Source organism: Melanostigma gelatinosum (genome assembly GCF_949748355.1).
Source record: "Melanostigma gelatinosum genome assembly, chromosome: 16".
NCBI classification, from domain to species: Eukaryota; Metazoa; Chordata; class Actinopteri; order Perciformes; family Zoarcidae; genus Melanostigma; species Melanostigma gelatinosum.
This window is the reverse complement of record NC_136649.1, coordinates 15,475,150-15,547,238: the sequence shown is the minus strand read 5'-3', so window position 1 is coordinate 15,547,238 and position 72,089 is coordinate 15,475,150. Positions and strand designations below refer to the sequence as shown.

At 39.5% G+C, this 72,089-nt stretch overlaps 3 protein-coding genes across 4 annotated transcripts; 1 reads left to right on the top strand and 2 right to left on the bottom strand.

The window, feature by feature from the left end:
• Positions 1-27,155: 27,155 nt before the first annotated feature.
• Positions 27,156-50,547, bottom strand: rnf144aa (ring finger protein 144aa). Of its 2 annotated transcripts, XM_079287383.1 has the most exons (9): positions 50,486-50,547; positions 50,008-50,244; positions 34,461-34,611; positions 33,705-33,809; positions 32,717-32,777; positions 31,518-31,734; positions 29,704-29,851; positions 29,208-29,297; positions 27,156-27,378 (listed from the first exon to the last, which is right to left on the bottom strand). In XM_079287383.1, the coding sequence occupies exons 3-9, from the start codon at positions 34,593-34,595 to the stop codon at positions 27,247-27,249; spliced, it is 888 nt and encodes a 295-aa protein (XP_079143509.1). In that variant the 5' UTR covers positions 34,596-34,611; positions 50,008-50,244; positions 50,486-50,547; the 3' UTR covers positions 27,156-27,246. The 2 variants fall into 2 exon arrangements, with proteins under 2 accessions (XP_079143509.1, XP_079143508.1); XM_079287382.1 differs by lacking the exon at positions 50,486-50,547 and having other exon boundaries at positions 50,008-50,405.
• A 2,576-nt stretch (positions 50,548-53,123) lies between these two features.
• On the bottom strand, positions 53,124-55,373 carry rsad2 (radical S-adenosyl methionine domain containing 2; the record flags this gene model as incomplete). The annotated part of the gene is made up of 6 exons (XM_079286315.1): positions 53,124-53,603; positions 53,751-53,783; positions 54,215-54,364; positions 54,457-54,686; positions 54,829-54,990; positions 55,070-55,373. 6 exons carry the CDS (start codon positions 55,371-55,373, stop codon positions 53,439-53,441), a joined length of 1,044 nt encoding a protein of 347 aa, XP_079142441.1. The 3' UTR covers positions 53,124-53,438.
• A 666-nt stretch (positions 55,374-56,039) lies between these two features.
• cmpk2 (cytidine monophosphate (UMP-CMP) kinase 2, mitochondrial) lies at positions 56,040-60,324 on the top strand. Its single transcript, XM_079287335.1, has 5 exons — positions 56,040-56,815; positions 57,101-57,215; positions 57,614-57,815; positions 58,020-58,253; positions 59,729-60,324. The coding sequence occupies exons 1-5, from the start codon at positions 56,225-56,227 to the stop codon at positions 59,847-59,849; spliced, it is 1,263 nt and encodes a 420-aa protein (XP_079143461.1). The 5' UTR covers positions 56,040-56,224; the 3' UTR covers positions 59,850-60,324.
• Positions 60,325-72,089: the final 11,765 nt, after the last annotated feature.

Genomic DNA, 72,089 nt, shown 5'->3' with positions numbered 1-72,089 from the left:
TTTCCTTAAAACAGATCAAATATTGCTCAAATATTTTGATAAATTCCATTGATGTTCTCTGTGTCACCGCTATTTATTAGAACAGTAATTAATTGTTGGAAGAATTGTTGGAATCACAAGTACTGTGCATCTTTTGTTGTTGATTTGACAGGCCTGAGCCTCGTCTTGTTGAACCACAGGGAGCTAATGAGAGCTAATAGGTGTCCGTAGGCCTCAGGGACAATGAGCAGTACAACTACATGCTGGGATTAAATAGATCAGAGGCGGGTCCCTGTCATCTCATGTCAGTCACTGGCTCGTGTACAGCGGCCGCTGGTCACAATTAGAGTCCTGTGTGCTGTGTGTGCAAGTATGAGCAAATGCAAATGCCTATTATTAACCCTTAACTCCCCATCGGGAGCTGGCAGGGAGTTTTTAGATTTTAATGTCAACGTGTGTTTACTTGAATCTTTCCCGCAGGGGCAAATGCTGCCCGTCAGCGTGACATGTCAGGACTGAGAAAAGACCCTCTAGAATGGACAGTAATGCTCAGTGGAACAGAAGACAGTATATTGCTGTATACTGCACTGGAGACTGCCCTCAGTGACACATGAGCGAACACATAAGAGTGCTGAACCATACAGAATGAATCCCGATGTTTCACCCTAGCTGCTTTGAAATGTTGTGGTGCTGAGGACAGTTTACCTCTCAGTTTTTGATGTATCAAAAGTCAGCGTGTGTTTCATAATTGACAAACGGGCTGTGCTGTTTTAACAGCTCTCTAGTTCCCTCTTCTGGCAAGCAGATTTACCATTAGCATCACGTACATCATAATATTACTCACAACACAACTACGTAATGACTTCTGCTACACCATAGTGCTCATGAGAATTACCTTCAGAATTCCTGTGGGTACTAATATGTCTCTCACTGCTGAATTATGGTAATACAATGATCATTGAGGTAGCCGACAATACTAACAAGCTTATGTTATGTAAGATGAAGGCATTAATCCAATGGCATTCACAGGTTTTGCCTGATTATCTGCAACATGTAGTTTTAGTCGATCATAGCCTTGCTCAGGGATACAATATTACCACTAACTTAATGATACTTTTTCCAATTAATCTTATTCTTGTAGCATTACTGGTAGTGTAGACTCACACAGAGCGATTAATCAACACTTTTGATGAACACCAATTAACTCCATGGGTTCTTTCTTAAGAAATGGCATCCAGTACTTTAGGTAAGGTCTCTCTGTTTTCTCATCAATACCCCTATTAGTTTAAATTTGCATTTCGAGATCAGTTTTAACAGGTTTTATTCACTCAAAAATAGCCGTCATGAATTCTGACTGTAATAAGATTTCCCATGCTCTCTTGCATTGATGTTTTAGTATTCAGGCTAAAAGGTTCTAAATGTGTTGGTTGGTTTGTTTGTGCAGAGCAGCAGAGGATGCTGATGGGGAGCAGGGAGAGGATTTGGCAGCAAGGCGTTGGAAGGTAAAGCCAGAGCAGACCAGCCTGATCGGCCTGCAGCCAGCACACGTGTGACAGCAGAACCTTGTGTTCTATACAGAGCAGGTGCAAAGGCCTTGTCTCTTCTCTTTTCATCCATCCCTTTCTCAGCTTGGCCCTTTGTCTTCCAGGCGATACAGTCCTCCTGGTGTCTCTGTCCATCTCTCCATGTCTTTTCCCGCACCTCCTGGCTCTCCCCCCCCCGTCTCTCCAGCCCTGTATCATACTTAATTTGCTCCAGATAACACATCAACTTCAACGCCCATCCACAAACTCTGTCACCATGATGCCCACAGATGGCAACTTCCTGTGGTCCTGCCCAGTGATTGGTGCAGAGACTTCCAAACAGAGAACAGCTGGTGAGGGATGATATATCACCGAGCGTTTGCACTTTCATTTTCAGGGTTGTCTTGTTAATGCTCCCAATCCAGCATCTGGCAGGAAATAGACACAAAGGCAGAGCGAGGCAGAGAACAACCTGTTCTTTGGCAGACCTTAACAAAAGGCTGACACATGTCTGATGAACACACAGAGCTGCAACGGAACAGACAGAGCTGCTGGGAATATGAACGAAAGATGCGTGACGCAAATATAACAAAGAGTAGAGAAGATGATGTGAACATTTTCTTCAAAAGGTCATTGCCAAGAGAATCGCAAGGAAGAAAATGTTGTTTGTCTTCTTTGTACCATGAAGAATGCATTCAAAACTGTGTTTGGGTTTTAGTTATGAGTTAGAGACTATTATTTTTTACAAAAATATTTTACAAACTGATTTAGAAATTGTATGTCACATTTTACCATCACTTTATAGTATTACATTTTTTTTTACATTTGATGGCATTTTTTTCACATACTATGACCTTGTCATGGGATTTTTGATACTTTCTTATGACCTACTATGCTATGACTTTGTATGACATACTGTTACGACCCCTCCTTTCCACTCGGGGTCTGTATCCTGTTTGCTGGCTCTTTTCTGTCTTTCAGGATGTTAATCGTCAGCTGATGAGCCACACCTGAGCCTGGTGTGGTTCCAGCTAAAGTCTCTACATCTGAACATTGACAGTCGATACTGATTTCTGACTCCATGTTTGTTTTGTTTCGTTAATGTTATGCTTTAAGTAAATGTGGGTATTTATTACTTTTACTGGTCTTCCATTTATGTTGCAGCCTTTGAGCCGGGTTGTAACTAGTGATGGCGAGATGAAGCCTCATGAGGCATCGCAACACTTCAGCCAATTGGTTCGAGAAAGGGTTCATTACTCGAAGCTTCATGTGCACACGATACCACCTACTGGCCAAGTGTATAATCACAGGCAGCTGTATCTGAACCACATAATGTAATGCATTGAATTTTTGTGTCTGTTATGGCTGTTGGGAATGACGTAATTACAAAAATGTATGACCAAATCATTTCTGTACATAAATTATGACATATGTGCATAATAAAATATTTTTTTAATGTATTCTGTGTGTGTACATTTTCCCAAAATGGTAGTATCATATGATATGGCAGGTTGTGTAATGATGTTATTATGTCACTTTAGGAAAATGGCATGGGCTTAAGCAGGCAGAGGACAGTGAAAGTGCTTGTGGAACTAGGAAGAGGGGACTGAATATGCTTGTGTAACTTGGACAGTGATGTACAGGACACATTTTATTCATTTTTATTCAGAAATAACAGTTTCTCAACAGTTTTTGGTTTTAAACGATTCCTTTTTTTTTGACACAACCTCTCCGGCCTTTGAAAACACCCTTTCACAGGGTACAGAAGATGCTGGCGTGCACAAAAACGCAAACACAAATGCCCTGAATCCAACATCCACAATACTGAAGGGCTGTGTGTCCTTCACGATCATGGAGACGAGGGCTTCATCCAGCGCTTGTTTTCTGGTGGCTGGTTAAAAGAGAATAAATACAGTGTCTGTTACCTGTCTTTATTTGCATAATAAACAAAAGTGAACAGGGAACAATTGTGATGGTGCATTTGTAGTATTGTAAGCTCCAGTTTCCTCCTTATTCTCATGCAAGGCACGGTGATGCCTTAGCATGGATGAGGTGTTGTTATTGTACCCCAACTCCTTGGAGCACAATAAACACCTCACCTTTGAATAAAATAAGAAACTGTGAAAAATACAGTTCTTGATAAGCAAACCTAATGTGTCTGAAATAGAGTTAGATTTAGCTTACCTTATTAGGAGTTATCAAATCAAAGTGTTCCCACACAGGGGAAATCCTCCTCTTCCGAGCTGGCTCCATCTTATCACCTATCCTTCTCTCCTCACTCTCCTAACTCTCCAAACTATCTCTCTCTCTCTAAACTCTCCAAACTATATAAACGCTATCCAAACTATCTCTCTCTCTCTAAACTCTCCAAACTATCCAAACTCTCAACTGACCGCAACTCTCCACCAACAACCCACATTTTGAATGGAGCCTGAGGGGTTTATATTGCTGTCAAACCTCCCGGCAAAAATCTGAACCACTGCCCGAAGCAGTCACGTGGTACAGCCGGGCAGCGAGGCTTCGGACGTCATCATTTTTGGCTCCTCCCCTAAATGAAGCAAGCCTCGATACGCTCTTCGAGGAAACGCCCCCTCCATTACTCGACACACGCTTCGAAGCGTTGGCACATCTCGTAACATCACTAAAGTTGTAATAGTCCAGCGGCATAGTAAAAAATACGAAACCAATTGTTCAAATTGTTCTAAAAGCACCAAAATTGGCACACATGTAGATTAATACATTCTGAACAATTTTGGATATGGAGGCATTCAAGACTCTCCCCGTAGCACATTTGGCGGCCATTTTTCAAAATGGCCGCTATTTACCATTAGCGTCATTGAATATGTACCATAATTTGTCTTTTTGTGGATGCTAGAGGTGATAAGTGTGCTAGAGGTGAAAAGTATTGTACAATTACACATACTTGTGTGCTTACCAAATAGAATGGCTACCATTTTACAAGAAAAATGAGTTTTACTTTGCAGCGGCAGCGGTGGTGGCAGTGACGGCGGCTGCAGTAATAGTATAGTGTTGAGTGTTGATTTCTGAAGAATGATGTTGCGCTCTTCGCACGATTATATATCAGCTGCCAGACCCGTAAAGGGAATCTAGAAGAGTTCTTCAGGCATGAAAACCAGCAATGCCCTCCAGCTTTATCTGACGGAGGGAGACTGTACCTAGGGAGCAAGAGTGACTTGCTGGTGTGCCTTGAAGGCCATGCTGAGCCTCAGTCTGAAGCGCCTACTGTCACTGCTGTTGTCCTCGATGGAGCAGTAATCGTACAGATGTTGAAGCCGGGTACTGCCAACACGTTCGAGGAATATGCACAGCAAGTGTTCATCCCATACGTTGTACAACAGCTCCAACATGTATCACGTCTTGACCTTGTGTGGGACAGCTACAGAGCAGATTCCCTGAAGGCATCAACCAGAGAACACCGTGGAAAGGGAGTACGTCGGCGTGTTGTCGACTCGGCAGTTATACCAGGAAATTGGCAAAGTTTCCTGCGAGTTGATGGCAACAAAGTGGAGCTCTTCAGCTACCTCTCCACCATGCTTGCAGAGTCCTTTCAAGAAGAAGGCAAGGAACTGGTGGTCACTGATGGGGAGCAGGTGATCTGTGTTCCACACCAAGAGGACGTCAACTCACTCGCACCATGCAACCAAGAAGAGGCAGACACTCGCATGATGCTACATGTAGCACATGCTGCACAACATGGTCACCACCAGATACAGGTTCGAACAGTAGACACTGACGTCGTGGTCCTAGCAGTGATGGTAGTCCAGAAACTACCAGCTGGAGACGAACTCTGGGTAGCCTTTGGGACAGGCAAGAACTACCGCTACATTGCAGCCCATGAAATAGCTTCCTCCCTTGGTCCAGAGAAGACATGTGCTCTTCCAATGTTTCATGCCATCACAGGGTGTGATACTGTGTCAGCCTTCGTCGGACATGGGAAGAAATCTGCCTGGGCAACATGGAACACGCTGCCAGAACTCACTGATGCCCTGCTGAGTCTGGCAAATGCACCCACAAGCATCCAAGAGGATACAATGCATGTCATCGAGAGGTTTGTAATACTCCTGTATGACCGCACAAGCAAATGCAAGGACGTCAACAAGGCGAGAAAGAAGCTCTTTGCAAAGAAGAGCTCTGTTCAGAACATCCCGCCAACCTACGCTGCTCTGGAGCAGCATGTGAAGAGATCTGCCCTTCAGGGTGGTCATGTCTGGGGCCAGGCATTGGTACCAGAGCCCGTGCTCCCTCCACCAACAGACTGGGGCTGGCATCGGAGTGATGATGGGCCCTACACACCACTCTGGACCACACTCCCTGAGGCATCCAAGACCTGCTATGAGCTGGTGTCTTGCGGATGCAAGAAAGGCTGCAGAAAACGCTGCAAGTGCAAGAACGCTTCACTGCAATGCACTGGTCTGTGTTTCTGTGAAGGCGAATGCCAGTAGATTAGGACAGAAAACTTGTTAGCCAACATTATGATCTGTAGACATTCATAATCCTGGTGACCAGATTTGAAAAGTTCAGAATCATAGTGTGGCAAAATCTACGTTATTGTATTACATGTATGTACTGCAGGATTACACAATACTGAAAGTTATTGTATTGGCAACTGTTTATTGTGTCCACTTAGATTTGTTCATTTATATTAGATCTATCCATAAATGTATAACTGTAAGTACTGTGCCTAGAGACGGCTTCTGGTCGACTATATAACTACAATTTGACCATACTGTAAACTCCCCGTACTCTGTGTATTATTTTGACTACCATTCCATTGCAATTTTGCCAGCAATTTGAAAAAAAAATTGAATTTTGAAATAAAGTATTGAAATCTTCATCAAATGTCTACTTTTTCCACAAAATGGCGGCAAGTTTGGGAGCCATTTTTGAGAAGATTCATCTAAATATCTGTTAAACACTTATTGATGTTAATTCTGATGTAAAAAAAGGAATTATGTAAAAAAAAAAGGAATATGTAAAAAAAAAAAAGGTAAATGGCGGCCATTTTGAACAATGGCCGCCATATCTTCCACATGGCTAATCTTGAATGCCTCCATATCCAAAAATGTTTAGAATATATTAATCTACATGTGTGCCAATTTTGGTGCTTTTAGAACAATTTGAACAATTGGTCTGCTATGCCGCAGGACTATAACATATGTGGGCTCGTCCCAGCTTGATTGATCAGGGTTGGATTTGTGTAGAGAAGTTGGCTCTGCTGGTTGTGAATTGGCTTGTTGTGCAGAGACTGATTTCAGGCTCAGCAATAGCCTAGTAGACAGGTGCATCTCGTTTGGTGAGTGAGATGTGCAATGTGGTTGTTTGGGAGGCATGGACGGGTGTGGTGAGTCTGCTTTTTTCCTGTTTTTTATTACTGTGACCAGCTGTACTGATACGTTTTCCTGAGGAGTGTGTTTGTGTCACTGAGCTGTGTTTTGCGGACATTGTTTACACTGCACTATACTATACTTGCCATTTTTGTGGCATACCTTTTTATATGGCATACAATACCATGATATTATGACATACTATGTTTCTCATCACATTTTCATGGCATACTACACATATTTTCATAATATTATACTGACATTTACAACGTTTACATGAAAGTATTTTATGGCACACTGTTTTGAAATTCTTTAACAATTATTTATGACCAATTTGTACATTTTTTCATGACTTTATTATATTCTTTATGGTATACTTTAATCTGAAATTTTGATGACTATGAAGTTTTTTTCTGGCATTCTGTACTTTTTTTTGTGACATTGTATTGTGATTTTTGTTTTCATGGTATGCTATACGATGAATTACATGGTATATCATAGTTTTATGGAAAACTATCATAAATGTTTTTTGCAACCTATTGGGACTATTTAGATCTTTTTTATGGCATAATTTACTACCACGGTTTGTCAAATACGATATTTTGTTATGCCATACTTTATCATCACATTGTTTATGACATACTAAACTATGACTTCTTCATGACACAACATTTTGACATTTGTATGGCATACTATACGTAACATGACTTTTTTTTTGCCATTTTCCTGACTTTTTACTTTTTTCAACATACTATGATTGTTGTCGACATACTATACTTCACAGGAGAGACTTCATTAGAATTGAACAACAATTGATTATACAAGCATACAATTTGAATAATGCAAAGTCTTTGGCCTGAAGTAGGGATACTGAGGTCAGATAAGGCCGAATCCCCCTGGAGTCCAGACACTGGTGGTGGTGACGAAGGGAGTTGCTGCACTCCGCTGATGAAAGAGGAGCGTGACTGGAGGTGACTGCGGTGGAGGAGGGTCTCATCTTCTTTGAGCTGAAATGACAACTGACAGCAGCAGAGAAGAGAACATTTTTTTAAAGTTTGACAGCAACGATGTGATTGGCTTCTGGAAAACCTCTCCAGAACAGAATCTGGTTGGTTACCGTACTTTAATGTGTCCTTGAGCAAGACACTTGACCCCAAAAAATTGCTCACATAGCTGTGCTTACAGTGTATAAATGTGATAGTATCTGAATTGTAAGTCGCTTTGGATAAAAGTGTCTGCTAAATGACTGTAATGTAATGAACGCCCCCAGTCAGCTGATAGAGTAATCACGGACACTGAGAAATTATGAATGAAAAGGTGTGTAAAGATAGTCTTCCTGATTGAACTTGTGCTTAAGCTTCATTATGACTTTTCAACATACTATACTGTGACTTTTTTTGGACTTTTTTCTACATATTTTAGTTTTCAACATACTTTACCATTTCGACATGCTATACTATGACTTTCTTATGACTTTTTCGACACGCTATACTATGACTTTTTTCTGACTTTTTCGACATGCTATACAAGGACTCTGTTATGACTTTTTCAAACATGCTATACTATGACTTTTTTATGACTTTTTCGACGATGACTTTCTTATGACTTTTCGACATGCTATACAATGACTTTTTTATGACTTTTTCAAATATGCTATACAATGACTTTTTATGACTTTTTCGACATGCTATACTATGACTTTTTTATGACTTTTCGACATGCTATACAATGACTTTTTTATGACTTTTTCAAATATGCTATACTATGACTTTTTCGACATGCTATACAATGACTTTTTTATGACTTTTTCGACATGCTATACTTTGACTTTTCGACATGCTCTACTATGACTTTTTTTATGACTTTACGACATGCTATACTATGACTTTTTTATGACTTTTCGACATGCTATACTATGACTTTTTTATGACTTTTCGACATGCTATACAATGACTTTTTATGACTTTTTCAAATATGCTATACTATGACTTTTTCAAACATGCTATACTATGACTTTTTCGACATGCTATAATATGACTTTTTCGACTTTCTATAATATGACTTTTTATGACTTTTTCGACATGCTATAACATGACTTTTTATAACTTTTTCGACATGCTATAATATGACTTTTTATGACTTTTTCGACATGCTATAATATGACTTTTTATGACTTTTCGACATGCTATACAATGACTTTTTTATGACTTTTTCAAATATGCTATACAATGACTTTTTTATGACTTTTTCAAATATGCTATACAATGACTTTTTTATGACTTTTTCGACATGCTATACTATGACTTTTTGACATGCTCTACTATGACTTTTTTATGACTTTACGACATGCTATACTATGACTTTTTCAAACATGCTATACTATGACTTTTTCGACATGCTATAATATGACTTTTTATGACTTTTTCGACATGCTATAATATGACTTTTTATGACTTTTTCGACGTGCTATAACATGACTTTTTATGACTTTTTCGACATGCTATAATATGACTTTTTATGACTTTTTCGACATGCTATACTATGACTTTTTTATGACTTTTCGACATGCTATACAATGACTTTTTTATGACTTTTTCAAATATGCTATACTATGACTTTTTCGACATGCTATACAATGACTTTTTTATGACTTTTTCGACATGCTATACTTTGACTTTTCGACATGCTCTACTATGACTTTTTTTATGACTTTACGACATGCTATACTATGACTTTTTTATGACTTTTCGACATGCTATACTATGACTTTTTTATGACTTTTCGACATGCTATACAATGACTTTTTATGACTTTTTCAAATATGCTATACTATGACTTTTTCAAACATGCTATACTATGACTTTTTCGACATGCTATAATATGACTTTTTCGACTTTCTATAATATGACTTTTTATGACTTTTTCGACATGCTATAACATGACTTTTTATAACTTTTTCGACATGCTATAATATGACTTTTTATGACTTTTTCGACATGCTATAATATGACTTTTTATGACTTTTCGACATGCTATACAATGACTTTTTTATGACTTTTTCAAATATGCTATACAATGACTTTTTTATGACTTTTTCAAATATGCTATACAATGACTTTTTTATGACTTTTTCGACATGCTATACTATGACTTTTTGACATGCTCTACTATGACTTTTTTATGACTTTACGACATGCTATACTATGACTTTTTCAAACATGCTATACTATGACTTTTTCGACATGCTATAATATGACTTTTTATGACTTTTTCGACATGCTATAATATGACTTTTTATGACTTTTTCGACGTGCTATAACATGACTTTTTATGACTTTTTCGACATGCTATAATATGACTTTTTATGACTTTTTCGACATGCTATACTATGACTTTTTTATGACTTTTCGACATGCTATACAATGACTTTTTTATGACTTTTTCAAATATGCTATACTATGACTTTTTCGACATGCTATACAATGACTTTTTTATGACTTTTTCGACATGCTATACTTTGACTTTTCGACATGCTCTACTATGACTTTTTTTATGACTTTACGACATGCTATACTATGACTTTTTTATGACTTTTCGACATGCTATACTATGACTTTTTTATGACTTTTCGACATGCTATACAATGACTTTTTATGACTTTTTCAAATATGCTATACTATGACTTTTTCAAACATGCTATACTATGACTTTTTCGACATGCTATAATATGACTTTTTCGACTTTCTATAATATGACTTTTTATGACTTTTTCGACATGCTATAACATGACTTTTTATAACTTTTTCGACATGCTATAATATGACTTTTTATGACTTTTTCGACATGCTATAATATGACTTTTTATGACTTTTTCAAATATGCTATACAATGACTTTTTTATGACTTTTTCAAATATGCTATACAATGACTTTTTTATGACTTTTTCGACATGCTATACTTTGACTTTTCGACATGCTCTACTATGACTTTTTTATGACTTTACGACATGCTATACTATGACTTTTTCAAACATGCTATACTATGACTTTTTCGACATGCTATAATATGACTTTTTATGACTTTTTCGACATGCTATAATATGACTTTTTATGACTTTTTCGACGTGCTATAACATGACTTTTATGACTTTTTCGACATGCTATAATATGACTTTTTATGACTTTTTCGACATGCTATACAATGACTTTTTTATGACTTTTTCAAATATGCTATACAATGACGTTTTTATGACTTTTTCAAATATGCTATACAATGACTTTTTTATGACTTTTTCGACATGCTATACTTTGACTTTTCGACATGCTCTACTATGACTTTTTTATGACTTTACGACATGCTATACTATGACTTTTTCAAACATGCTATACTATGACTTTTTCGACATGCTATAATGACTTTTTATGACTTTTTCGACATGCTATAATATGACTTTTTATGACTTTTTCGACATGCTATAACATGACTTTTTATAACTTTTTCGACATGCTATAATATGACTTTTTATGACTTTTTCGACATGCTATAATATGACTTTTTATGACTTTTCGACATGCTATACAATGACTTTTTTATGACTTTTTCAAATATGCTATACAATGACTTTTTTATGACTTTTTCAAATATGCTATACAATGACTTTTTTATGACTTTTTCGACATGCTATACTATGACTTTTTGACATGCTCTACTATGACTTTTTTATGACTTTACGACATGCTATACTATGACTTTTTCAAACATGCTATACTATGACTTTTTCGACATGCTATAATATGACTTTTTATGACTTTTTCGACATGCTATAATATGACTTTTTATGACTTTTTCGACGTGCTATAACATGACTTTTTGACATGCTCTACTATGACTTTTTTATGACTTTACGACATGCTATACTATGACTTTTTCAAACATGCTATACTATGACTTTTTCGACATGCTATAATATGACTTTTTATGACTTTTTCGACATGCTATAATATGACTTTCTATGACTTTTTCGACGTGCTATAACATGACTTTTTATGACTTTTTCGACATGCTATAATATGACTTTTTATGACTTTTTCGACATGCTATACTATGACTTTTTTATGACTTTTCGACATGCTATACAATGACTTTTTTATGACTTTTTCAAATATGCTATACTATGACTTTTTCGACATGCTATACAATGACTTTTTTATGACTTTTTCGACATGCTATACTTTGACTTTTCGACATGCTCTACTATGACTTTTTTTATGACTTTACGACATGCTATACTATGACTTTTTTATGACTTTTCGACATGCTATACTATGACTTTTTTATGACTTTTCGACATGCTATACAATGACTTTTTATGACTTTTTCAAATATGCTATACTATGACTTTTTCAAACATGCTATACTATGACTTTTTCGACATGCTATAATATGACTTTTTCGACTTTCTATAATATGACTTTTTATGACTTTTTCGACATGCTATAACATGACTTTTTATAACTTTTTCGACATGCTATAATATGACTTTTTATGACTTTTTCGACATGCTATAATATGACTTTTTATGACTTTTTCAAATATGCTATACAATGACTTTTTTATGACTTTTTCAAATATGCTATACAATGACTTTTTTATGACTTTTTCGACATGCTATACTTTGACTTTTCGACATGCTCTACTATGACTTTTTTATGACTTTACGACATGCTATACTATGACTTTTTCAAACATGCTATACTATGACTTTTTCGACATGCTATAATATGACTTTTTATGACTTTTTCGACATGCTATAATATGACTTTTTATGACTTTTTCGACGTGCTATAACATGACTTTTATGACTTTTTCGACATGCTATAATATGACTTTTTATGACTTTTTCGACATGCTATACAATGACTTTTTTATGACTTTTTCAAATATGCTATACAATGACGTTTTTATGACTTTTTCAAATATGCTATACAATGACTTTTTTATGACTTTTTCGACATGCTATACTTTGACTTTTCGACATGCTCTACTATGACTTTTTTATGACTTTACGACATGCTATACTATGACTTTTTCAAACATGCTATACTATGACTTTTTCGACATGCTATAATGACTTTTTATGACTTTTTCGACATGCTATAATATGACTTTTTATGACTTTTTCGACATGCTATAACATGACTTTTTATAACTTTTTCGACATGCTATAATATGACTTTTTATGACTTTTTCGACATGCTATAATATGACTTTTTATGACTTTTCGACATGCTATACAATGACTTTTTTATGACTTTTTCAAATATGCTATACAATGACTTTTTTATGACTTTTTCAAATATGCTATACAATGACTTTTTTATGACTTTTTCGACATGCTATACTATGACTTTTTGACATGCTCTACTATGACTTTTTTATGACTTTACGACATGCTATACTATGACTTTTTCAAACATGCTATACTATGACTTTTTCGACATGCTATAATATGACTTTTTATGACTTTTTCGACATGCTATAATATGACTTTTTATGACTTTTTCGACGTGCTATAACATGACTTTTTATGACTTTTTCGACATGCTATAATGACTTTTTATGACTTTTTCAAATATGCTATACTATGACTTTTTCAAACATGCTATACTATGACTTTTTCGACATGCTATAATATGACTTTTTCGACTTTCTATAATATGACTTTTTATGACTTTTTCGACATGCTATAACATGACTTTTTATAACTTTTTCGACATGCTATAATATGACTTTTTATGACTTTTTCGACATGCTATAATATGACTTTTTATGACTTTTTCAAATATGCTATACAATGACTTTTTTATGACTTTTTCAAATATGCTATACAATGACTTTTTTATGACTTTTTCGACATGCTATACTTTGACTTTTCGACATGCTCTACTATGACTTTTTTATGACTTTACGACATGCTATACTATGACTTTTTCAAACATGCTATACTATGACTTTTTCGACATGCTATAATATGACTTTTTATGACTTTTTCGACATGCTATAATATGACTTTTTATGACTTTTTCGACGTGCTATAACATGACTTTTTATGACTTTTTCGACATGCTATAATATGACTTTTTATGACTTTTTCGACATGCTATACAATGACTTTTTTATGACTTTTTCAAATATGCTATACAATGACGTTTTTATGACTTTTTCAAATATGCTATACAATGACTTTTTTATGACTTTTTCGACATGCTATACTTTGACTTTTCGACATGCTCTACTATGACTTTTTTATGACTTTACGACATGCTATACTATGACTTTTTCAAACATGCTATACTATGACTTTTTCGACATGCTATAATGACTTTTTATGACTTTTTCGACATGCTATAATATGACTTTTTATGACTTTTTCGACATGCTATAACATGACTTTTTATGACTTTTTCGACATGCTATACAATGACTTTTTTATGACTTTTACAAATATGCTATAATATGACTTTTTCGACATGCTATAATATGACTTTTTATGACTTTTTCGACATGCTATAACATGACTTTTTATGACTTTTCGACATGCTATACAATGACTTTTTTATGACTTTTTCAAATATGCTATACTATGACTTTTTCGACATGCTATACTTTGACTTTTTTATGCCTTTTTCGACATGCTATACAAGGTCTCTGTTATGACTTTTTCAAACATGCTATACTATGACTTTTTATGACTTTTTCGACATGCTATACAATGACTTTTTTATGACTTTTCGACATGCTATACTATGACTTTTTTATGACTTTACGACATGCTATACAATGACTTTTTTATGACTTTTTTCAAATATGCTATACTATGACTTTTTCGACATGCTATACTATGACTTTTTTATGACTTTTTTCAAATATGCTATACTATGACTTTTTCGACATGCTATAATATGACTTTTTATGACTTTTTCGACATGCTATACTATGACTTTTTTATGACTTTTCGACATGCTATACAATGACTTTTTTATGACTTTTTCAAATATGCTATACTATGACTTTTTCGACATGCTATACAATGACTTTTTTATGACTTTTTCGACATGCTATACTTTGACTTTTCGACATGCTCTACTATGACTTTTTTTATGACTTTACGACATGCTATACTATGACTTTTTTATGACTTTTCGACATGCTATACTATGACTTTTTTATGACTTTTCGACATGCTATACAATGACTTTTTATGACTTTTTCAAATATGCTATACTATGACTTTTTCAAACATGCTATACTATGACTTTTTCGACATGCTATAATATGACTTTTTCGACTTTCTATAATATGACTTTTTATGACTTTTTCGACATGCTATAACATGACTTTTTATAACTTTTTCGACATGCTATAATATGACTTTTTATGACTTTTTCGACATGCTATAATATGACTTTTTATGACTTTTTCAAATATGCTATACAATGACTTTTTTATGACTTTTTCAAATATGCTATACAATGACTTTTTTATGACTTTTTCGACATGCTATACTTTGACTTTTCGACATGCTCTACTATGACTTTTTTATGACTTTACGACATGCTATACTATGACTTTTTCAAACATGCTATACTATGACTTTTTCGACATGCTATAATATGACTTTTTATGACTTTTTCGACATGCTATAATATGACTTTTTATGACTTTTTCGACGTGCTATAACATGACTTTTATGACTTTTTCGACATGCTATAATATGACTTTTTATGACTTTTTCGACATGCTATACAATGACTTTTTTATGACTTTTTCAAATATGCTATACAATGACGTTTTTATGACTTTTTCAAATATGCTATACAATGACTTTTTTATGACTTTTTCGACATGCTATACTTTGACTTTTCGACATGCTCTACTATGACTTTTTTATGACTTTACGACATGCTATACTATGACTTTTTCAAACATGCTATACTATGACTTTTTCGACATGCTATAATGACTTTTTATGACTTTTTCGACATGCTATAATATGACTTTTTATGACTTTTTCGACATGCTATAACATGACTTTTTATAACTTTTTCGACATGCTATAATATGACTTTTTATGACTTTTTCGACATGCTATAATATGACTTTTTATGACTTTTCGACATGCTATACAATGACTTTTTTATGACTTTTTCAAATATGCTATACAATGACTTTTTTATGACTTTTTCAAATATGCTATACAATGACTTTTTTATGACTTTTTCGACATGCTATACTATGACTTTTTGACATGCTCTACTATGACTTTTTTATGACTTTACGACATGCTATACTATGACTTTTTCAAACATGCTATACTATGACTTTTTCGACATGCTATAATATGACTTTTTATGACTTTTTCGACATGCTATAATATGACTTTTTATGACTTTTTCGACGTGCTATAACATGACTTTTTATGACTTTTTCGACATGCTATAATGACTTTTTATGACTTTTTCAAATATGCTATACTATGACTTTTTCAAACATGCTATACTATGACTTTTTCGACATGCTATAATATGACTTTTTCGACTTTCTATAATATGACTTTTTATGACTTTTTCGACATGCTATAACATGACTTTTTATAACTTTTTCGACATGCTATAATATGACTTTTTATGACTTTTTCGACATGCTATAATATGACTTTTTATGACTTTTTCAAATATGCTATACAATGACTTTTTTATGACTTTTTCAAATATGCTATACAATGACTTTTTTATGACTTTTTCGACATGCTATACTTTGACTTTTCGACATGCTCTACTATGACTTTTTTATGACTTTACGACATGCTATACTATGACTTTTTCAAACATGCTATACTATGACTTTTTCGACATGCTATAATATGACTTTTTATGACTTTTTCGACATGCTATAATATGACTTTTTATGACTTTTTCGACGTGCTATAACATGACTTTTTATGACTTTTTCGACATGCTATAATATGACTTTTTATGACTTTTTCGACATGCTATACAATGACTTTTTTATGACTTTTTCAAATATGCTATACAATGACGTTTTTATGACTTTTTCAAATATGCTATACAATGACTTTTTTATGACTTTTTCGACATGCTATACTTTGACTTTTCGACATGCTCTACTATGACTTTTTTATGACTTTACGACATGCTATACTATGACTTTTTCAAACATGCTATACTATGACTTTTTCGACATGCTATAATGACTTTTTATGACTTTTTCGACATGCTATAATATGACTTTTTATGACTTTTTCGACATGCTATAACATGACTTTTTATGACTTTTTCGACATGCTATACAATGACTTTTTTATGACTTTTACAAATATGCTATAATATGACTTTTTCGACATGCTATAATATGACTTTTTATGACTTTTTCGACATGCTATAACATGACTTTTTATGACTTTTCGACATGCTATACAATGACTTTTTTATGACTTTTTCAAATATGCTATACTATGACTTTTTCGACATGCTATACTTTGACTTTTTTATGCCTTTTTCGACATGCTATACAAGGTCTCTGTTATGACTTTTTCAAACATGCTATACTATGACTTTTTATGACTTTTTCGACATGCTATACAATGACTTTTTTATGACTTTTCGACATGCTATACTATGACTTTTTTATGACTTTACGACATGCTATACAATGACTTTTTTATGACTTTTTTCAAATATGCTATACTATGACTTTTTCGACATGCTATACTATGACTTTTTTATGACTTTTTCGACATGCTATACTTTGACTTTTCGACATGCTCTACTATGACTTTTTTATGACTTTACGACATGCTATACTATGACTTTTTCAAACATGCTATACTATGACTTTTTCGACATGCTATAATATGACTTTTTATGACTTTTTCGACATGCTATAATATGACTTTTTATGACTTTTTCGACATGCTATAATATGGCTTTTTATGACTTTTTCGACATGCTATAATATGACTTTTTATGACTTTTTCGACATGCTATACTATGACTTTTCGACATGCTCTACTATGACTTTTTTTTGACTTTACGACATGCTATACTATGACTTTTTCAAACATGCTATACTATGACTTTTTCGACATGCTATAATATGACTTTTTATGACTTTTTCGACATGCTATAACATAACTTTTTATGACTTTTTCGACATGCTATAATATGACTTTTTATGACTTTTTCGACATGCTATACAATGACTTTTTTATGACTTTTTCAAATATGCTATAATATGACTTTTTATGACTTTTTCGACATGCTATAATATGACTTTTTATGACTTTTTCGACATGCTATAACATGACTTATGACTTTTTCAACATGCTATACTATGACTTTTTATGACTTTTCGACATGCTATACAATGACTTTTTTATGACTTTTTCAAATATGCTATAATATGACTTTTTATGACTTTTTCGACATGCTATAATATGACTTTTTATGACTTTTCGACATGCTATACAATGACTTTTTTATGACTTTTTCAAATATGCTATACAATGACTTTTTTATGACTTTTTCAAATATGCTATACAATGACTTTTTTTATGACTTTTTCGACATGCTATACTATGACTTTTTTATGACTTTTTCGACATGCTATACTATGACTTTTTCAAACATGCTATACTATGACTTTTTCGACATGCTATAATATGACTTTTTATGACTTTTTCGACATGCTATAATATGACTTTTTATGACTTTTTCGACATGCTATAACATGACTTTTTATGACTTTTTCGACATGCTATAATATGACTTTTTTATGACTTTTTCAAATATGCTATAATATGACTTTTTATGACTTTTTCGACATGCTATAATATGACTTTTTTATGACTTTTTCGACATGCTATAATATGACTTTTTATGACTTTTTTGACATGCTATAATATGACTTTATGACTTTTTCGACATGCTATAACATGACTTTATGACTTTTTCGAGATGCTATAATATGACTTTTTATGACTTTTCGACTTGCTATATAATGACTTTTTTATGACTTTTTCAAATATGCTATAATATGACTTTTTATGAGTTTTTCGACATGCTATAATATGACTTTTTCGACATGCTATAATATGACTTTTTATGACTTTTTCGACATGCTATAACATGACTTTTTATGACTTTTCGACATGCTATACAATGACTTTTTTATAACTTTTTCAAATATGCTATACTATGACTTTTTCGACATGCTATACTTTGACTTTTTTATGCCTTTTTCGACATGCTATACAAGGTCTCTGTTATGACTTTTTCAAACATGCTATACTATGACTTTTTTATGACTTTTTCGACATGCTATACAATGACTTTTTTATGACTTTTCGACATGCTATACTATGACTTTTTTATGACTTTACGACATGCTATACAATGACTTTTTTATGACTTTTTTCAAATATGCTATACTATGACTTTTTCGACATGCTATACTATGACTTTTTTATGACTTTTTCGACATGCTATACTTTGACTTTTCGACATGCTCTACTATGACTTTTTTATGACTTTACGACATGCTATACTATGACTTTTTCAAACATGCTATACTATGACTTTTTCGACATGCTATAATATGACTTTTTATGACTTTTTCGACATGCTATAATATGACTTTTTATGACTTTTTCGACATGCTATAATATGGCTTTTTATGACTTTTTCGACATGCTATAATATGACTTTTTATGACTTTTTATGACTTTTTCGACATGCTATAACATGACTTTTTATGACTTTTCGACATGCTATACAATGACTTTTTTATAACTTTTCAAATATGCTATACTATGACTTTTTCGACATGCTATACTTTGACTTTTTTATGACTTTACGACATGCTATACAATGACTTTTTTATGACTTTTTTCAAATATGCTATACTATGACTTTTTCGACATGCTATACTATGACTTTTTTATGACTTTTTCGACATGCTATACTTTGACTTTTCGACATGCTCTACTATGACTTTTTTATGACTTTACGACATGCTATACTATGACTTTTTCAAACATGCTATACTATGACTTTTTCGACATGCTATAATATGACTTTTTATGACTTTTTCGACATGCTATAATATGACTTTTTATGACTTTTTCGACATGCTATAATATGGCTTTTTATGACTTTTTCGACATGCTATAATATGACTTTTTATGACTTTTACGACATGCTATACTATGACTTTTTCAAACATGCTATACTATGACTTTTTCGACATGCTATAATATGACTTTTTATGACTTTTTCGACATGCTATAATATGACCTTTTATGACTTTTTCGACATGCTATAACATAACTTTTTATGACTTTTTCGACATGCTATAATATGACTTTTTATGACTTTTTCGACATGCTATACAATGACTTTTTTATGACTTTTTCAAATATGCTATAATATGACTTTTTATGACTTTTTCGACATGCTATAATATGACTTTTTATGACTTTTTCGACATGCTATAACATGACTTTTTATGACTTTTTCGACATGCTATAATATGACTTATGACTTTTTCAACATGCTATAATATGACTTTTTATGACTTTTCGACATGCTATACAATGACTTTTTTATGTCTTTTTCAAATATGCTATAATATGACTTTTTATGACTTTTTCGACATGCTATAATATGACTTTTTATGACTTTTCGACATGCTATACAATGACTTTTTTATGACTTTTTCAAATATGCTATACTATGACTTTTTCGACATGCTATACTATGACTTTTTTATGACTTTTTCGACATGCTATACTTTGACTTTTCGACATGCTCTACTATGACTTTTTTATGACTTTACGACATGCTATACTATGACTTTTTCAAACATGCTATACTATGACTTTTTCGACATGCTATAATATGACTTTTTATGACTTTTTCGACATGCTATAATATGACTTTTTATGACTTTTTCGACATGCTATAATATGGCTTTTTATGACTTTTTCGACATGCTATAATATGACTTTTTATGACTTTTACGACATGCTATACTATGACTTTTTCAAACATGCTATACTATGACTTTTTCGACATGCTATAATATGACTTTTTATGACTTTTTCGACATGCTATAATATGACCTTTTATGACTTTTTCGACATGCTATAACATAACTTTTTATGACTTTTTCGACATGCTATAATATGACTTTTTATGACTTTTTCGACATGCTATACAATGACTTTTTTATGACTTTTTCAAATATGCTATAATATGACTTTTTATGACTTTTTCGACATGCTATAATATGACTTTTTATGACTTTTTCGACATGCTATAACATGACTTTTTATGACTTTTTCGACATGCTATAATATGACTTATGACTTTTTCAACATGCTATAATATGACTTTTTATGACTTTTCGACATGCTATACAATGACTTTTTTATGTCTTTTTCAAATATGCTATAATATGACTTTTTATGACTTTTTCGACATGCTATAATATGACTTTTTATGACTTTTCGACATGCTATACAATGACTTTTTTATGACTTTTTCAAATATGCTATACAATGACTTTTTTATGACTTTTTCAAATATGCTATACAATGACTTTTTTTATGACTTTTTCGACATGCTATACTATGACTTTTTTATGACTTTTTCGACGTGCTATACTTTGACTTTTCGACATGCTCTACTATGACTTTTTTATGACTTTACGACATGCTATACTATGACTTTTTCAAACATGCTATACTATGACTTTTTCGACATGCTATAATATGACTTTTTATGACTTTTTCGACATGCTATAATATGACTTTTTATGACTTTTTCGACATGCTATAATATGGCTTTTTATGACTTTTTCGACATGCTATAATATGACTTTTTATGACTTTTTCGACATGCTATACTATGACTTTTCGACATGCTCTACTATGACTTTTTTTTTACTTTACGACATGCTATACTATGACTTTTTCAAACATGCTATACTATGACTTTTTCGACATGCTATAATATGACTTTTTATGACTTTTTCGACATGCTATAATATGACCTTTTATGACTTTTTCGACATGCTATAACATAACTTTTTATGACTTTTTCGACATGCTATAATATGACTTTTTATGACTTTTTCGACATGCTATACAATGACTTTTTTATGACTTTTTCAAATATGCTATAATATGACTTTTTATGACTTTTTCGACATGCTATAATATGACTTTTTATGACTTTTTCGACATGCTATAACATGACTTTTTATGACTTTTTCGACATGCTATAATATGACTTATGACTTTTTCAACATGCTATAATATGACTTTTTATGACTTTTCGACATGCTATACAATGACTTTTTTATGACTTTTTCAAATATGCTATAATATGACTTTTTATGACTTTTTCGACATGCTATAATATGACTTTTTATGACTTTTCGACATGCTATACAATGACTTTTTTATGACTTTTTCAAATATGCTATACAATGACTTTTTTATGACTTTTTCAAATATGCTATACAATGACTTTTTTTATGACTTTTTCGACATGCTATACTATGACTTTTTTATGACTTTTTCGACGTGCTATACTTTGACTTTTCGACATGCTCTACTATGACTTTTTTATGACTTTACGACATGCTATACTATGACTTTTTCAAACATGCTATACTATGACTTTTTCGACATGCTATAATATGACTTTTTATGACTTTTTCGACATGCTATAATATGACTTTTTATGACTTTTTCGACATGCTATAACATGACTTTTTATGGCTTTTTCGACATGCTATAATATGACTTTTTATGACTTTTTCATGACTTTTTCAAATATGCTATAATATGACTTTTTATGACTTTTTTGACATGCTATAATATGACTTTATGACTTTTTCGACATGCTATAACATGACTTTTTCGACATGCTATAATATGACTTTTTATGACTTTTTCGACATGCTATAATATGACTTTTTATGACTTTTCGACATGCTATACAATGACTTTTTCATGACTTTTTCAAATATGCTATATGACTTTTTATGACTTTTTCGACATGCTATAATATGACTTTTTATGACTTTTTCGACATGCTATACAATGACTTTTTTATGACTTTTTCAAATATGCTATAATATGACTTTTTATGACTTTTTTGACATGCTATAATATGACTTTATGACTTTTTCGACATGCTATAACATGACTTTTTCGAGATGCTATAATATGACTTTTTATGACTTTTCGACTTGCTATATAATGACTTTTTTATGACTTTTTCAAATATGCTATAATATGACTTTTTATGACTTTTTCGACATGCTATAATATGACTTTTTCGACATGCTATAATATGACTTTTTATGACTTTTTCGACATGCTATAATATGACTTTTTATGACTTTTCGACATGCTATACAATGACTTTTTCATGACTTTTTCAAATATGCTATAATATTACTTTTTTATGACTTTTTCGACGATGACTTTCTTATGACTTTTTCATGACTTTTCCGACATGCTATAACATGACTTTTTATGACTTTTTCGACATGCTATAATATGACGTTTTGACATGCTATACAATGACTTTTATGACTTTTTCAAATATGATATACTATGACTTTTTTGACGATGACTTTTTTATGACTTTACGACATGCTATACAATGACTTTTTTATGACTTTTTCAAATATGCTATACTATGACTTTTTCGACATGCTATACTATGACTTTTTTGACATGCTATAACATGACTTATTTCAATATATTTGTGTGAATGAATAAAGAGAACAGAATCACAAAAACTACAACCTTTAATACCTGGTGTCACAGTGTTAGTGGAACTGTAGATATACTGAGATGTCGTAGTTGTACAGAACTGCTCCAAACATGCCATTTTACAATGTTGAAGTCTTTGTATCACCCAAGTCAATTAACTTTCAATTGCTACCTAACCGAGACATTGGTTACTATCTCTAAATACATGTCTGCTGTACAGATAGCATGTCCTTTGACAATAACACACTGACTGAGGTGACCGATTTAAATTGAATTTGACTCATCGGGCCTGAAGAGCTCCGCTCCTAAAAATCGTTAATTCAAATACCTCAAACTATGATGTAAAATGGGCGTATAAAAAAGGACATATTTAGCCAACCTGCTGAATAGAGGAAGGCCGCTCAACGCTGTATATCATATGGCTGAACATCAAAACAAGTTTTTCCAAACTGAAATAAAAAGCAGGCAGTTGACTGATACCGTTCCAAAGATCTTTAGAGGCTACAATATTGTAATATTAACATGTAGAAGTTAAGAGAAAAATCATGCAGCTTCATCCCGACACAACCAGTTATAAAACGTACATTGCTGCTTGTAACCAGACTTGATGTTAGGATAGTTGCAAAGTAGATCTTGAGTTTATAAGTAAACTGGACCTTGCGTCTTCCAATTCAAGTGCCAAATCTTAGAAGCAAGCCCTTAACTCTGTCAAACTGTTGTATTCATCACCATTGCTGATGTGGTTATAGGTCTTTATCTTGAGCCCTGCCAAGCCTCTAGTGTAGAAGACAATATGCAATGACACTGCAGTGATTCTCGTGTTTGCTGTTTGGCCCTTTTGTTTGTTGCATAATACAGTATCCAGCTGTTCAGTGTTGCCATCAAACATAAGTGAAGGAGAATGGTGTTAAAACAAATGGAAATGGCAATGATTTTGTTTAGACGTCAGTTTGTGCCTGCTCAAAACTATGATGGTATTGTGTTTAAATTAATATTGAAATGAATCTTTATCCTGGTAATATCAGAGCCCTGGCAACATTAAAAAGTACAGTTGCAATCTCATATGTATATTGAGTTTTCTATTGGGTACACATTGATTTCAGCTGCTAAACCTGTCAGTTAAACAAAGCAGGCACCATACCACACACATATCAAGAAGCAAAACAATGAAACCCATATACAGTGAGTTTACATAAAGAAGCATTCAAATATTTTTCCACCCTGTAAAAACTGTTATTACATTACAAATACATGGTCAAAATGCACATACAGTAGACAGCTCTGGTTCCTTATCCCTTCCAGGAAATCTGCTTGGCACGATTGTCAAAAACAAAAACTTGAAGAATTATCTCTTTTTTTCGGGACAACTTCAAAAGTAGAAAATTGGACTGTCTATAATATCAAATTATCATGCTCATACAGTAGGTGAAGTCAGTGAAATTAACAGTATAGGTAAGTTTGTCATAATAATAACGTCTAAATTTGAGGACTGGAGTGAGTTGCAGATTAGCTACAGTTGTTAAATATTTTTTTTTTTTTTGGGAGCTACACTTCTCAAGAAATGCTACATAAACACTTGTAAAATACACCAGAAGAAAGGGGAACGCAATTAGTAGTAAAGGGCTTATTCAAAACATTCGAATGGCTATGCATGGTAACAACGACATGAGAGAACACAGGAAAACGTACTGAATAATGTGTATATAATTAAATGGTTTTACCTTTGCTCCTAGATTAACTGTTGTGAAGCTGAGATTCCCCTCACAGGAATAAAGACATCAACAAATGAAAAATGGGCCAACTCTGTCCTGGTTTTAAAGCTCAAACTTTAGATATAGCTAAGAGTAACATACAAATAAAATGGATAGTTTCTGAATAACTCCCTGATTAAATAAAAGCCATGATATGTATATGGTGACATTCTGCAGCTTTCACTCGCTAAACCTACTCTTGATTATGACCAATCAATAGCCTTAACAATGGAAATGCACAAACTTGCATAGATAAAGTGATATAGTATAGAGCAGTTTCATAATTATGTGCCAAAAAACGGGACATTTTATATTTACTGTATAGACTTTATTTTAGCAATAGCTGCTCGTTATCGGAGGTCTAACTACCAACAAAACCATCGACACTCTAACCACTAACATATGCAAGTTTGCAATTTAGGTAGATATTTAAGCCTGAAAGAGTGGGAGATCTGGTACGAGTTAAGCTTCAGATTGTGATGATGCAGCTCTCCTACTCAAAGGCTTCGGAAATACAGGCCCTAGGTCACATAAAACATCAGTTTAGGGCAGTTCTCTTTTTTACAATATGGTTATTAACAGCGTGGCATATGGATGACATCATAGAATCATCTGAATATAAAGGGCTTCACTGACAACATGCTTTCCCTGGGATTATTTTGACTTTAACTTGTTAATGCACAGGGGGAAATGCCTGATTAAGGCTATTCATATCTATTTGGTTAAACCACCACCACCTGGGGGACTGAGAATTACAGGAGTGACATCTGTTTTAGTATATTAAAATGGTTCCACAACATGTGGATACAAAGTCACCAAGTAGACTATAAATTAATGTTGAACTTAAAGGGGCGTACCACTCAATTTGGGAAATCTGTGTGACATCTTTCGGAAACATATCTCTCTTGAAGATGTAAAATGTCCGAAGGTGCGTCAAAGAAAGTAAATTCGGAGAGATGGTAATGAAAAACATGGGGTGAAAATTTAACAAAACTAGTCTTCATTGTCACTTAACCACATAATTTGTGTGTTTTTAGATTTGAGTGGCAATCCCCTTTAATAACTAATTTACCATTTGGAAAACACTGAAAATACAACACAGACACTACTCTGAGCACAGTTCTATTAAAAGCAACAGGTTATAAAACATTGACATCATCAAGAGGACGTGCTATACATTTAGGCGGGAGGGACAACAGCCGCCCATCGTCACGAACATGATCTGAAAGTCACGTTCCGTGTGCAAATCGAGTGAACACCAAACATGCGTGGCGCAACTCTTAATGCTACTGACTGAATCCGTAGAGCTACATTGAGTGTGGTGGCGGGGGGAAAAGCTTTTGTTGCCTACGACAAAACAGAGCGATAAAGTAAGTTATTTTTAAAGTGGCTCCTGCATTGTATTGTCCATACAAGAGAAAAGCGTTTGTTCACTTGGAGTCTTCCTTTGTTTGTAGTAATTACCACGGTAACCCACAACGAAGGACCACTTGAAGTGGCCCACACTTCCTCCACGTCCCGAAACCACCAACGTCTGACCTCTGACCCTGTACCTCTCTTCAGGCCAAGGTGCAGGGTCGCTTTTTTTTTTATATACCATGCCTCTCTCATGCAGAGCGATGGATCCCGAAGCGGCCAGGGCTGTTGCAGGCTCAGCCCCCCGCCCCCAAAACACAATTAAGCACTTAAAGCTGGTGGGAGAAGAAGAATGTAAAGGGGTGAAAAGGAAATAAAACATGGCCCATCCATGAAGCGGCTCTCCAGCTTTGACGGCGTGTTTAGGTTGGCAATGGATCGTCGTCACCTTTGCTGCACTTGCACTTGCAGCAGAGGACAATGGGAGTGGCCAGAAGGAGGAAGGGGGAGGCAACCAGCAGGAGCAGCCCAAAGCCAGCGAAGATCCCCACAACCTGCAGAGAAACACAAGGGAACAAATAAATACAACATGTTATGCATACAGTAGCGTGTTCATGGAGGATTTGGGTGCAGTGATGTTACAATTGACCAGCAATCATCTTGTAGAACACAAGTATTTGACCAAAATAGGTCAGTGTCTTACTTCCGCATGGCAAAAAAAACTTTGGTAAATCACAAGCTATTGTCTTGAATCCTTCCAATGAATTGCAATACTACAAGTTGGCCTACAGATGGCGTTCAACACCTCAAAACAACAAAACTTTCTCAGCACAGAAATCTACGTTATCCCAGTAAATCCACAAATTACGACTTAAAAAATCAGTAAAAAACTGTATATAAATTAGGTTTCATCTTCCTACTGGCAGTACTGATTCACACTCTACTCTCTCATACTGCATGGACAGGTACCTTTGTCATTGTGAGGGAAAACACTGGTGTACAAAAGAAATATGGCAAGTGATGGACAAACCCACTTGTTCTAGTGCAATAGAGTAGCGTTTTAAACTATGTTACAGCCATGTTTGAAAGCAAGTACAAGATGCTGGAAACGTTTCACTCCCCATGTGTCGTTTGTTGACTTGCTGTTAGATATTGCAATTTAGGGTGGTTGCTGTTATGCAGTGAATGTTGCTCGGGCTCTCCCACATATTGCGTCACAATTGTTAAGGCTTTGCTGGTTCTCTGTACCAGCATCAACACCAGCAGTGCTGTAGATGGACATGCATGATTCGGGTAGTAAACACACAACGAGTCATGCATTAAAAAAAACATTGTGGGCAATGCCAACATTATTTCGGGAAACTCTTTATTGTTATGAGCATGGCAAGTTATTAAATGACCACATGGGGGAGCCAGACACCATCAAGTTCAGAGCCACAAAATAAAAACACATAACATGCAGTCACATGCCACAGTGACTTATAATAGCGCAAAAAGACGCCTTTTCGGGGTATCTTGTTATTTAAGAACATGTTACCAACTATCCTTCTGACAGTTCGTATACAGGTTGAGCTGTAGAGGAAAGCACAGGGTCTTTAATTAACAGACACTGATGTTTACATGTTTAGGATACGAACATCCTTGTAACTGATAGACATGTCGTCAGATGCAGACAGGGAGAGAAGATGGTTATTGCCCTGGAACATTTTGTATTCATAAAGGAGGCTTTTTAGATGATGAGGAGAGCAAGAGAGAGAGACAAACACACACACAGAGGAGTGAAGCTATAGCTGACTTCCACCAGCTGAACTGTAATTGTATGACTCAGTCTGCCCCACTGGGTAACAGATGCCAGCGTGTATGCTAATGTTGACAAAATAACAAGTATGTTGGACAAGGGGACGTACCACCCCGTGAATAGGTTATTTGGCTCGGGAGAGATACGGAGGAGGAATTTGGAAATTTAACAGCAGAGTTGGCCTTTGTGGAAGACTTAAAACACATGTCGTATCTAATCCTGATCATATGTAATCCGTCATTTCATTTGGTAACCTATGGGTAAAGAAGGGCCTTGGTTATGTAAACCTTATATATATTAAAAAAAAAATAATAATAATTTAAAGCGAAATGTGTACATAACAGGCTTAGTTGAAAACAGCAGGACACTGACCACCAGGCACTTGTATGCGGATCAAGCTGTCCCTGTCCTGTTGTGCTGTCAAGATAATGCGACTACATCACTGAATGAGAGTGTGTGAGCCAGTAAGGGAGAAAGAGGCAGAACCAGGGAGCACGTTTATGGACACATGCTGCAGAGCGGTTTAAGGGAGGGAGCCCTGAGTGAGTGTGAGAGAAAGAGAGGGGAGGAAGATGGGTTTTTCACCTGTGTTCTGTGCCAGATAACAGACGCTCTGGAGTGGCCCAGTTTGTTCCGGCAGGGCCCTTTGTCATAGTGGATCAGGAGGAAGTCGTCCTGTCACACAAACACACAACATGCACACAGTTGAGATAAAGATTGACCATTAACAGTCTGAAAGACACAGGCAGCTGCTCGGGAAATTGGGTTTAAATGACCTGTGTGGTCCAGTTGTCTGTGCTTACACAATTATTACATAAGGCACCATGGCTCATAAGTCACCCTTATCCAAGGTCAATTTTCAGAAAAAACAAAAACATCTCATCCCTTTCTTATCAGGAGCAAGGTTAAGCTACGGTTTCCTGATAATGAAAGATATTGCTGTCACAGGGAGACAAATAATCGCTACATCCACGATTACCACAGTATTGCAATATTCAATGTTTTTTGGAGTTAGAAAAAAAAAATGCATCTTTCTTTCTATTGCCTGAAGGAATTAAGAAATGATTAAGAACCAACTCACATCCAGGGACTCCAGACAGTACCAGCAGAAGGCGTGTTTGCAGTTCTTGCACATCATCTGAGCACAGCCTTCGTCCCTCTCGATGTAAACTTTACATTTAGGACAGCGCTTGATTGGCGCGTCATCCTCTTCATTCTTATAGAACGAGCTGGGAAGAAATGAGACGCGTGTGATTTTGTTTATTCCAAACACGAGAGAAATTCCCAAATCACTCAACATTCACTTTACAAGAAGTACTGCAGATGGGATTGGTTTAATGCAGCAATCAATATGTACAATCTCTGGCATGACAGGATTGTGTGAAACCTTGGATATCTGTAGTTTAGCAGTGCACAACCGTTCTAAAATTCATCGCATGGAACTCCAACACTCTTCTTCTTCCGTCCTGTCGGTGTCAGTTTGCCTGCATCCATTTCTCTTGTGTGAGTAAAGTGCTGATTCTACCAATCTGGAGACGAGCAGGTAGCTGGCATTCTGGGCGCTGTCCTCGGACAACTAACAAGCCAATTCATTTCTGGCGGAAGGGGAAGTCATTTGCAAAGAAGCATCAGAATACAGCTTTTTGAAACATTCTTACAGTGAACAGGGTGTCGTTCAAATGCTGAGGCTCTTTACAACTAAGAGCAGACCTCTTAATCCTCTCTCCCTCCACTATGGCCTTTGAGTTTGGCCTTAAACCTGCGCAGATAGAGGAAAGCTTTGCAGAGCTAATGACATTTCCAGAGTAAGAGGATATCGCAAAGAAACGGGTTAGCGGCATATATGTCTCCAGGCAGATCCTGTATCCTTAAAACGGAGTAATAAGCCCACCTCAGACTGCTTGTACTGCAGTTTCGTTTCAGCCTGTTGTTTTATATCTGCCTATATATTTGTGCTTGAGCCCTGGCTGATGCTCAACTGAGCAGCGGCTGCAAAAAACAGCCAGCCAGGCAAGCTGTCAGTCTACATTACAGAACATACTGAGTGAATCCTGCTGTATATTGACAGTACTGGTTCAGTACTCGAGTCAGGTGAGCTGAACACGACGATGAATGTGGATTGGTGCACGTAAACATAATTTCGAGGGATTGCATCTGCAGAGACTTTATAGCCATTCATACTGTCACAACATGCCAAAAACGGGATGAATCGCTGTCTTTCTGAAGGTAAGAGGAAGTAAAAACATTGAGACAAATAACTGGAACAGATATTGCCGCTGTATGACACTTTTAAAGAATGCTGAAATAAAACTTTAACAAAAAAACAAGTCATCCAGTTCTTTAAATACACTTGTTCTCACTAGACTAATAATCACCTATGCAGATGAATTCATAACATTGCATTCTTTACCAATTTTAAGAGTTATTCTTCTATTACATTTTGTATCCAGGAGCTAATACTAGGGCTGCAACTAACGTTCATTTTATTTCGTGGTTAATCTGTCAATTATGGTCCATAAAATGTCAGAAACAAAAGCCCAAGTTGACATATTCATAAACCCAAAAGATATTTAGTTTGATATCATAAAAGACGAAGAAAACCCGCAAATATTCACATTTGAGAACATTCTGAAACTAGAGATTTTCTGGCACTTAAGATTAGAAAAATGTCTTAAAAAATGAATACATTTTCAAAATAGCTACAGATCAATTGTAACTGACAATGTAATAAATGCTGTAGAGAGGCATGTATGAATATGTTCATGAGAATATAAGATATGTGGAGGTCAGAATACAGAGGTAAGACACATCCAGTCTAATAGCTGATATATAACATAGATGAGAGTTTCAAATGCAACAGTATTGATTGGATCATAAATGGATAAGAGGCAGTACCTGTTTTCTCCTGGCAGGAAGGAGGTAATGGGCAGGTTGTTCTCCTGGCAGGCCTGTCCGGGGTGCCAGTTGGCCTTGCAGGCCGAGCAGAACTCGAGGGCACAGACGGCGCACTGGACCAGCTGGGGCAGCGCAGGAGAATCTGCTTCCTTCAGTTGGCACACGGCCTGGCAGGTCGAGGAAGGGCACCACGTCCGGCATGGGTCCAGCAGCACCTCTAGTGGAACAAAACAAGTGCCAGTGTCATGGACAGAAGCGCTGTTCAAGGGTTCAATCACAAAGAAATTGTTTTTATTAAGATGCTTTTGGTTTTTTTCCCAGCAGAAGGTAGTTCGTGTGGAATTTTCAGATGATTTCATTTGAGTGTTTTAAGCAGCACGTCTCCATTGTTGTGGTGGCAGCTGATGTGATCTCCGAATCTCGACACGTAAAAAACCCAAAACAATGTGCATATGTACACACATACATGATTTAAATACTGTACAACTTTCAAGGTTCATTTTTATGTTGGAAAATTTCTTTTATACAATCTTGAATTCCTGGCTTGCTGCATCTATGATCGACTTTTCCAAACTCTTTTGAATATGTGTGAAGGAGACCTGTGTGTGTGTGTGTGTGTGTGTGTGTGTGTGTGTTATATGCCAGTTCTGTTTGAAGTTCATCGTGTGATGCACTTGCCCTTGTGTCCTCTACTTCCTTCCCCTTACCTCTCTGCCAAGGACTCTGAGCACAAATTCCACATGCACTCTTGGCCCAGCCTGAGAAATATGGAATGGTTACAGCAACTGTGCTGCCTGACTGGACTGGGACATTGATGAGCCGGCTGACTGCCCTCATCCAGGCAGGCAGCATCAACAGCCATTTCTGAGGATTTGTATTCATTTACAGGACCAAATCAGGCACATTTTAGGCCTCAATACCCATTCCCATTACGCTAGAATCTTTTCTTTTTGCTTTCCGCAGAAACCCTACAGCATAATTCCAGAGCAAATATGTCCAAGGGGCCTAAATGATTGATTTTCCAGACAGAGTGAGCTACTCGGCTACACTTGCAAAATCCCAATAAATACAGTATCTTTGGCGAACAGGAGGGTCCACGTGAGTGTGCAATTGAAAGTCACTGCCCACACACACACCACCCACTGAGGAACGCTGGACATGACACCGACGGGGCTGCGGCTGCTTTTTCGTTGACTCACCCCTTTCAAACTGAAGCTTCTTGTATCTCTGCATCATCTCCGTGGCCACCATGCACTCAATCTACGAAGGAGAGAGGAGACGAGAATTGGACAGAAGCAATTATACATTCAGTGTGAGAATATCATTTCCAGAACAATGTCACATTCACATTTCTACAAGATCAGAACTTACCAACGCAGGCCCACTCAAGTTGAAATACAAACATTTAATCAGTCATGAAATGATCATTCAGGCTTTGTAAAAGAGCAGTGAGTTACAGGTGAGGGTGCTGCTGTCGGAGCAGACAGGGATGTGGCATTCTTTGCCTGAGTGGCAGGAGTAGCTGGGGTTCCATTAAGGGCCAGTGACACTGATTGATTCGAAGCATAAGGCTGTGGTGTGCTGAGCCATGCTGTGCCTACGGGCCTCCGAGACCAAGTGAGAGAGAGAGAGAGAGAGTCAGTGAGTCCATCAACCGCCTTGAGGATGAGGAACGCTTTTCCCTCAGATTGACCTCAGCTGCTGATTATAATGGAATAAACAGAGTGGCAGGTGGAGCGCCATGGTCATCTTCAGCTCTGAGGGGGTGTGTATAGAAAAGCAATGGTACTTTATATGTGGGAGGGAAAAGAGCAGCATAATAGGAGGGTTGTGACATGGAAAAAAATTCACCTGTGGGGATAACCTCCCTGCTGTTTCGCTCATTTTAAGCACGTGCACTACCGGCTCTGCATGTGCTACATCTGCATGTACATGCAGAAGCTCTATGTATGTACAGAAGTTGAACGCAAAATTCTGTACACTGCTGTGTGAAAATTAAAAGTGATAATTGTTTATGGAAATTTCTGCAGTGCGCAAGTCCAGTCTATCAGACATTATGAGACGTATTCATGAGCCTGAGGAGCAGCAGGGAATTCTTTTGATATTGGCAACCAGTCACCACGTAAAGGGCACGTTTAGACGAATGACAATCCAAGTAGAAATCTGACTTTTCCTTTTTATCAATACCTCATTTTCCTGCAAGTGTCCTCTTTTGGGACAGACAGAGTCTGGACAGCTAATTGCAGTTTCAAGGCCTTCTTTAATCAGGAGTTCCACATACTGCTTCAGGCACTGAGGAGAAACAGACAGAAAGACAAATAAAGCACTGAACATGTTCAATATCCAAGTCAGTCAGACTGAAAAAAGAAAAAGAAATCAAACACACACACACAAAAAGTTGGCAAACAAAGACTGACGCACGAGTCGCTCTTGATCGTGATCTTTGTCTGTCGCTTCAGAAAAAGCTAGATAGCTAGCTAGCTAGCTAGCTAGCTAGCTGGTAAGGAAAATGGAGCACTCGAAGCGCTAAAGAGCAAGACATTTCACTTAGGAGTTGTTGGAGACGAGACCAAAACAGACCTTTCACAGGAGTGAATGTCAGAAGATTGCATTTGCTGTCAAGAAACACAACTCCTGCTGAATGCTTGTGTTGTTGTGTGTCTGCTGAACGTTTAAATACACAATTGTTTACAAACATGTTCAACTTTATCAGGTGATGGAACTTATTTGAATCAATGTAGCATTTACAGCAAAAAACTCTTCGCTCTAACTGATCCTCTACGAAGCTAAAAAATCTAGTCTTGCACTAGTATTTCATGAGCTTATATTCTATGTTCATGAATTTTGAAACATTCATCATTCATCATTGTGTCATCATTGTCATCAGTCATCATCAGTCATCATTGTGCTGAAAAATGTGTTACTGTAGAGTGTACCACTCACCAGTGTACAGAAGACACATTGGCACTGTGTGATGGTGGTCATCTGCTCCAGAGGGAACTCTCCAAGGCACAGCTTACACGAGACCAGGGGGTCCACGGCCAGCTCCCAGGTGGGACGGTACCGTGCCGTGGTCATCTTCAGCGCCACAGAGCTGAAAGAGGTGGGGGGGGGGGGGGGGGGGGGGGGAGACGGACAGTGAGCTATGGTTAATAAAGCCAAATGCATCCTGAAATGAAGTGAACAAAGTGGATTGGGTAATTCTCACAATCCTGCTGACAACAACGAAAATCCTTAAAGAGCAAATATATGTGGCTCAGTTTGGTTTGCGTCTGTCTACATAATAGATGCAGAGTCCAAGCTGTGCTTTATTTGTAGCGACACAATTAGCATGACGGTATGAGCACAAACTGAAAATCCATTGTGAGTTGTGTCCACACACACAACCACCCAAACACACACACACACACACACATTACACAGGCCTGCTATATGCAGAATGGCACCAGCTCTCAACTGTTAATTTTCATTCCAGGCCTCACACTGGCAAAACAAAAAGATCCTAAAACTTGTGTAGCTATCTTCAGCTCCTTGTAACATTTTCACTTGGATGAAATAACACTTTTTTTTTCTTCACCGTGCGTCATCACGTCTCTTTTGCGATAGTCAGAGGAGTTATTTTAGGCCGTCTCGTCTCACTCGCCTTCCCTCTGCAGCTGAGAGCGAAGAGAGCACCCACTCGGCTGTTTACAGGAAGTGGTACCGAGCACACAACGTCAACACAGTCAAGCTCTCCCCATGCTGCTTAGCAACCGGCCGAGGGAGGATTTCGGAGACGGAGGGGGCGACGGATCGGAGGCAGAGAAGCATGGCAGAGGAGTAGAGACCGAGAGAGACCGGTTTCATGGTACGGTCAGCTGTTCACAAACATACAAGAAGAGGACGGCGAGGAGAGGAGTTGAAGAGTTCACATCATCGCTCCACGGACTCTTGTGCTTCATACATGTGCTAAAATTAAAATTAAAATGAGATGGGGAACAATCTGTTGTAGTAATAATGCAAATCCAGAGATCAATGTGATGGGGTGCAGCCTTTGGTGCAAGGTGACGTGTCAAGAAGAACACGTCTCCATCTAATTTCCCTTATTTCATAACGTGATGCTTTTGTCCCAACGTAAGACAAAAATACAATGTGTGTGAGCTATGAGTAAGATGGTCAGTAAGTCACTTCTCCTACTGCTGATCAAGGAGAGTGGAAGATTCCCAATGGAGACGTCAGTGAGGATACACGAGTACATCTTATGTGGACGTCTATCATCAGAGACACAATCATTGAAAATGCTGTGAGTGACTGGATACTGCAGCTGGTGAGGTGAAGTATCCTGCTGCAGTTTTGTCAAACTACAGCGGCGATGGAAGAAATAGCAGCAGAAATGTAGGTGTCACAATATATTTTTCCTTATTCATCATTTAGACAAATATATTGGATGAGAGTTCAGTGAGGGTGTCAGAAGCCAGATGGCATCTTCTTTTCACCAATTCATCAAGGAGATGAATCGTCTTTTTTTTTTGTTGTTTTATTGAACGACCGACGACACTAAATCAACAATTTCAACACATGAGACCAGCCTCATTATACTTGTTTAGGAATAAATAAATCTACAAGAGGAAAATCTTTAAGAAAGAAAAGAGAACTGTAGATGCAAGTATGCTAAAGACAACAAAGAGAAAGGAAACTGCTCGTCAGGCAGTGCAGATTCAAGTGACTTGCAAAATATTTCATTACATTGTGTAAACAACTAGATTTACTGCCTCACGGTTGAGCCTCTGCCAACCAGTCAAGAAGCAGTTTTATGTCTCTGCAAAATGTCATCACTTCCACATTTGATCATGTTCGACATTTGTGTGAAATTAATTTGCATATCAATTCTTGAGTTATGGCCCAACAACGTGTTTTGTGAATTCACAGTCACCTTTGACAACAACATTCTAATCAGTTCATCCCTGAGTCCAAGTGGACGTTTGTTCCATGTTTTTAGAAATTCCCTCCAGGCATTCCTAAGATATTGCTTTCACAAGAATATTACGGACGCCAGAACACATAATGCCTCCCGCCACAGCTGTCCACAACAACTCTAAAAGACAGTACAGAGCAGGTGATCCAGCTGTGCACCTGTTCTCTCAGTAAGAGATTCATTCACATGATGCTTCACGAGGAAAAAAAGTGTCATTTGAGGAAATAGGATTCCCTCACTTTTTCCTCCTTCGCACCGAGCAGGTGGACGGGGGAGAAATTGCGAAGTGAGAAAGAACGAGATGAAACTCATGTCTGACTCACTCAAATCACCTGACATTCATCCAGCTATCCAACATCTATTACGCCGACCAGAAAGCACCGAGTGGTGAGGAAGCTCCATTATGTAGGTGCTGAGCTCGGATACAAAAGTTTAAACGGCAATTTGTTACCAGGACGGAGCCAAGGACTTACAAACATGACCCTCTGGGGAGTGTGTGTGGGGGGGGAAGAGTGTGCTTTGGTGGTCAAAGATTATATGTGGACGGAAGAGTAGAGACACGATCGATGTTACGATCTGAAGGGACACAAGTACAGGTTACAGGAGCAACAGCCATTCAAATGTCAACCTGATATAACCTAACAATACTATTTTGCCAACACGGGCAAACTTCACAGACAAAAGAGGGAGACACGGGGCCAATACAAATACGAAAGCCTGGCAAACCTTATCAACGCCTCTGTGGTAGAGTCTGAAGACTCCGGTAGCCCAGTGGAAACAGACGGTAAAAGGTCATTTGCACTGTAATGTGCAGGACTTTCAGGAAGACTTTCAGTGTGTGCTTTTACATCCACATCATCTCCTGCCACACTTTATATTGGTTGTGCTAATACTGACAGACTGGGTCGATGGGGACAAATGAAATAGTTTTGTAAGAATGGCCTGTGGAGAGGAGAGGAAAGGGAGGGGGAGGGAGAGAGCGCAACAAAGGGCAAAATGAGTTTTCATGAGAAAAGGTGGTGCAGTGCCATTCTTCTGCTGCATTATTAACTAGATGGTCCATTATCACTAAGAAACACACACACACACACACAAGACTCTCATGCGCGGTGTGTGCTCATTTCAAATATAGCCCTCCTGAATACCATACATCTAAAAAAAGGTCAGGCCAGAGAGCTAGAGATCAATAAAGCGGGAGTCAGAAGTCAAACATCCATTCTGAGCAGTGGTCAACACGCGTCAGTCATCAGTCTGAAGGGGCTCCACTCATAGCTTCCCCGGCTACAGCAGCACTTATGCCGTAATGACTCCATAACCAAGAGACAAAGGTGCACACACACACACACACGCACACACACAGACATGCATGAACAATCCATTGCATAACAGGGAAATGGTCACGTAGGAGCAATGGAGGAGAACTTCTCTGGGGAGCTAGAAGTGATTTTTTATCCATCTACACCTACATCATATATGCTGTGTAAAATAAAAAGGTCAATTGCAGAAAAACAGATATATATATATATATATATATATATGACACCAAAAAACACTCATGGATACACACAGCAATAACAGTAACACACAGTAAACCTAGCATTACCACTACACACATCCAGTAGAAGCGTTTTATATGTGGAAAGGACTGGCTTCCATAAATCCTCATTTTCATAGTAGGTCTGATTAAACTTATGGATAACAAGCTGCTTCCAAGAGAGAGCCCAAATTGCCCCGAGCTGTTCTAGAACACTACTTGTCAACACATGGTTTGATGGGTAAAGTGGACATATATTTTCTAAATTGAAAACTTTTATGTTGGACTGTTGGTGCTCAAAACAAGCAATCTGAAGATGTCAGGCTCTGGTCAATAAAATGTTATAAATGCCCATTACAGTTTTCCAGACAATTAATTGAAAAAACGATCAACAGATTAATATTTAATTTGATCTCGGACGGATTAATTAACATCACAACCATAGTGGTTTGTTGTTGCTATCCGTTTTCATACCAGACCCTGTTCTGCATTCAAAGAAATGCTTCTTCCAAGTATACAAAGAAAACAATGGCATGCAAATTCTAACGTGAATAGACAAGAGATACAGGATGAAGCCTCACGCTGCCACGCAGGCACCCAAGAGGAACTCAACCCAACTAAGTGCTCTCAATGCACCAGTGTGTACACTCTACATTGCCATTGGTCCTACAGAGGAGAGAGAGAGAGATCACTGCAAAACATGTGGAATCATATAATGTCACAATGCATTGCATAAGCCTCTATTTATATACCTCACCTATGGCTGGTGTGAAAGAAAGCATGCAAACAACCGGTCAGCAGAGCTGGGAGTGAGAGCAGCCCACACGTTGTTCACACTCATTCTCTTGCGCACACACACACACACAGGTGATCATTCTTTCAACACAGGCACAAAGCCGTCCTTCAGCTGATTTAGAAGAATGTGCTGTCAACCGATTAGACAAGTCGGAGGGAGTGCAAAGAAGGACGCAAACTGAAGACCAGCTAGAGAAGAAGGCGGGGCCGCTGCTGGAAAAAAGGCAGAGACCATATTCTATCTTAAGTCTGGGGACTAGCCAATCCAGTATTTGTTCAATTGTGTCCTTACTGGCTGCAGCAGAATGAATGTAGTAAGAAGCATGATACGGTACCAGCTGACTCAAACAGTCTTTGTTGCGACTGGCCTTATAAGTGAAACCAAATCTAATCTCAAGTTGACTCTTCTGTCTGGCACACTGCTACAATCATTCGCCGTGGTCTCACTGGAATTGCAGCTGTAACTTCATTCAACAAATGCATGTGAAGAATCACAAAGCATATGAATTCATTCGCCTCAAAATCCCCGTCTATTGAATCTGAGGGGGAGGTCAGGATCTGTAATAGGCACTTAGTGATCCTGCCGTCTGCTTTTCCCTTCCCTGGTCCTTCCTGCCATTCCTCCCTTAACAGCCCTGCCCTGCTCTCCATGACCAATTAGAAGGGTCTTTAAGTTTCACTTATGTCATATCCTCCCTGTGTCCACTGCTGCAGAGAAAAGGAGAGCGAGAAAGAGAAAGAGAGAGAGAACGCGAGAGAGAAAGAGAAAGCGAGAGCGAGAGAGAGAAAGAGGAGAGAGAAAGAGAAAGGGAAAGAGAAAGGGAAAGAGAAAGAGAAAGAAAAGGAGAGAGAGAGAGAAAGGACAGCAGCAATGTGCCACTTTCGTACATTTCCCAGAATCCCTTGGCTCGCCTTTACTGCCTGCCATTACTTCTTGTCACCTGGTTGCGAACGCTCTCGTTGGGCAACGGCACAAACAGGCAGAAGAGATCACAAAGACACGAGATGGACAGAAGCCTACTGCAGACGGAAGCAAAGGATCACTTTCCCCCATTAGGAACTAGAGAGTAAGAAATTGATTGAATCTGCCACGTGATCCTCACAAAACAAATTTCCTCTACGAAATTATTAGAAACATATGTTCAGCTCACTCAAGATAAAATAAAAACAATCAGAATCAGATTATTTGAATGAAAGTCTACTCCTGCTTCACTCTGCCCGTTCTTCAACAAATGGCTGAACAAACTTCAAGAGATTCAACATAACAATTTGCACAACTTAGTGTTCTCTGGACGACATGAATTAGAGTTAAAGGATTAAAGACAATAAATGCAATTTCACCTTTCGCTGTGTTTGAGAGTACATTTTGAGGCAATACGTTATAGTGCTATACTGCACTGTAAAGGTGTTCATCTTATTCTTTTCATTCCGTCCGCTGGTATTATTTTATACACCCAGTATATATATTGCAGTGTTTATTTTGCATTACAAGCTGTTGTGTTCACTTCCTGGTGACAACATGAAAGCACGGTTGGTAAATACACAACGTGACCAATGCAGGGTACAAATTACACCTACATTACACAACAACTTACATACAACGCTACCATCATTAAATCCTCCGCATCGTGCAGGGAGCACTGCAGTGAACCTAGAGTAGGCCACCTGGAGAATAACTGATCGCAATCCACGGCGTTAACAACGTATACCTTTTACTAGAGAGACATCAATCTGTGGAAACAGATCTCTCTCATATAGTCGAAAGACGTACCATGTTAAAGCTTTACAATAAAAATGTACAGCACATAACCTATGGCCACATACACACAGTGATGATTTGAGGCACATATTTTGCCCTCTTCTGGATAGTAGTCAACATCTTCTGCATTATTCATACAGTAATAAATGATTCCTCCTGAATGGTCGTGCAAATGCTATTTAAGGAATCAATCAAGTCAAAATATGTAATAAAATGAATTACCATTCAATTTGCAACACTCAATATGTTAACATAGTTTATGTCCTTGGTGCACTATCAAAATAAAATCAATGTGAGACATGTCCCCACATGGACAAGGCAAGGTCTTGTCTGATGGGAAAATACCATTGATAAATCATGCCAGCGTCTATTTCTAGCATGTTTTTAGGCAGAATGTAGGTCACGCGTGTATATGGGCCATAGGGTGATGACGATCATACAATACAAAGCCATGACCCACGTACTCCATCCACTAACCCAGAGCACACACACATCGGGACTTTATTTCTGGACAGCTCAATTGCTGAATGTGAAAGGTGACATGCCTTCGTGGGGGGACAGCAGTTGGCAACGGTCTCCGTCTGTCCTGGACATGGAGGGGGAGCGCTAAGAGGATAGCTTAGAGCGGTGATAAGGCCTAGATTTTTCCAAGCCCTGGGGAGTTACACAATGAACTAGATGTATTTTGGCTTTGTGAGCGGCATGAGGAAGCTATTTGTGTGTATATATATATTTGTGTGTGTGCGCGCGTTTGTTTCGTGGTGTCAAGTAAGTCAAAGGCAGTTTTGCAGTGTGGGCCAAACAGGCGCAGACAGTGGTCATGCCTGGGTATGTAGGACAAAAAAACCTGTCTCATGCCTACTTGGTCTCTTGCCATTTTTCTGCTGCAATGCAAGCTGAATATCCCCTCTCCAAGCACAGTATACAGTTACTGCAGGGGCTGTGATTGGTCTGCAGCTGGTTTGTATTGACTTAAAGTTGGGCTTGTTGATTGTGAGGAAAAGGCTGAACCGGCTGGAGAAATAGCTAAATTAACTTATTCTTTTCTCAGTCATGCTGAATGCATTTCTTCTGATCAAGCACACATGGTTTCATCTTTCTCACAACTGTTGCTACAGCTCTCTATCAATGAGTGAATGAGTAACGTTAACATGATTTAGTGATGATCATATCAGTATAACCTCTAGAACACTCGGACAAAGAAGTATAGTGTGGCCTCGAGGACCAGTTTATTCTCTTAGGAGCACAAACAAATTCCAGAAAAATGGCAAATCTGTAGTCAATTCACAAGTTACACTGGCTTAATAGTCATCATGTCTGCATCTGTGCCAACAGGCAGAGTAAACTCTGGGAGCACACACACAGCTATAAACACGTTTACCAGGAAACACTGGAGATAAAAGCCCCACAGCGTTAATGCCGCCACTCAGTTGTAGAATCCGTAAAGATGCCCGAAGACAAAAGACAGAAACAAAGCAGAACTAAAACAGTTGGGATAGAAAAAAAGAAAGAAAGCGGAAGGAAGCTGGGGAAGGAAACAAAGTGATAATGCAAAACAGAGTGAAATGGGGCAAAAAGGGAAAAGACAGACAGTAAACCCAAGCAATCATGTGAAATTATAATAAAAAAAGTACAATTTTCCACACCCCTGTAAGCCTCCCAAGTGCACTTCTAAAGATTATTCCCCAAAACCCCAGATAACGTCTCAGTACCTGGAGGAGACAGAAACCACACGCTGCTGGTCTGATTACACAAGAAAGATGGCGGACTTGATGACCTACTGGTGGGCAATGTGCACAGAGCAAGAGGCTGTTGACTGAGGCAAGAGGTTCTTTGCCACAAAGTCTTATTGTTCAGGGCTTCATGTACTGAACAAAGGGCGACAATATACAGTTGAGTCAGAGTATAACAAAGAACATACAAAACAAAGACTGATAGAATAAATTCCTTACTGGAGGGAGACAGTGCTATATTGCAAACTCTCCCCTCCAAAGAGACATTCAGGCTCACATAGTGCATCAGAAGTGAAGACGACAGCCTATTTGTATTGAGAGATGCAGAGAGCCTGGTAATTCATTGCTCTACACAGCTTCACTCGTTGAGTTTACATGCACACTATAACCAGATTGCAGAGAACAATCTGATTAAGACGCACAATATTTCATATACCCAATCCAGATATTTTTTTCCTAACACCATGAAGCTGCTCAGCTCAGCTGGCTATCAACATGTTTGGCCTCAACTGCTCTCCTATGTGCGTTATCATGAGTTATATTTAGTTTAGTTATACCCATCCATCGAGAATTCACTCTGTACTTCCATCCAAAACGGAATCAAACTAAAATAAACTGGCAAACCTCACTGTTTTGAAACTCACTCAATTTTGTTGGTTAATGTAGTTGGCATAATCCTTGTTTTTTTTTTTTTTTTTAATAGTATTTTTTTTCTGCCAGGTTGTTTTTGTTCATCTTTGAAGTAAACCCTCAAAAGAATGAATTGTGAATTTCTATCCAAAATAACAGGCAGAAAAAGAACAAACTCATCAATCCCACTTGGTTGTTTATTAATTGGGGCTGAATAGATTTAAATAGACGGTTATTTTCTCCAAAGAAACCTAAATTCACATCAACACGGCAAACAAAACACATGGTCACACCCACATAGGGCTGAAAACCACAGGTTTTTCTTTAGCACATTGCTGGCAGCGTTTCTGAAAGAAAAAGAAGAGGCATGTGGCTGCACGCCAAAAAAAGTGTGGCAGCCCATAAAAAAACTATTATTAGAGTCACAAAAACAGATGATAAATAGGACATTTGCGGTCAATTCATTACTAACGCATGTATCCAGTCAAGCTTACAAAACTCCGAATGATTAAGGAAAATGTTTGAAAATAAAAGTTGCTTTTGCAGGTGACTTCTTACGACATGAGGAGTTGGCACATTCAGCGCGTGATATATCTTCACTTTTAATGTTTATACTGCCTCATCAGCTTTATCACAAGCATACATAAAAATGGGGACAACTCCATTATTTTACCACACAAGACTTAACTGTTGTTACACATATGCCGGCTAAAAGAACTGAGCAGGTCATGGCAAGTTCTGCAATCACCTTACACAAGGAAAGAAGTACAGAACACATGTCATTTTACCACACTTTAAAAGTGATTGCATAGCACCGATTGAGACACTTAAACGATGCAATACTACATCAACAGTTTTGTCCTTTCACCGAAATGAGAACACGACGTAACTAATGCCAAACTAACGAGCGTGACTGCTGCATGGTGAGGACTGTTGTCCCTTCACTGGACAACAGAGTTCCCATGATCTCCGGAGGAGAGAGCCACTCCAACAGAGAGCCACTCACAGCAGGGTATAGTGACACTCTCACCAGCAGTGGGCAAAGCAATTCAGAAGCAATCTCAGTAATCGCTTGAGTTGTTGTAATGCAGACAAAACAAATGCGTATAGACTCAAGGATTTTCACATCTTGTCATCATCCCAGGATCTCAGGCATCATTTTTTTTTGCCATCTTCCTTCAGTCTCCATGGAGACTGACATATCATCTTCCACAGAGGGCTCTCTCACATCGTATATATTTCACCACCATAGCACATTCTGGTTCCAACTTATTGTTCTGCCCTCCACCCGCATCTTTTGGTGTTTGGCGAGTTGCTGCCTTGTAAAGCGAACCCAGTCTCTTGAGTCCCGGTGCAGGAGAGTGAGATGGAGGAAGCCAAAAACCATCTTAGGAAATGCGCTGGCGTCCTGTTGTTGGGTTTGACGTAGATACACAAAAGGATGTAAACCCACCAAAAGTGAGGAGAGGAAACACTCCAAAGACAGAGAGTTCTGTCTCTCTGTGACTTTATGTATCAAACGAATGTAGAAAAGCCATAATGACACGATTAAAAGTGAGTGCCATGAGCAGTGCTTGCATTCATCTGATCAAGTTTTTCTTTTTAATGAAATTGTAATGCAAACACTTTGCTGGTTGCTTGGCCTTATGTAAGACTTTATAGCCCATATTTAGTAGGGGTGTAACGGTACGCGTATTCGTATTGAACCGTTCGGTACGAGGCTCACGGTTCGGTACGCATGACGAACCGAATACGTTTGAAAAAAAAAAATTATATATATATATATATATATATATATATACATACACATGTCAGCTTAATAACGAACATGTATACATGTCATGTGTATGCTGTACATGCTTTGCAGCTCAAAGAGGCCGGGATACTTTGGCCTTCAAAGACTTCACAAATTTCCTCTTTGTTTCTTGTTGACATTCATCTGTTTTTTTTGTCAGTTGAATCAATATGCACGTTCATTTGCGATGTTGACAGGTTAGTCAAACTTTTCACCACAGTCGAGAACAGATGCCTGTGAGCAGGCCAGTAAACACACCAACGCACCTGCAGCGTTACCACATGAATTACCGGTACCTGTACCGTCGAGCCCGAGGCCGTGACATATCGTCTTCTTCAGGTTTCAGATGTCTCGTCAGCCAGAATGCAGGTCGAGCTGCCACAAGTGAAGCACTCACTTTCATTGTTGGGACATAATGGATTACACTACAGGGATGTCAGACAGTAATCATCATGGGAGGAAAATTGTTATCAGTATTGCTGATTAAACTATTTTCAGATAACCTGACTCAACCTCATTATCCTTCCTAGGGCCATGAGACTGCAGGCCAAAGAGCAAACATTGATGAAGGCAAGCTGATCTGCGTGTACATGAAACACCACAGAAGGACAACAACATATAGTTTACTATGTCATCTATGGTACGCCTCTTATTCTGCAATGGCCTTTCAATGTATCTGCAGTCAGAATTATTTTTCTATACTGCGAAAGTAGTGGTGGAGTCCATCACTCCCCCACTGGGTTTAGATTGCTTACCTAAGCAGGAGGGATTCACAGGAACATTAATGTAATCCAGCACAATTTTATTCAGATCATTTCCTACTGCTGCTCCTTCACATTAAAAGCGTTCCAACTGACCAAACACATGAAACTTTTACTGTGAAGCAAGCAAAGAAAAAGCAATGCGTTTGTTACCATGATTGGTAGTCAAAGACGCGTCTACTAAAACAAGACAGTGGTGGTTTTCTGCATTTTCTGGACAGACAATTGTTTTTCATTTTCCCAAAGTACAATGGAACAAAAAGGAGCAGCTGCAGTGAGCTGTTAGAGTTGTAGGCAACAGGCTGCGCACCTCCAAAAGGTGTCGGAGTCATGACTAAGACCAGAGTGCATCGAGACCAAAACGAGACCAAGACTTTGAGGGGTCCAAGTTAAGACCTTGCAAGAAGAGCATGCAAACCATAGGCACTCCTCTTATTGACCTTTTATATACTGTATAAAAGTGTATGTGCAAGTGTAACATGAGATATGTCTTGATAAGATACTCAAGAAATTAGATATTCCTCCAGTTTTGGTCTTGAAATAAAATCCTGCGACCTTATCTTTGACCGCCTACTTTATTAACACACCACAATTGGTTTGGCTGCCAGCTGAACACAAGTTGCTCCTCTATTACATACCTGACAAAGTAGCTGCTACAGGAGTGTTTGATCTTCTGTTAAACCCTACTTGCTGTTACCACGGTAACCACTGATGTTGCCAAATCAAGCAGCACCGAAATCTCAAGGATTACAACATTAAATCTATGTTCTTGTTTAAGTGGACATGTCTTGATATAAGGCTAAGAAGTGTCTCCAGTGATTAGATAGTTACTGTGTTCCAAGCATTAGTCAGGCTCTCACGGAGGGAAACAAACTAGCAAGAGGTTTAGGCTAACCTAAGTGGAAATGTAATCAATGATCTGTCCTGAAAAGCTACTTTTAATAGGCATCGTGCGGTATTCATGCCAGGTTTCACCAGCTTTTGGCTCACAACTGGCACTTCCAGATCCCGGCCTACCTCCTGACTCATCTTCTTCTACTCCAGTTCCAGATTTTCAGAGAGTGACTTTCAGTAGAGTGCGAGCCTGAACGCATTTATTCTGCTGCTTTTCACTCGTAGGTGGGGAGCACAGATACTATGACAGAGAAAGACGTAGTAAGAACAGAGAGTTGGCTCATTCCCAGTCGAGTTGGTCGTACGTGAGTTGTACCCCGTTAATGAACATGAAGCATCATTTGTTGTTGGCCGATAGTCTATCGAGGCTACCGTGGGTGGAAAGAAGTACTCTCTCCTCCAACAACATATTCTTTCCTGACTTTCTTCCAAGTAAGTAACTTTACAAAGAAGCCCTCGCAGTGTGAATGTGTGGGACAGATGCCAAAACTGGAACTGGAAACTTTTTTTTTTTTTTAGAAAGATTTTCTAAATTTCATTCCTTCCTGTACAACTCCATTATAGCTGCATTTGAAATATCCTGGCATAATGATGTTGCAACAGTTGCATTATCTATTTTCAGGCCATTTTCTGCAAGAGTCAGTCAAATCTGCCAGCAAATAAAAATGTATCCAGAGTTGCTATGGCATCTGTTTCTCATCTGTTGGCTGTGGCCCTCATTAGGCAGGCAGTATGGATGGATGTATGGAGCTAAAGTATCACGGCTTGAAAGCCTCTTGACAGTCAGTATGACGCATACAGAGAATGAGTTTCCTATACGAGTTGAAATTTACCTTTTTTTCCTCTAATGTCTGACAAAATTAAACATACGATCGTAAGACCAAAGGCAAAACCTAGATGTTCAGATGAAGTTCACTTCCTTTCTTATCTAAAATGACTTGACTCTCGCTTGCTTGTCTGTGTGATACTCTCCCAACCCCCAAAGGGCTTGCTGCAATTTACACATTCCTGAAATCCTAAATCTTGGAGAGTGTCAGACGGTCAGCAGAATCTGTCTCACTTTACCGACCCTACCAGTCGGAGAAAACAGAGCCCACGAGAGCGGTTCAAAATGCCAGGCAGTCGTCTGGAAGAAGCACGGCACACGAGATCGTCGCATAATGCTCTCATAACAATCCCCGTCTCATCCGGACTGGCTGGATACAAGCCATAACACACACACAGAGCTAAAGCGCTCTCTGAGCAGCGAACATCATTTTCAGCAGCTATTTACAACTGAAATGATTGCATTGTTGACCGTCTGGTTCACACACACACAGTGTACCTGGAAACCGGCACCACCCTTGAACACGCTCTAAAACCCTGCTGAAATGGCATTTTAGATGTTGCATAACGCTTGGCACCCAGACTGCACAAGGGCAGACTACAACCCCTGGATGTGCAGATGTTTTAGGAGTAATTCAACAAGTGTACTCCGCAGTAATGTCCTGTATATATCTGACACAGCTTAGCGTCTTTAGAAATGGCAGATTTTAAATTCCCGGAAAGCCCTGCCCTCACAGACGGGTAACTGACACCAATTTGAGTTTTAATTACCGGTAAAGTGTATTTAAACACAACGGGTGTCACATTTCTAGATCAACTCCCGTCTCAGGCTGACTAATCTCCTTAACATTAGATGCCGCTGTACAGTCGAGCTAGAACTCTCACACAGGCAGATGGCCTCTTCAGGTCTGGAAAACCAAACGCAAGTCCTTGTTTACTCCCCAGACACACTCGTATGATTGCAACAGAACGCAACATGACATCCGAGGAATCAAGCAGCAGAATGCATTTACAGTGAAAGCAGAAATACTGCAGCTACAAGCCCTTGCTGTACTATTTTCATCCATAAAAACTACAAAATCTCTCAGGGGGCTCCTTTTGCAGAACAACAGTTTGAAGATTGCCCAAAAAAAAAAAAAAAAAAAAAAAAAGGGCCCAATCCAAAGCTGAGTCAATGCAAAACAAATCCAGTGACAAACTTTCCCGGAATCCGAATATCTGTTATGTTTACCGAAGTGCCTTATCATCATCATCACAACAACACAATCAGCAGAGATCCTTTTCAAAACGCAGCAGTGATATGATTCAGTACACGGTGATGCCAAAAGGTCAGGCAGCCCCGTGAAAGGCTTAGCTAAACAAGTGCTGACTGAGAGAGGGCCGGGGCTTTGTGAGGCCGTGCCCTCCTTGTCTAGATACAAAAGTGCGCTTCATGCGTGCCCGCCTGAGAACGTACGCGTTTCCGTTTACCGGTACATTCAGGCTGGTGTATTCTCGACCTGTACTCCCTCTGGACTGGAATGGCACACTGAGTTCTGGGCATCCTACCTTCATTCCCTCTCACTCTTAAGTAAACTCATCTCCACTTTCCCCAGGGAACGGGCTGACTGCTGCTGCTGCTGGTCACAGGAATGTGTTGCTGTTTTGTACAAGACCAGCTTTCTCTTGTTTTGAACAAATCTGCAGCAGCAGCAGCAAAGTAGTGGCTTGATGCATTTATTCCCCCAATGGGACAAGCTCTTGCTGAGGGGAGCGGAAAAAGTGCATCACAACATCGACTGCATGTCAATCGAATTCAACATTCTCTAAATGTGCGTGTGTGTGTGTGTGTGTGTGTGAGAGAGGGAGAGTGAAAGTGTGCGTTTAGTGTAGCTCCTGTGATAGAAGCATGAAACAGGAGAGAGAGCAGTAGCGCTCGGTGACAGGGATCTTACAAGCCAAGGTTTATAACAGGGTGGACCTCAGATGTTGCATGTTGTTCACGCAGCCACGGGGACAAAACCAGGCACTCGAACACACCATTTTGAGGTGAACCAGATTTTTCTCCACATAGTGACCTCCGACATCAGATTGACTTTACAGGATGCTGATATTTGAGCTTTCTCAGCTGAAAATTACAGAGAAAATACAAATATGTTAGCCTACCTGAGAGAAGATCAGAAGAGATATGAGAACACGATGTACAGGTAAGACAGACATTAGAAATGTATTTCATGTAGACACACACACACACACAGGAAAACTCGTTTGTCTCGTAGCCTGGTTCCATATCTTTGCCTGTAATCTGACTGTACCCTGAGGGAGGACCTGCTTCTTAAAATGGAAATAGGAGGACACTGTATGACCTTTCAAAGCTCTGTTGGAGCCGTCCATTCCGAAAATGATATGTGTGGAGTTCAGAAGAAACAACTCCGCAGCTGCTGCATGTGGAACGAGCACGATTTAAGACTGTGGTGAACAACGATTACAGCAACTTTCATCAAGTGTGAGCAACAAACACAGCCGGCGTTTGGCACACATACACCAACACACTGAAGCCCTTTACTGGTGTCATTTTGAAGCAGCTATACCTGCAGCCTGTGCCATATGTCATCTATATGCACTACCTGTTTACTCCAAAATAGGCCAGCAAGGAGTTCACAATTAAACGCAACACACCGCTAATAGTTGGTTAGTCGAAATGCAGCATATATCTGGCTGTAAAAACGAGGAAATGGCGAAAATGAAATGCGACAGCAGCTTATAGGCTGATTTTGTGACGGATCCTAGACTGCTGACGTTTACGCGGAATAGAAGCGCACGAACCTTACCTGGCTTTCTGCGATAACGCCGTCTTGATGGTGTAACCTCGGGGGGAAAAGGTTGGAACGATGATCTCCTGAATTGGATTAGCGAAGAGGCGGCCAACCAGTCAGGCGGAGGAGGAGGAGGAGGAGGAGGAGGATATCTCTGAAGGGGTGATGCCCATGTTCATTATTGTGTCCCTCCAACGTCGGGGTGGAAACATTTGACCTGCTACTGTCGCCTACAGCGCGTGAGATCAGGCCCTAGCGAGACACCAACACCGACAACCATCGGCGACACAAAAAAAAAAAGCAGCGTAGATAAATAAGCAGATCAGAGGGAAGCACACAGCTGACACGCTCCAGAATCTGTTTTTGCTTGACAGTATGTTTGTTTGCACACCGGAACAGCGGTCCGATCTCGATTACTGACGAGTGCGCAAACGTCCTGCGAAACGCAAGAGGCTATCTCACAGCAAAAACATCCGGGGGGCGGCGGGTTTACCTCATCGCCGTTCGCGCTGCCGTGCTCCGTTGGAAATCAGCTGCTCCTACACTGGAGGGACGCCATTTGTTCGCGAGAGGCTTCCCGTCTGCTGCCGCTTAAAGGGGGAGCTCTGCGCCGTCCTGCGTTTCATAAACGACAGCGCCTTCTGCTGTCACAACACTGCAAGTAGAATATGTTCGCACTTCCCTCTAGTGGCATAGAGCCATGCAGACGCTGTAGTTTGCAGATTTTATTTGTTACATTATTTTCCAGATGTTTAGATTCTGTACAAATAATACATCCCCAATGAAATGGAATTTAGTTTTTGGTGCAATTTTTCAATTTGTACCAATCACTACATTTCATTTCATTGGTCCATCCACTGTATTGGGATCTTATTTTCTTTTTTAAAACCCCCTTTAAAAAAGCAGCTGACACAACAGTGTAGGTAGTTCCAGGACTGATCTCTTTTTTATGTAATAATGTATAACTTCATGTGAAGTTTTTTGTGTTTTTTATTTTTGGTTTATTGACAACATTGTAATATATTCAGAGGGAACAATATATCAGATGTCAGAAATTAAACTATGTACTTATTTCCATGTTTTTTTTCTGGTGTTCACACGGTCCACCTTTTATCATGTAGACAATTAAAAGAATATTGCTACATGATTTGAATTTCCCTATGAAATGTCCATTTACCAACAGAAGGAAAAGTAGAACAATTTGAATGTACTTTGTATTTGAGCAGCTGTAGTCTACCAGGTTTGAGCATGTAGAGACCTGTCCTTTATAGAGTGGTCTCGTGTGACGTCACAGTTTAGCTGTCGGCCATGTTGGAGTACACACAAAGCCACTGGCATGCACGGCTGAGTCGCATAACCTATCGGTGGTGAACTTTTGTGCTGTCTTTGGTTGTGGCAGCAAAGCTGATAGACAAGAAATCATTCTTTCGTTTGCCAGCGGTCTTTACACATCAAGGAAATGACACGAAGGAGCTATCCAAGCGACGTCGCGAGAAATGGCTGTCACGCATCTCTCGAGATATAAAGGAATGGAATTTGGCGTACACTAGAGTATGTGCGGATCACTTTATAAGTGGTCAGTGATTTTATTTACTAATTCGTTTGTGAACAGTATTTAATAAAGGAAATATAAATTAAACTTGGACATGAGAAGGTTACCGAAGCTTCATCGGCCCGTGACAGCAGTCGGTACCAGAGACGTGTCGAGCGTGTACAACAGGCGAAACACAGAGATGCAGCCTCAGCTTTGCTTGATATGAGTTTAACGTCAGATTATTTATATATATATATATATATATATATATATATATATAAATATGTGTGTGTGTGGGAGGGGGGGATGAAGTTAGGGGTTAGTTTAAAGTGAATTCCTACACACACGCACACAATGACGTGCATGTACAATGTACACAAACACACGTGTCTGTTTGCACTGAGTAAACATTGAATATTGCTAAATATCTGACCAGATCTGTATATATTTACTCTTCCAATGACGAGATGAGAATTCTCGACGACCGTTGCTTTGACGTCTCGGACCCATCCACTGACAAACTGATTATAAGCGTCGAGCCCTTTGTAGCACTCCAACTCGTCTTTTGTGTGAGGATTGGGGGTGTTCACGAGATACGTGTAGATGTTGGCGTAGTTTACCGATGGAAGATAAGTAGGATCGGCACTGAAACGATCTGCACTCATCGTATAGGGATCCAAGTTACCAATAACCTTCAATTTGGCCAGGTAGCGAACCTTTGATGCACTATCCAGTGATTCAAAGTATGGTATTTTCGCCGCACTTCCTTGTTTACTCGCCGCCATGTAGGATCTGTATGTACTGTAATGATAAAAAATGTTTTAACCTCCTCATCATATTTTCTGTGAGATATGTTGCTGTTAGGAAGTTCATTTGTCTGGATGTCTGAACACATTGACCTATGTGGTCTAGTACAAAGGTCACTTTTCTATCTTGGTCGGGACAAACAACCGACGTGTTCTTTCTCTAATCAACTGCTTCTTGTTAGACCAAACATTTCTGCCTTAGTCTCCGGTGTGTTATCTGTCTCCTCTGTGCCGGCCGGTATAAATACCTTGTTTTGATTCTGCGTCTCCAGAGCATATTCACAGTTCACTGCAATACGTGGTTGTGTTTGTGTTCTCTGTTTGCAAACATTAAATTGACTTTTTGAAACTTTGATCATTCATCAAGACTCTGTTTTTATGTTAAACACTTTGGATAAAACCAACTTCACTCCTAAACTTTGAAAAGAAATATTCCACAACAGTACTCCAACATGGCGGACAGACCTCGTAACTAAGGAGATCGTGACGTCGGCGAGACCACTCTATAACAGGACAGACCAGTCTGCTCAGCAGGGTAGACAAGTTCTTCAGGATTGGTTTAAAATGCCTTTCATTTGTCAGCCATGACGTCTGTTTGACATCCTTCACTGTACATGAGTCATCCTTCACTGTACATGAGTCATCCTTCACTGTACATGAGTGACTGGTTTCTGCTTAACTAGTTAGTTGAAATGTTACAAAAAAAATAGTTCATGAGCAATATGTAGCTATAATGACGATGTTTAACCAATTCAGACCTTTAGACTGGCCTTTAATTGACCATAATGGAAGAGAACTATTTTTTACGAGAATTTAGGATGCTACCGCCGACCAAAATAAAACGAAATAAAACCCTTTATAGAATTATTTTCATCATAAATATATTTATTACAATTATATTTACTCACACAAGTATCTACAGTGTAATGAAATAATATGGTATATATATATACAACAATATAGATCTATATATTTATCAAAACAGAACGCGAGAATTTAACACTTTTTTTCTCCAAACATAAGCAGTGCAGTGAGTTTTAAAAGTAACACGTATACAGACAAAAACAACAAACGCAATTATGACTCAGCAAACGAAAATCGTATTTTCACCACTCCAGCTTCATGTCGGCTTTGCTCCACACATATTTCCCTCCTCTTTTCAGAAACATCTTTTCATCAAAGCCACTAAAGCAAATGGCCTCCCTCACACCAACATCAAGGATGGACTTGGACGGGTCCTTCCGTCCCTCTCGGCAGTCCAGGAAACGCATCTGAAACATGAAGAAAGAGTAAATCAGCTGTATGATTAAATGCTCATCAAATGTGGTCAGTGATCGAACAATTAGAAGGCAAAGAATACAAATCAGCAATCCTAAGGGGAGTGTGTCCGGTCCATAAACAATATACCGTGTACTTACATATTCATCCAGGATCAGGTAGGAATTCCTCATCTGTGAAGACAAAGACAACCACAAACTTCAGTTATGTTCGGGCCTGGCTTTGTAAACTGATGTACACTGTGTGGTGGATATATTTGGATGATCGCAAATGCATTTAGCCAAAAGCAGTTTTGTTTATTTTGCCATTTACATGCCGGTTTTGTAAAATCAGAGAGGAAGATGGCAGAGTGATCAGGGCAGGAGGTCCTAAGAATTATGAATTTACATTTTTTTTAACTATCTTTTATCTATAATTTGATATCAATGATCATAGCATTATTTTGATATCAATGTACCATTCAATATCACGCTTCATTTCCACTCGTTCATTAAAATGTGACAGAGTTTTGGAGAGATTTGACTTGCTGCCAGTCTTTTAGAGATGTCACCTTCAGTTTGTGCATGTATACAAATAAACAGTCACATTGACAACAATCTCATACCTTCTCATTGGACTCAGGAACAAGGCAGGGGACGCTGCTGTGTCTTTCCAGAAACTCCTGAAACAGCTGCTCGCTGATGACGAACCTCTCTGCCTCTCTCAGGGCTTGATCTCCTGCATTTTCCCCGTCAATCAGCAGACATTGGAATACCTGAGCACAGGACGTCCAGACACAAAAGGTGAGTATGTGTGCCAAGATGTCACACACGCAAACGTACACGCTCTCTCCCTTTCCGTCGTTACCTTCCAGCGGACCGGGTTAAGCTGGAGGATGTTCTCCGTCATGTCTTCGTCCACGTTGAAGGTGTTGATGACTGAGTTGATTTTGAACGCCACTTTGTACTGCTGGCACCAGCTGCGAATCTTGTGGAGGTTGTCAACGTGGCTCTTCTTCCCCTGAGCTCTGCCAATCAGCTGGTTGGTTGGCTCATCAAAACTGTCACAGGAGATGGCCAGGATGTCCAGATCGTCACCTGGTGGCGGGAGAGAGAGGGAGAGAGGGAGAGAGAGAGAGAGAATCATTTTTAGGATCATGCTATAAATTTTGCATTGGTGCCAAATGCATTTTTTCTTCTTCATCTAAAAATGTAATATTAAGTTAAGAGTTCTTCTTACCGTATTTCTGGAACCATTTTTCTTTGATCATGCTCCCGTTGCTGACGATGCTGACACTCGGCAGCTGGAGGTCCTGTTTGCAGTACTGAACTAATTTCCCTAGAAAATCCCCTTTCTCGTGCAAGAAAGGCTCTCCTCCAGAGAAGTTGATCTTCTCCATGCCTAACAAACAGAGCGATGAGTTTAACTGTATGCCAGAGGTTTGACACCACACAGAGTACTAATAATCTGTCCAATTTACCTGATTCCTTCAGGAGTTTGAGGCCCTTCTTGGCTTCATCCAGAGGCAGGACGAAGGATGTCTTTGCAGTGTGGAAGCAGAATCCACATTTGTAATTACACTTGCGTGTAAAATGATAGTTGACACTCGTTGGAGTCGTCGCATTTTGGTCTTGCCCTTGGTCCACTTTTCCGTCAACAGGAGCAGCGGATGATATTGTTCCCCAACACACTTTTGAAAAGACGCTCTGAAAGATGAAGCGCAGGGTGTCGATGCAGAGCTGCAGCAGCAGCATCGGAGACGCGACCACAGAGGAGAGTTGCATCTTCAAACCGGCCGTGTGTCACACCTTGTGGCTGTTGACGCTTTCTTATAGTATGCAGGCCAACCCTCATCAACAGAGAAGGACGCTCGATCCGCTGAGCGACTCATTTCAGTTTACAAAGAGTCGAAAACGAAAGCTGGGGGGGGGGGGCGATGACGTGCAGTGATAACAATTTTGCACTACAGGCGAGAGAGTGCGCCCCTTATCATACAATGTAGCCATTGTGCAACAATGATAAGAGTCAGGACCTTCATGTCTTGTAGGATGTTTGCTATTATTTGGATTTAAGCGATATTGTATGCTGTTAAACATAATGGCGCAGTTGTAGTAAAGCTTTTGGTGACTTTTAAAACAGGAGCAGTTCAATGCAAGTTTGTAAAGGGGATGCCTGCTGACGGTCTTTCAATTATTTCATGGCTGAGTCTGCATGTTTGTCTTTAGTCTGGCATAATATATTAAATACTCTCCATTTATTGTATTCTAACATCTAAGATGTATCAGCCCTGGGTCCCATAATGCCCCACCTGAGGAAGTGAGCACCTGAAGGATGTCAAATTGACACCAATACTGTGACACAACCAGCGACTGTTTAGCCTACTTCTGGTAAACACAACTTAGAGCCACGGGCAGTGTTTCTCAACTTGCACCACCCATCTGACAGCGGAGGCAATGTTTCATTTTCGCCGTAAAGCGCAGTGACTTTCGTTTTCGCCGTAAAGCGCAGTGACTTTCGTTTTCACCGTAAAGCGCAGTGACTTTTGTTTTCCCTGCAGCGGGTTTATCTCGCGCCTCGTAGTCGTTCGGCTGTCCCAGATTGGAAACCGATCAACAGGCTACATCCGGAGAAAGAAATGGCACGGCGCACTATGTCCCTTATTCCTCAGTGGTCCTCTCGTGTTTTTTCAGTGGAGCTGAATGGCGCACCCTTCTACTTTTCAACTCGAGAGCAGCACCGGGGAGAAGAAGTGCCACGGGTGTTCAGAGAAGTGCAGAACTACGCGAGGCTTTACTCCCTCCTTGTCTGCAGCAGCGACAAAATCAGACGTGCCAAGTTTTACGCGGAGCTGAAAGACAAATTGTTGCGAGAGTTGCCTCCAGAGTGCCATTTGTCTCCCATGTCCTCATTTCTGCCAAATGTCAAGGGTTCTCTCTTACAGGGGTACTTTTTGAAAGATAATTCAGAGAGTTCATCCCCGACAGAGCGACTTTTGAGAGATTTATCACAGCGTGATCCGGTGTTTGTGTGTTCATACTTGAAATGTGAGGACGGTCAACTGTGGACTCAGCACCTGTGGCCTCACGCAGACAGCCCAACGATGGACATGTCAAAGGATTCCTGTGTGGTACCCTCAGAAGCGCCAGAACATCACCCATCAACACTCAACATCATCAACTCCGATGTTTTCTACACTTTTGAGGAGGCCTACGAAGTTCTAGAAAAGGTTATTATCGTCTCATTGTGATGTGACCTGCCTGTTCTACAATCATAAAAACAAACTGTAGAGATATTGCCTCGCTTGCAAGATATGGCAAAGTGGCGCGCTCTTGTGGTAGAAGAAGATATAGCAGTGTGGCCCAAAGAGGCTCTTAATGCTTCCATTTATCGAGCAGTGCCAGGTGGCCCACAGTAGTGTGTGTGTGTGTGTGTGTGTGTTCATGCGCACCACAGTCTATGACTCCCTCCTGCCTCCTCTCACAGCAGCAAACTGATTTTGTCTGTTCTGCAGTGCGGTGACATCATCCCAGAGGCGATGTCTGTGCTGGAGCTGCTGCCCAGCAGAGCGGAGGCCAGACGTAAACCAGACTTCCCCGTTATTGTCATAGAGGGCCTGGATGCCACAGGTTAATGCCATTACCTCATAAATAAATATGGGATCAGTTTGATGTATAGATGTCTCGCTGTGATTGCCAGTTGTTCTCTGCTTAAGCCATTATCTGCCAGTGAGCTTCGCCTAATGGAATATCATGTATCATGACCTCAGGAAAGTTACAGCACTGTGAAAATGGTTTATTGAAGAGCTAGCTCATCTAATACGCTTTGCAAACCCCATGAAACCTCAACCATGTAGCGCAGGTAGGATGGGAGTTTTAACTTCTCAAGAGTCGCTTCAGTCCTTTATTACATTTCCAAAAGAAAGATGTCATGAATTCTACTTTTTGTTTTCTGAAAACTCTCCCAGTCTTTGTGTTTATTCTTTGCATTCTATTGATTCTTTCCTCCCTCCCTCTCCCCATCACAGGTAAAACCACTCTGACTGAGTCTCTGAGGGACGCTCTAGGGACCTCTCTTTTACGGTCCCCTCCCCAGTGCCTGTCCCCCATGAGGGCCTGCTTTGATCGGGAGCCGCCCCTCATCCGCAGGGCCTTCTATGCTCTGGGGAACTACATCACAGCTGAACAAATAGGCCAGGAGGCCATGAAGACGCCTGTCATCGTTGACAGGTAAAGACAGCAGAGATGTCGCAGGTGTTGTGACGTTTGCCTGTTGTGTGACCTGCTTTGAGACAGAGGGGACAATAGATACATTCCACTGAGATCTAGACCTACAATTCACCGTTAAACATGGCCGACTCCACCTGCGAGTTACCTGATCATCCATCGACCCATCGCTCACCTTTCAATCCGCCATCTATTATCTGTCCCTAGATTCTGGCACAGCACCGCAGCGTACGCCATTGCCACAGCAGTGAGCGGTCAAGTGTGCAACCTTCCAGCAGAGGGTTCGGAGGTTTACCGTTGGCCCAGTGACCTGCTCCAGCCCAGCCTTGTGGTCGTACTCACCCTGGACCCGGAGGAGAGGAAGAGGAGACTGAGGAACAGAGGTCAAGGAAAGACGGTAGAGGAGCAAGAGCTGGACCACAACCAGCTTTTCAGACTCAAGTAAGACATTTGAAAACGTATGTGTCGGATACACACATGTTTGAGTCATTTAAAATACGGGGTAGGGCTAATTATTTACATTGTCTGCTGAATCTACTAATTGCTTATTTAATTCATCGATGAATTGTTTTTTTACAAAATCAGACAATTGTGAAAAGTTCCCATCACAATTTCCTAAAAGCCTGTTGTGATGTCTTCAAGTTGCTTGTTATGTGCAACCAACAGTCCAAAACCTAGAGGTACTCAATTTACAGTCATACAAAACAGAGGGGAAAAAAGCTCTGTTTTGAGAGAAAGACCACATTTTTGTTTGAGGTCTTATTATCGAAATAGCGTTTCATTTAATCGACTCATCATTAAATCACAAATACTGGGATTCATTTTCCTAAAGCAAGTGAAAGAACAATAAAGTAGTTTCTAAAGATTCCTTAAGTTGGCACAATGTTTATACCACCAGAGTTACCATCAAATGCCTCTTTAGAAAATTCCGGGAGCGAGTGAAATTGCACTCAAACAACTATTTCATCAAAATGTTCCACCTGTTTTTAGAAAAACAAGTTTTAAGACTGAAATTTACTCGACCATAAAAAGTAAAAGCCTAAATCAGTTGATACAATGAAAGTTATTTCGCAGTCACACAATAAACCCTTATTGTCGGTGTCTTTGAGATTGCATTCTAGACACACTATTAATCTGACTGAGGTCCAGTATGGTAGTACTACTGTATGTTACACAGAGTGGGTAATGACAGACAGAGAGAGGAACCCCCCCCCCCCCCACAGTAGACACACTTAGCAGTGTGACATGTGTGGACAAATGTTCTACAGTCTGTGATGAAAAAAAGTTCCCTGTGAGTGCGAAAACATTGAAACCACAGATGGGGCTCCAAACCGTCTTCCACGTTCCACTGAGTCAGGTCAGCTCAGTCTTAGTCTGATCCATCAAACACTTACCAATCAATTGCTGTCCCGTGGGGGAAGCATCTGATGAGAAAGAACAGGTGATTAGTTGCTGAGCTGTTGTGCTCCATTAAGCTGGTCCAAACTCGCAAGGCACTGCCTGCCCGGATAGTCGCTTCGCCGACAGGTCGATGGCTACTTTCATTCATCCTCGATCCTGACATAATGGCCTTTCCACACGGGACAGCCAGATGTTGGGCCAGCAGAATTAGAAAATGGTGGGAGTTGACTGTCTGCCGCTGAGAGAGCGAGAGATTCTGCAGACTTGGTCAATCATTATCACAAGGACTATTCTTCATTTGTCTCAGGACATGGCTGCGCTCCGAGCCATCTGTGATGTTTCGCAAACCAAAAGTTTCTCACATGTTGTGCATTTCATCACTCAATGTTCACCAAAACTGTAAGCAGTGAAAATACTGAAAACAGGATTATTCAGTGTCATGTAAAGTGCCATTTGCTGTGTTTATATGCGTATTCTCGTCACTTGTTGACTACGGTGTTTGTGTGTGTCTGCAGAGTGGAGACGGCTTACCAGAGGATCAGTGGGCCAGCATTTGTCACCGTGGATGCTAGTCCTTCTGCAGACCAAGTGCTCCAGCAAGTGCTGCTTTTAATTAGGGGCAAATGCCACTTGTAAACAGTTTTCCATCTCTCCATGCTGTCGGCCAAGCATCAAGTGGGCGCAGTACCTCCTTTCACCAATGGGTGCCAGTAAGGTGTTGTGAATGCACCAGGAGGTGGAATTGTGGCCAGATTGTGGAGTGTGGAGAAGAGATTGTTTTCAGAATGAGTAAAGGTTGAATGGCCAGGGGCCAGAACTGCATGCTACAATCAGAAATACATATTCATGTAGACACACACATGCACGCACTGATATTGGCACACACACACACAAAACTATCGTCAAGAAGTGTGCACTTACAGTAACCACCGTTGTGACCTCTCAGAAATGAGACACAGTGTAGCCTTATTGACTATCACTTGTATTTGGACCGACGCGGAGGAAATGGATGGTAACATTTAGCGCCACTGAGTTCGATTTCATTTCAGCACACAAACCAATCTCAGAATATATACGTTCAGATCAAATGTTTCAAATTAAAAGAAAATAAAACCAAGTATCTGTGTGGGGGTCTCTCCTTGAGTTAGCATGACTTACATAAGAAGAATATATAAAATGTATGTGCTTACATTGATGACACATTTACCAAGAGTATATACTGTAACTCAAATAAATATATCGGGAGGAAGTGTATATTTGGCCGATGTGATGGGAAGATTAATTGGAGGTGTTAGTAATTATGAGCTTGGCAAAGCTGCGGGCTGGAGAAGACAGAGTGACCCATCTCTTTTACTGTGACGCATCAGCAGAGCGCCAACCACTGCAGACCCTATTCATATGGCAATTAATGGAGCGCTGTATATCAATGTCATTCCAGTGCTCCCCCACATAAGTGCACGGTTTACTCCGACTACCAATTACGGCAATCCAATGTTTTACTGAGTGAAGAGGTGCCGTGGATGCAAATCATAGCATCACATGTAATCACATCAACTAAAATAAGGTGTCATTATGTTTATGGTGTATGGATTCCAACATGAGGTAAGTATCTCAGAAGGGTTTATTGAATTCATAGGCCCTCAGCTGCCTGGTGACCATGGATGTGCTGTATGACACAATATGAATGTAGCCCAGAGCTGTGTGGAATTTTGATTGCCATTAACACAGTAGCCTCTCTTCTCAAGAGAGTCCAACATGTATGAAGCAGGAGAGCAAAGCAATTAGGCAATACATCACACCTGAATGCAAAGCTGTGTGTGCCTGTGGTGTCAGCCATATTTCCATGTCAGATGTTATGCTTTGCTGTTCTTGGCGACACAAAGTGAATGGCGATATCATGCCATGACTGCCCCTAAACACGACTGTAATATGGTGTTAATGGCCCATAATCACAGCACATTGCACATGCACTGAAATGATTCTCTTTGCGTGTCCATATTGAAACATTCAGGAGTTTGTTTTGTCAGATAGCCAGAATATACTCAGGGATATTAACAATGACAACAACTCTCACATCGAATATTCGTGTTTTCGAAGTTGCAATCTGCTTCAAATCTGTGACCTCAAACCTGAAGTTGCAAGATAAAAGTCCGAACCACATTAATGGGAACAAAAAGATCTGTCAGGAGGAGCTCAGCCTTACACACAAATATACAGTACACTTACACTATACACGGCACACACACACCTTGCCCTGTATGGGGCCACTTTGCACTACACTCCTTCACTTCAATATTTCATCTGCATAACAGAGAAGGAGCAGCAGAGAGGAGGAAAGCCCTCCATGAAATAATTAAAGATCCAGCAGGGATGCAGCAGCACAGCAGCCGCCGTCCCATCCTAAGTAATAGATCAAATGAAAGCTGTCCCTCACATCATTAATAATGAGTGTGGAGACTGAGGGGGTCGGGGTGGAAGGGAGGGCATTGTGCTGGTGTAGGTTGGGGGAGGGAGAGAGGGCATCGGGGAAGAGCACAAGGTGTGTTTATGTATGCGTGTGTGTTAGGAGTGTGGTCGGTGGGGGGGGGGGGGGGGGGGGGGGGGGGTTTGAATCGTAGTCTAGTCCCTTGGCAAAGACCCCAATGGGCCTCACTTGGCAGGCACATGAAGCGGCATGGCAAGAGGAGTCATGCATATGATCTGGCACCAAGTGTTTGCCAAACTCTAAAGACCCATACAGCAATATCTATATACACCCCTTGTCAAATAAACAACATTTTACACAGTGAATACGCAGGTTAGCAGGGGCTAATAGTGCTCCCTTCAATCAGTGGGGCCTTAGCGCAGTAGCTGGATATGATCGTGTATTTTGGGAGAGCTGAGTAGAGACAGGCAGGGATGGGCTGTCTGCATTGGGGGAGGGGGGATAAAAGAGGGGAAGAGGAGCCGAGGGGAAGGCTGGAAGAGGAGGAGAGGATGGTGGATAGATGAGGGAGAGGGGGGGGCAGGCAAGAGTGAAGGGAGATGCTGCGGATGCTCGTCTGTGAGCTCAAGTCCCTCCAGATTCCTCCAGTTGGCAGGTACAACGTATTTCCCAAACACTATCCTCACCCCCCAAATACAGTATGTAGCATTTCCCAAGCAGCTTCAAATACCATCTGAGGTCTTTCCTAAATATTCACCCACCTCCTGAACATCCTAACAACTGGCAGGGTTGGTGTGTGAAGGCATTACACCAAATTGGATCAGAAAAATCTGATTAAAACAGAGTGAGTGCAAAAACACAATTCCCAAATATGTTAAGAAGGGCATTTAGAACCCACGTTTAAAATAGCCTTCTCAAGTAACCCCATATGTTGAAGGCTTTTAAACAAGACTGAGTGGATACAATCAGATTATATTGAGGTTGAGTTATCCAACAGACTAAATGAAAGTACATGATCACAATTACAATTTCTCACCCTTCTTGACCCGCACTCACACCAAAATGTTGTCCAACTAGCCCGATCTTCTCTACAATCTCATTCCCTCTCACACACACTTCCATAGGTGCACACATAAACACACCACATGCATGCACAGCCCTACCACCTCCCTCTGAACACAGCAGGAGGTAGCAGACACCACAATACCTATTTCTCTGTGAATGACGGGTTGTGGGATGTAAAAACACGACGAGTGTAGGAGTTGAACTGATCGGTGGTGAAATGTTTGTCAAAAAGCATACAGCAAAGCTCAGAATGGGGCGGAAAAGGCAAAAGCGAGGCAGAGATGGGGGGGAATTACTTCGTTCAGAGAAAAAATAAATAAAGTTTTGAAAATATCCCATCAAAAAGATGTACAATTCAACAGCTTTTCATCATCACGCTCACCCTTTGTCATGGTGTGTGAATACTTATGTGCAGGGGTAAAGACAGCATCTCTGTCGATAGGTGCAGGTATTAGGCACAGCGGGCTGTATATTCAGGATGCCATTATGTATTCAGGTTGTGCTTATTTCCTGATGTTTTTCGGGGGATAGGTGCTGTATAGTCTGTGATGATTGCATGAAACCTCACCGGTTTTGCCTGGCGGCTGTTGGGGAGGCCTCACCAGGAACGGTTAAATATTTAAACACCGCTGTGAGATCTCATTAAAAACGGCACATCAGCCCCCATAAGGCCCCTACAGCACTCCCTCGCACACTCCCCGAAAACCCAGTTAGAACTCGGTGGAGTGTGACAAAACAGTTATTGTCTATTTACTGTGGAGAACTTGTGATAAATCATCATATCCTGTCAAACAAGGCAGCTGGCAGTAGTGTTGACAAGTGGTAAGTCGTCATATGAGGGAAGAAAATGATTGAGAATTCAGTTCTGTTTTGACAGCTGCAAACACGCAGAAATGTGCCAAAAACAAAACAACATGACAGCTAGACCAGACTAATATTTCCATAACACACATATGAAACAAGGCAGAGAACAAACTTTGGCTCTCTGGAGTCTTCTTGCCTTCTCACAAAATCTGGGCAATTAATTCCAACTCCATTGTTTGGGGCTTCCCTATTTTTAGCCTGGCTGCCCTCTCAAATAAATTGATTTCCTGTGGCGAACTTGGAATGTTCCTTGTGTGCCATGTTTTGTTTTTTTCCTCCTCCTCCAAACACACAAATACCGTCGTCCTTCCCCCAGAGGAATAAATCAAAGGCAACACTGCCAAGTTCTATGCAGCTGTGTGTGTGCATCTCTTTTTATACTTGAGAATGGTTTATTGTTGTTTCAGTTCCATTAATGCTTGAGCATGTCTCCTACGTCGTCTGGCATCAGCAGACAGCCGAGAAGCTATACTTGCTTGACAGGCAAGTGGCCGACTGACTCTCAAAATACCTCAACTGAGTGACTCCCTCCCTCTCTCTGTCTCTGGTCTTAAGTCTTTGATTCGATCTCTGAGACACAGAGGTCTGTTTTTTTGTGGTCTCTACCGCAGAACTAATGGCTGGGTCAAAACAGACTAAGCCCTCAGATCGCAAGGAGATATTTAAACACACAGCACTACACACAAATAAAAGTCGAGCGACTTGATCCTGGATCGTTGTAATGGTGTCGGGGGAGCCCCTGGTCTTTGATGAGCACTACTGAAGACAGATGCAGAGCGGTTGGGGGAAGCTGCAGTTGCAGGGAGAGAAGGAATTACAATGCAGACTGACAAAGAACGTGAGGAATATGAATCATGAAGCAGAGCAAATGTTTGCTCAACTTCAGCGGGACAACTCTTTAAATGTGCACCACGTACTGTCATATATCAAATTACTTTTTCATTTGAATGCTGTTAACTCAGTGCACCGAATGCTTGCTGAAGCTGAGGGCGTATTGTACAATTCACGAGTGCATTTTCTTAAAGCAGATGACCAGGGATTTGGTGTGGCTTACGTTTCAATTTTCGGTTGTCACAGACTGCCGTGCGAGAGGTAAAGGATTGTAAAGAAGGCCTTTGGGATGTGAAAACAGATAGTGACAGAGAGAGAAGAGGCGTGAGAGGGGCAGAGAGACACAAATGAGAGAAACATACCACTCGATCCCAATTCCTTATCCCGACGAAGCCATCTGAATCCCCCTACACCCATTTAGCTTGCTCACTCTATGGCTCTCCTGTGAGAGAGACCAGGCATTTGCCTACTTTACAGTCTTCTCACTGCACTTCAGACAATTTTGAGTTTATAGCCGCTCATCTCCATAATCAACACCATATACCCAGCAGCCTACAGGGACTGCGAGCTAGCAGAGGGAAAGGATTCACACTGGCTTTAGCTCCCAACTCTTCCCACAAGTCACTCCTCCTAATGTCCAAATAGAGTTTAGCGAGCAGTCCTCAGGGCCTGGTATATATTAGGGGTGGGGGGAAAAATCGGTACAGCATAGTATCGCAATATTTTGCGTGGCGATATTATATCGATACACGGACGCCAAGTATCCACTAGATGGTGCTGAGTTGTTTTCTGGTGAGGTCAGCAGAGGTGCCGGGTCTGCGTGCGTGATTGGTAGGAAGTTGGTCGAAACAAAGATGGAGACATCAGAGGAAGAACTCAGATAAAACATGTTGTTGACACAGTTTTCCTTTGGGGACATAATTTGAAGTTGAAAAAAGTAATAAATCGCAATATATGTTATCACAAGACTCAGAATATCGCAGTATCGTGAAAGTATCGTGATAATATCGAAGTACCGCGATAATATCGAAGTATCGTGATAATACCGAAGTATCATGATAATACCGAAGTACCATGATAATATCGAAGTATCGTGATAATACCGAAGTATCGTGATAATACCGAAGTATCATGATAATATCGAAGTGCAGCGATAATATCGAAGTATCATGATAATACCGAAGTATCATGATAATACCGAAGTATCGTGATAATATCGAAGTATCGTGATAATACCGAAGTATCGTGATAATACCGAAGTATCGTGATAATACCAAAGTATCGTGATAATATCGAAGTATCGTGATAATACCGAAGTATCGTGATAATACCGAAGTATCGTGATAATATCGAAGTATCATGATAATATCAAAGTATCGTGATAATATCGAAGTATCGTGATAATACCGAAGTATCGTGATAATACCGAAGTATCGTGATAATACCGAAGTATCGTGATAATACCGAAGTATCGTGATAATACCGAAGTATCGTGATAATATCGAAGTATCGTGATAATACCGAAGTATCGTGATAATATCGAAGTATCGTGATAATATCGAAGTATCATGATAATACCGAAGTATCATGATAATATCGAAGTATCGTGATAATATCGAAGTATCGTGATAATATCGAAGTATCGCGATAATATCGGAGTATCGCGATAATATCGAAGTATCGCGATAATATCGTATCGCGAGATCTCTGCCGATCCCCACCCCTATAATACATATGTTACTTACTTTGAAGCACTATGTCCCTCTCTGATCAAATGTAGGTACCAAGCCTTTGGTCAACCATGTGTAGAATATGATATGGAGGATGGATGTTATTGTTAAAGCTTTCAGTGTTTTCTACATCTTTCTCTTTATTTAACAGTTTGAGCCTTCGGTGATGTACAGTGCCATGACAGAAACATAAGAAACCTCACTTTTAGGAAACAAGACTTCAGATACAGAAACAGTTCCACACAGGTAAACCCTGCTGTAAAGAGGTGAACTAAAACTGCACCAGTGACACAAAAAGAAGAAAAGAAAAAACATCGTGCCTTCCAAACACCCTCTACAGAGCCAAGTGATGATGTAGCTGGCTCGAGCTTGGCTGGAGCAGTTATCCATCTCACCCTGTGCTGCCAGCTGTCAGAGTACACAGCTCCAGCTAGCCGCCAGTGGCAGGTGTAATCAATATGGACTCCACAGAGAGTTGCACTACCAGAGGCCAGTCTCCACTCTCTAACCCATCTCTGTCTCTCCAGGGGAAACAGTCGGCAGGCGGGCAGGGAGAGTACGTTTGATGTCTCCTCCGGGCCAAGATGGAGCGACCTACTCTAGCGCTGTAGTAGGGAGATGATTAACGCTGCCTATCAGATGCACCATCATGTTTGAGGTGGGTTGAGCTTCTCAAAAAAATGTGTCTTGTTAGAAATACGATAGGAAACAACTTACTTCCTCACTTAGCGTCTATAAAGAACAGTCAAGCTAAAGCATGGGTTGATTTAGTCAAAGACGTAGATATATTTTTTAACACATATTAAGTGGGGGGGCGGGGGTCTGGGTGGAATCTATGTAATCTATGTAAAGGAAATTTTTATTTAGACACCAGGTGACTATTCAAAATATAGAAATATAATGAAATAAATTGCAATAAGACTCTGTATTGCAATGAAACCCTGGTTCCACCACAGGGCCACCGGAGCAGAAGTTTACTTTGACAACATTGTTATCATCCTCACCTAAAAAGAAACCAAACAAAAAAACCCCAAACCAAACATACAACACGACAAACAATGTAACACCATTCCAAACACAGATAAAATGGATTTATTTTCTTCAGGTCATGTCACAGGCAGTAAATATTTTGATGGTTTTAAGTTTGTGCTTGCAGTTAATTTCATAATAAACCTCTCATGCCTGTATACTGTATAGTATAAATGGTAGTAATATATGGTGAAAACAGTATACACTTATTAAAAATGAATGATGCTGTCAAGTTGTGTAGGAGTTTTGAATGATGCATCATTAACACTAATTTGAGAGAGGGACAGGCTGTCTTATAAACACACACACACACACACGCACACACACACACACACACACACACACACACACACACACACACACACACACACACACACACGCACACACACACACACACACACAGTAGCGCCCCTGAAGGTATTCACTTCTCCACCTAAATGAATGTGCTCTCAAAGCAGAGCAATGGAGAAGAATAAACAGTGAATTTAAAATGATCTTTCATTTTAATGACTTGTTGTTGTCTTTAAAAAATCATTTTCTGAAATGTGTTCAGGGGATCTGTGGAGGAGTCAGCTAATTTAAAATAGTGTAGATCTTGCCTGAAGACAGAAATTGGACGTATTTGCATGTACTATGCATTTTCTTTTCAACATATTGCACTCCGCACATATAGAAGCACTTACGGGGGTGAAATATTTAGGTAACAGAGTTGGGATTTCTTCTCCAAATTCTAGTATCTCAGAGGCATTTGCCCTGTAATTACTACATTCTTGGTTTTGCTGTTTTACAAGAAAGTAGCTTCTGTTTAGTCTAGAGTTTGTATTTAACACCTAAAGTGTGGCAACAGTTGGAGTTTCAAAGACGACTTGAAAGTTTACTTGCAAAGCAAGTGAAGCAATTGTGTTGTACTTTATCACAATGACCCAGCAATCCAAAAATAGTATAAAACAAATGGTATTAATTCAAAAGCAATAGAGTCATCGTTGGCAAAAGGGCGAAAGGCAAGTGTGACTGGTAAATCTCAAAAACACATGACAAAGGCTGACCTCTGGGTTACCCTGAAGGAAGTCCAGCAACAAACGGCAGAGATACCATTACAAGGTTAGGCCTATCTTACACACGCACACACACACACGCACACACACGCACACACACTCACTCACACGCTCATTCATTACAGTGGGGAAATACTTCTGACAGCCGTTCCATTCTGAAGTAGCGGAATTGGAAAACGATATAACATAAAGGCGTAATAATCTAGTGAAAGACTACCAACCATCAAACTGTTTTTAATACGTAATCAAAACCAATTCCAGATCAACACTCCCACACTGTTCATGGATACTCGCCAATAGGCAAGTAACTGAAACACCCTAAGGGTGTTAAAGCCTCGGTGTGATTAATATGCGCAGTGCAGCGTTTTAATTTGAAAACTCACTGGTTCATTGGATTTCTCTGTTACAGCCTGACACCATGTTATTCGACCAAAAAACCCTCTCTTGTCTGTCCCTTCACGTGTTTTTCTCAACCCTTTCTCTGTCTCTCTTACCCCGTTTCATCTCATCTTTCTTTATTTCCTGACTTGTTGTACAGGATCCCTTGAAAGTATCAACAGGGAGAAGCAGCCAAAAAGCAATGGATTTACTGCATGCTTTGGCTCGATCACAGAGAGAGAGAGAGAGAGAGAGAGAGAGAGAGAGAGAGAGGAGAGAGAGAGAGAGAGAGAGAGAGAGAGAGAGAGAGAGAGAGAGAGCGAGAGAGAGAGAGAGAGGAGCAGAGAGAGAGCGAGAGAGAGAGAGAGAGAGAGAGAGAGAGAGGAGCAGAGAGAAATGAAGATGAAGAGAGGTGAGATCAAATGGTGGAAGATTAGATGGAAAATGATCTATTTTACACAGAATAAAATGTTCTTTTACAGTCTGAAGCTGAAGACGTGTAAGCTTGGGAGAAAACTGTCGGAAAAGGATATCGTGTGTAGATTTTGTTCTTAAAATAAAAGCCAAAGTTGAGTTCATTAAATCTGATGTCAGAAACCTCACTTGAAATTTGAATCTCCAGTTTACTCTGATGTATCAAAACCTGAAACTAATTCATCTCATCACATCCACAGCACTGATCAAACAGTTGATGACAGGCCCCTGTACTGATCTACACAGAGAAGCCGTATCTACAATGACCACGATAGCTGTTTATATATGAGCGCTAGGTGCGTGTCTTTCTATCACATTCACTCCTTTCCTCCCACACTCCCTCTCCTCTTTCCCTCTGACCTCGATTTTCTGCCCTCATAAACGACTGATCCTTTCCCCTGACCTCAAACCAGTCCGACTGCTCTGAGAATGATGGATCGGTGCAACATGGTGGCCCATTTAAAGTTAAGTCCTCTTTACATCAGGCATCAGGCACTTTACAGCGTGCCTGATGCAATGGAGCGCTACACCTTGCAGTGTGTGCAAGTGTGTCAGCGACATGCAAACAACACAACTCAGAGCAGTTGAAGTTTATTTGAAATGCAGACAGTATTTATAGGATGACATCCACAAGCTGTTATTATACAGCATTAAGAAGACCATCAGTTGGATGTACTTCAAGGAGAATGTGTTGTTGCAGCCTGTAGCAGAATCCTCAACTTGATGTCTCTTATTACTTCTAACAATTGTCTGACAGCAGAGAGGCAGAGTTCACACCTGTTCACATGGCATAAAAAGGCTTACTGGAGGGCTGTTCCTGACTCTAATGTTTATACCATCCTCCTCCTCGTCCCCACAGGCCACTGAAAACACCGTGGATTATTTAATAGTGCTGTATACTGATGGCAGGCTACGGTTTCACTGCCACTTTATGATCCAAAGCTGGGAAAGCTATCTTTCAGCTGAAAAGATGGGGAATGCATGAAGAGGAGGCATCATTCATTGCCGCGCAGTGTGCTTTGCACGCTGTCGCTATAGTTCCTTATTCCGTTCTGAGGTGTACACAAGTCACGGGGCAAGACAACCTCCCCTGTACATTAAATCTGCGTCTGCAGATAAATTGGTCGGAGCTTGGCCGGAGATTGCTTTGATTTATGGCGTAATTACAGAGTTTTGCTGCAGCATTGATATGCCTGGCTGTCTGTGCCTGGGTTCCTGTGTATGGTTAATAACAATGAAGCTGTCAGGTCTCAGAGGCAGGCAGACAGGTCTGATGTTACCGGTGGTATGATGCGTGTGGTGGCATATCTCATGTAGCAACCACAAGTCATATAGGCATGTTATATTACACTGCAGTCTCCAGTATGTCTGAGCATCCCGGCTGAGAGAGTAATCAGATAAGATAATGTAGTCAGGAGAGAGAGAGAGAGAGAGAGAGAGAGAGAGAGAGAGAGAGAGAGAGAGAGAGAGAGAGAGAGAGAGAGAGAGAGAGAGAGAGAGAGAGAGAGAGAGAGCAATGACTGGATGCTAGTACATCCCTGGGAGGGACGATCTATCACTCTCAACACTCACACTCACACACACAGTCACACACACACACGAAGTTGAGCAGAAGAGACGAGGCTGTGAGTGTTCGTCGCCGGCAGGGAGGATGTTTATAAAGCTACCAGGCTCAGTGCATCTTTAAGGTTGCATTATGGGTGCTATCTAATTGGTGGTGGTGGAGGCAGAGGTGGGCCTCATTGGAGGTTCAACCAGAGGCTAGCAGTCTCACAGCATCTCAGCAGCTCGTATTTCACTGCGCTCAGTGTGCTAAGAGGGTCACTCTGTCTGTCGCTATACACACACGTGCGCGCGCGCGGGGGAAATGTGTGCACACGTACATGCATATCAGTCAATATACCTGCACACATGCATATGCCAATGTAAAACTGTAGAATGGATATGCAGGGATACCACAGTCACACGCAAGGTACGCATGTGGACACTGCAACACGCACACACACAGACACACACACAAATACACTCACACTTCCAAATTCCTTCCATTGCACTTCAGTGATTTAATGTGCTTTTCTTCATCAAGATGCGAGTCAATCTCTTTTTAATTGTGTTGCTCTTTAAGTTAACAAACTTTAATCAGTGTTCTTTAGTGTGGAGTTTGGACGACCCATCCTCATGACATGACAGGACCTACAGAGCTAATTGGAATACTGTGGCAGATTAAATGTGTTTTGCATTTTAGTTAGATTCAACCCCACATTTGTATTAAAGTGCACTGACTTCATGAACTTGCCTGTTCAAAATCTCCACTGCACTTAGTTCGTAGCTGACAACTCATAGGATAATTTGCTGCATTGAATAGCTGAAAAGAATTTCTCAATATGCTGATTTCGATCAAAAAACGTTTTCTGCACACAGAGCTGTCTTTGCCTTTAAACGAAGAGATAATATCATATTATCAACAGAGGATGAGAAACAGCACAGTAACAGTTTGTTCTTTAGGACATGGTTCAGGCTTATCGTCTTGCATTTTAACAACCCTGACTGAGTTCAGTGGATTCTTGGGAATTGATGTTGTTACAGCTCCTCCAGTCAAAGTTCCCAGAGGTACTTTGGACCCTCCCTTCATTCGCTATGGTGATAAATTTCCTGTTTGCATCTAAAACCCGGTTGATAATCGGTGAACATGGTTCTGTCCACACAATTGCATTTAAAAACCAGAAAGATTTCCTGCAGAACTGTACATTACAGCCCTTGTTGTGACATGGATAGCATGGATATATTGCTAAGTACCGCTTTTGGTCAGTTATTCTATGTTAATATATAACTGAGGACAAAATAGGAATTTTCTTTTGACAGGATAAATTAGAAATGGCAGTTTGATTGCGGACCATTACAGCTACTTGCCAACCAAGTGATCTCTGGACTAGAATAAGTCACAACACTCTTTCATGCTTGTGAACTCATACAACAGACACACTCATAATATATATGAATGGAGAGCAGGAGGCAATAAAAACAG

Excerpts from the sequence above, each read along its gene's own strand:
- rnf144aa (XM_079287383.1), bottom strand. The coding sequence starts at position 34,595 with ATGACCACGGCACGGTACCGTCCCACCTGGGAGCTGGCCGTGGACCCC. Across the intron at positions 32,778-33,704 it reads GACACTTGCAGGAAAATGAG|ATTGAGTGCATGGTGGCCAC; the intron begins GTATTGATAAAA and ends TCTCCTTCGTAG. Across the intron at positions 29,852-31,517 it reads TTCCTGCCAGGAGAAAACAG|CTCGTTCTATAAGAATGAAG; the intron begins GTACTGCCTCTT and ends ATTTCTTCCCAG.
- cmpk2 (XM_079287335.1), top strand. The coding sequence starts at position 56,225 with ATGGCACGGCGCACTATGTCCCTTATTCCTCAGTGGTCCTCTCGTGTT. Across the intron at positions 56,816-57,100 it reads CCTACGAAGTTCTAGAAAAG|TGCGGTGACATCATCCCAGA; the intron begins GTTATTATCGTC and ends TCTGTTCTGCAG. Across the intron at positions 57,216-57,613 it reads AGAGGGCCTGGATGCCACAG|GTAAAACCACTCTGACTGAG; the intron begins GTTAATGCCATT and ends TCCCCATCACAG.